The following is a 72,089-nucleotide window of genomic DNA, read 5'->3' as shown; positions in this document are numbered from 1 at the left end:
ATATCTCTCTGTGTGTATGTTTGAGATGTGCGAGCGGTTGAGGGAGATGTGTGTGTTGTTTGTTGGGCCGTTGTCCAGTGAAACTACAGAGAAACAAATACACAAACTCTTCAGAAGCTGCGGACGCCTGCGGACAGTACGAATCCTGCACAACGCACACGGGGTAAACACACACACACACACACACACACACTGTTGATCAGAGCACAGACACACAAGCGTCTCACCTGTCTGTCTGTCTGCAGGTTCACGCTGTTGTGGAGTTTGAGCATCTTGAAGGAGCTCAGCTCGCTCTAGAACATCTGAATGAACATCACATCAACAACTGTCACACAAAGGTTTCACATTTACAGCTGCTAACAGCTCCAATACTCCTAAATCATGCTTTAAATGTCCTGATGTCAGCGTGTGTGCGTGTGTGTGTGTGGAGGTGCGGCGTCCGGTACACGAGTCCTGTCTGGATTTGGACGCGCGTTTGACTGAACGTCACACAGACGCTCTGAACGATCACATGATGTACGTGTGTAACCTGTCGCGTAAACGCCGTCACCACGACGACCTGCTGCAGACGTTCAAACAGTTCGGCCCCGTTCAACACATCATGAGCCCTGCAAAGCATGCTGGGAGACGCAGCCGACACGCCTTCATCAGTAAGACACTCCTGACCTCTGACCTCACATTCAGTCATTATATCTGACATTGAAAACTCTGTGTGTGTGTGTGTGTTGTAGGGTTTGAGCACGCTCAGAGCGTTCAGGTGGCAGTGAGCGCTTCAGTGCAGATCGGAAACAGGAAGTTATCAGTGTGTCACGCTTTGACCCCGACCCACATGACCTCATGGACGCACACAAACGCCGTTACAACAGAAACCGGCTCAGAGACGACAGAGCAGAGAGACGAGTGTGACGTGAGTGACAGCTGTCAATCATTCCCACAGGAGAGAAATCTCTTTACTATCTCTTGTTCCTCTCAGACTCCAGTGAGATTAAAGACTGTTGCTCCAGGAATCTCACGTGTGTCAGTGCTCAGAGATCTGATCTCATATTGTCCAGAGTATGAGGAGAAACATCTGAGACAAAGCTGAGAACTTCAGAAGCTGGTTAATCTAGTTAAGAACATAACCTGATTATCTCCTCATGTGAATGATCATGATTAAAGAGGAAATGATGCTCTGATTGGTCAGCTGGTGTGTGTGTGTGTTGTCATGTGATTTTCAGGAGCGTCTGATGAAGAAACTGGATGCTAAAGTGGGGAAAGTGTTTCGATCCCTGCAGAAAAACTGCCTGAGCGTCGTCATTCTGCCAGGAGAGAAAAAGTACAAACATAAACATGAATGACACGTGAATATTCATAACCTGCCATGATGTTTCCAGTGTTTCAGATCTGTGTGTGTGTGTGTGTTCACAGCTGTGGTGCGGTTGAATATCTGGGGTTGTGCTTCATTCAGATCAAACAGGACGACACACTCTAATATTGGACCCGCTCAGCTCGTCTGTGATTGGCTGAAGTGACCGACACTCAACACACACTGAATCTGTTTTTATATGAAAGCTTTTGTGTTTATACAGAACAGATATTTTAATGTATTTTAATACTGATCAAATAAAGCTGATTCAGTGAAATTACTTTGTGTGCTGAAAATCACAGAATAGGTCAGAGGTCACGGGTGAATGCGTTCTTTTTAAAAAAAAAATTTCACCTATACACTTCCACATTGACCTGTAATATCTGCTCATTTAGTGTTTCACATAAATCAGTGTGACGGGGTTTGGTAACACCATGTTTTATCAGGACATTGTTCTGCGCACACCATGAGTGAAAGAGAGAAGCATGAAATCATCCTCCAGATAAACATTAAATAATGGTGTTAATAATAAAAACAATAAAACGCAAAGTGTAAAAGTTTAATGTGAATTCAATAATAACAGACTAGTCTCACACATCCCTAATTTACATATGTAAAATAATATGAATATTTAAAAACAATTCTGTTATGATGTAAAACACGGTCAATGAAATACGAGTAAAACCCAAGTTTGAGTTCAGGATTTACATTGAAATGGGCAAAATGAAAACTGCAGCCTATTCAATTAAATGTCTAGAACTGGAGGCCTTCCTCAAAAGCCAAATTATTACCTGAAGTTGCTTGATGGCTAATGTCAAAACATGTTCATTGATGTTATTATGAGTCTGACTTTTATTCCATCAGTTGCTCCTGGTCGGAGGCCTCTTTAAATATGTAGTTTATATGTACGGTCCTATCCAAATTTATTGGTGCAGGTGAACATGCTAGCTAGCGTATCGTTAGGATAACGTCATTAATGTTCAATACTTCCCAAAGTTTAGCAGGTCACACACACCTTTGTGCTATCCCTGTTAAGGCAGTATTTTAGAGTAAACATCATATTTACTGTATATCTCTTTCATTTCTTCATTCTGACAAAAAAAAATCTTACTAAAGTACGTGGTACATTTTCATAAGCGCTGATTTATAAACGATTCTCGTTACAAATCGGGAAATGTTTGTGCACGTTATAAGTGACACAAACTCACTCAAATGAGTCTGTGAGGAGCAGCAGCAGCAGTGAAATGAGTCTGTGAGGAGGAGCAGCAGCAGTGAAATGAGTCTGAGGAGCAGCAGTGAAATGAGTTTGTGGAGGAGGAGCAGCAGCAGTGAAATGAGTTTGTGGAGGAGCAGCAGCAGCAGTGAAATGAGTCTGTGAGCAGCAGCAGCAGTGAAATGAGTCTGTGAGGAGCAGCAGCAGCAGTGAAATGAGTTTGTAGAGGAGGAGCAGCAGCAGTGAAATGAGTCTGTGAGGAGGAGCAGCAGCAGTGAAATGAGTCTGTGAGGAGCAGCAGCAGCAGTGAAATGAGTTTGTAGAGGAGGAGCAGCAGCAGTGAAATGAGTCTGTGAGGAGCAGCAGCAGTGAAATGAGTCTGTGAGGAGCAGCAGTGAAATGAGTTTGTGGAGGAGGAGCAGCAGCAGTGAAATGAGTCTGTGAGGAGGAGCAGCAGCAGTGAAATGAGTCTGTGAGGAGCAGCAGCAGTGAAATGAGTCTGTGAGGAGCAGCAGTGAAATGAGTTTGTAGAGGAGGAGCAGCAGCAGTGAAATGAGTCTGTGAGGAGGAGCAGCAGCAGTGAAATGAGTCTGTGAGGAGCAGCAGCAGTGAAATGAGTCTGTGAGGAGCAGCAGTGAAATGAGTTTGTAGAGGAGGAGCAGCAGCAGTGAAATGAGTCTGTGAGGAGGAGCAGCAGCAGTGAAATGAGTCTGTGAGGAGCAGCAGCAGTGAAATGAGTCTGTGAGGAGCAGCAGTGAAATGAGTTTGTGGAGGAGCAGCAGCAGCAGTGAAATGAGTTTGTGGAGGAGGAGCAGCAGCAGTGAAATGAGTCTGTGAGGAATGAGTTTGTGGAGGAGCAGCAGCAGCAGTGAAATGAGTTTGTGGAGGAGGAGCAGCAGCAGTGAAATGAGTTTGTGGAGGAGCAGCAGCAGCAGTGAAATGAGTCTGTGAGGAGCAGCAGCAGCAGTGAAATGAGTCTGTGAGGAGCAGCAGCAGCAGCAGTGAAATGAGTTTGTAGAGGAGGAGCAGCAGCAGTGAAATGAGTTTGTAGAGGAGGAGCAGCAGCAGTGAAATGAGTTTGAGGAGCAGCAGCAGTGAAATGAGTTTGTGGAGGAGCAGCAGCAGCAGTGAAATGAGTCTGTGAGGAGCAGCAGCAGTGAAATGAGTCTGTGAGGAGCAGCAGCAGTGAAATGAGTCTGTGAGGAGCAGCAGCAGTGAAATGAGTCTGTGGAGGAGGAGCAGTGAAATGAGTCTGTGAGGAGCAGCAGTAGTGAAATGAGTCTGTGAGGAGCAGCAGCAGTGAAATGAGTCTGTGGAGGAGGAGCAGTGAAATGAGTCTGTGAGGAGCAGCAGCAGTGAAATGAGTTTGTGAGGAGGAGCAGCAGCAGTGAAATGAGTCTGTGAGGAGGAGCAGCAGCAGCAGTGAAATGAGTTTCTGAGGAGCAGCAGCAGTGAAATGAGTTTCTGAGGAGCAGCAGCAGTGAAATGAGTCTGTGAGGAGCAGCAGCAGCAGTGAAATGAGTTTCTGAGGAGCAGCAGCAGCAGTGAAATGAGTTTCTGAGGAGCAGCAGCAGTGAAATGAGTATGTGAGGTGCAGCAGCAAAATGAGTTTGTGAGGAGCAGCAGCAGCGAAATGAGTCTGAGGAGCAGCAGCAGCAGTGGAATGAGTCTGTGAGGAGCAGAAGCAGCGAAATGAGTCTGTGAGGAGCAGCAGCAGCGAAATGAGTCTGAGGAGCAGCAGCAGCAGTGAAATGAGTCTGAGGAGCAGCAGCAGCAGTGAAATGAGTTTGTGAGGAGCAGCAGCAGCGAAATGAGTTTGTGAGGAGCAGCAGCAGCAAAATGAGTGAGGAGCAGCAGCAGCAGTGAAATGAGTCTGAGGAGCAGCAGCAGCAGTGAAATGAGTCTGTGAGGAGCAGCAGCAGCAAAATGAGTGAGGAGCAGCAGCAGCAGTGAAATGAGTTTGTGAGGAGCAGCAGCAGCGAAATGAGTCTGTGAGGAGCAGCAGCAGCAGTGAAATGAGTCTGTGAGGAGCAGCAGCAGCAAAATGAGTGAGGAGCAGCAGCAGCAGTGAAATGAGTTTGTGAGGAGCAGCAGCAGCGAAATGAGTCTGTGAGGAGCAGCAGCAGCAGTGAAATGAGTTTGTGAGGAGCAGCAGCAGCGAAATGAGTCTGTGAGGAGCAGCAGCAGCAGTGAAATGAGTCTGTGAGGAGCAGCAGCAGCAGTGAAATGAGCCACTCCGAGACGAAAAAACACTGCATGTGTGAGCACAATCACACGCAGCGCATCAAGTCATATAGCGATTTCAAATTTGAGACTGATTGTTCAGCATTACTTGAGTATTTTATAATTTGCATGGCTGAATTTTGTCTTCCTCTAATCTGAGTGACCATGACGGAGTATTTTAAATTAATCCATGCGTGATCATCGACTCCAGAGGATTAACTCAATATTTCAGCTTTCCCGCACAACCCGTTTACCTTGAGTTAGATGTACAGTGACATTAAATGCTTTAATATATTATTGTAACAAATCTATGGATACAGTTGATTAGTGACGACTCAAAGCAGAAGATTCAAACGGTTCAGGAAAATCTTAAATATCAGAAAGGTCCTCTCTAGAGCTCGTGAACAGAAGAACTTTATTTTCAGTTCGTTCACAGCGCTGAATGATTCATTAATGAATCGGAACATGATTTTTAACGTTTGCTGGTGGTGAAGTCATGTAATTTGACAGAAGTGTGGGACCCCTGAACCCGTCGCTCATGATGGAAAATGAAACAGACGTACTAAGAAAGATTCTTTAATTTGATCTCCCCTGGAAAAGGGAACATTTCACCGTACAAAATACAACATTCACATTCCTCATAGCGTTAAACATTCTTTGACACTTTTTCTCATGGTTAATCAGAAATAAAGACAGAACGGCCCTCATGAGGTATAAAATTCACCTGCAGGACACGAAACACCTCACTGACGATACACACTTAAAACGAGGGAAACATGGGTGTTAAAATACACACACACAGGAAGTGGCTTAGTGAACTTCAGCCCCACACACGTGAGGAGAGGTCACGGGAGGTCACAGACGGCACATCGAGCTGCTGTGACACATTTAGAAGTGCAGTCTTCTGATTGGCTGTTGATTACACCTGGACTGAGAGAGTGTTTTAATTGGCTGTTCTCGCTACCAAACCTGAGGAACATCGAAGAGCGCCGGCGGCGTTTCAGAAGCTGCGAGACACGAAACAAACAATCGTGTTCGTGAGACACTATGGAATAAATCTCAGTAAAATATACGTCAATGTAAAAAAAATATTTTATGTTAAATGCTGAATTTCAATAAATCCTCATTAAGTCAATCAGCTGGATAACTTGCCCAGATTGGGCGAGTGATATTGGTGTTAACTGGCCTGAAACTCTCTCTCTTTCATCAGGACACACTGATACATGAACACTCACCATCTGACTTCCTCTTCTTGTGCTTCTTGTTACTCCTTTTGCCTTGACTCTGATTGGCTGACAAGTCCTCGGGCTCCGCCTCTTCCTGAAGTGGGCTCACAGGTGTCCCGCCTTCATCTGGCCTGAATAAACAAGAGCGCCAATCAGATTGAGCCATTACATCACCTGATCATTAGGGCCAATGGTTGAAGAGGGGGCGGGGCACTTACTGGAGTCCCAGCCAATTGCCTGTCGCTTCAGTGTATGATTGTGAACACCCTTCGACACCTGCAGAGAACGAGAAATAAAAAAAACAAAACAATATTTTGTTGTAAAAAAAAATCCAGAATACTCCTTTAATATAAAGAAACCTTTTACCACTTCAGATGAAATCTGTGTGAACAAAGGAAGTAGTTCACCTTCTATTTTCATCTTCTTTTTGTTGCTGTAGTCGCTCCAGCTGCTGTCAGCATTACAGTTCTGATCATCTACAGACGGACTGATGCTCCTCTTCACTGCCTGTAACCTACAACACACAAAACATCACACACACCAATATAACCCTGTTTTATGTGGTGATCTGGGTCTAAAGGATTCACTCACCGGCTGAAGCTAGAGGTGGTCGTCATGGCAGCAGCACCGTAGGAAGTATCTGCCCACCCGTCATTAGCCCACTTCCTGTTAGTATGTGTGTTCTTCTGTTTGGACTGTAAATACTCAGCGTATGTCTGGATACGGTAACTCTCAGCGTAACGACTAGTGTTCATGGCTGCGAAAACACACATGTGTCATTAATTCACAGGTCAGTAGAGTACGAAATGTGGTTTCATGTATGAAATGCACCAGGGTAATAAATGCCATCAGTAGAATACTTACTGCAGTCAGTAGGGTACTAACTGCAGTCGCAAGTACTGACTGGAGTCAGTAGGGTACTAAATGCCATCACTAGCATTCTAAATGCGGTCGCAAGTACTGACTGGAGTCAGTAGGATACTAAATGCCATCACTAGCATTCTAAATGCGGTCGCAAGTACTGACTGGAGTCAGTAGGGTACTAAATGTGGTTGCAAGTACTGACTGCAGTCATTAAGGTACTAAATGCGGTCGCAAGTACTGAACACGGTCAGTAGGGCACTTCATATTGTTGAAAGTACTGAAAGTGGTCGCATGGGTAATGTGGTTCATTATATGATTCTAAAAATCAGAGTCAGTGGGCTATTAAATGTGGTCGTAAACACAAAATAATGCAGTCAGTGGGGCAGTGAATGTGATCAGTAGGGTACTGTGGTTAGTTAAGCAGTTCTGGATGTGGTACCTATCTGGACTTGTTCTGTCTGGCTGAGACAAACAAAGGCTGACGTGTCATCAATCCACGACACCTGGATGTTACCTGAGACAGAACACAAACTCAGTTCACCAGACAGACAGGTGAGCCAGTGGGTCGGGGAAACATTGAGAGTGTGAATGTTACCGAAGGCGCTGAAGAGTTGGTACAGGTCACTCGTTTTCCATTCTTTAGGGAATGTGACGTACAGAACGTGATCTCTCTTGGGCTGCACTGAAACACACAGACAGAGAAAGGTGTGAAGATATTAATGTTTCCTGCATGTACATGCATCGTGTGGGTATGTGTCTTACAGTCGGGTCCACTCATGTTCAGGTAGGGAATGTCAATCACCCTCATCAGGAACAATCTAGAACACACATATGCATATCAACTCACATGGGACACACCGATACAAACAGTACTCTGTGTGTGTGCGCGTGTTCGCTTGTCTCACTTGTTGTAGAAGGGCTCGAGGAGTTTGGAGCAAGCGGAGATGTAACTCGTTGGAGGAGTAAGAAAAGTACCTGAGAGAAAATAAAATATACATGAAAAACAGCCACACACACACACAAAACACTGCCTCATATGCACACACACACACACTCACCCAGGAAGTTTGCCATGGAGATGAAACACAGGCCAGTGATGTACGCATCATAACCTGCTTCATGAAGCTGTTCTGTGGATGTGTCGTAACTCTGAAAGCCTTCGGGGCACTCTGAACACACATACAAATAAAGTCACTCGAGTCGCTCGTGTTGGTGCAGCAGTGTGACGTGCGGGTTGTGTCAGGGCAGGAGTGTGACGTGCCAGGAGTGGGTCGTGTCGGGGCAGCAGTGTGACGTGTCAGGAGTGGGTCGTGTCGGGGCAGCAGTGTGACGTGTCAGGAGTGGGTCGTGTCGGGGCAGGAGTGTGACGTGTCAGGAGCGGGTCGTGTCAGGGCAGGAGTGTGACGTGCGGGTTGTGTCGGGGCAGGAGTGTGACGTGTCAGGAGCGGGTCGTGTCGGGGCAGCAGTGTGACGTGTCAGGAGCGGGCGTGTCTGGGCAGCAGTGTGACGTGTCAGGAGCGGGGCGTGCCGGGGCAGCAGTGTGACGTGTCAGGAGCGGGGCGTGCCGGGGCAGCAGTGTGACGTGTCAGGAGCGGGGCGTGCCGGGGCAGCAGTGTGACGTGTCAGGAGCGGGGCGTGTCGGGGCAGCAGTGTGACGTGCGGGGCGTGCCGGGGCAGCAGTGTGACGTGCGGGGCGTGCCGGGGCAGCAGTGTGACGTGCGGGGCGTGCCGGGGCAGCAGTGTGACGTGTCAGGAGCGGGTCGTGTCAGGGCAGGAGTGTGACGTGCGGGTTGTGTCGGGGCAGGAGTGTGACGTGTCAGGAGCGGGTCGTGTCGGGGCAGCAGTGTGACGTGTCAGGAGCGGGGCGTGTCGGGGCAGCAGTGTGACGTGTCAGGAGCGGGGCGTGCCGGGGCAGCAGTGTGACGTGTCAGGAGCGGGGCGTGCCGGGGCAGCAGTGTGACGTGTCAGGAGCGGGCGTGCCGGGGCAGCAGTGTGACGTGTCAGGAGCGGGGCGTGCCGGGGCAGCAGTGTGACGTGTCAGGAGCGGGGCGTGTCGGGGCAGCAGTGTGACGTGCGGGGCGTGCCGGGGCAGCAGTGTGACGTGCGGGGCGTGCCGGGGCAGCAGTGTGACGTGCGGGGCGTGCCGGGGCAGCAGTGTGACGTGTCAGGAGCGGGGCGTGCCGGGGCAGCAGTGTGACGTGTCAGGAGCGGGGCGTGCCGGGCAGCAGTGTGGCGTGTCAGGAGCGGGGCGTGCCGGGGCAGCAGTGTGGCGTGTCAGGAGCGGGGCGTGCGGGGCAGCAGTGTGACGTGTCAGGAGCGGGCGTGCCGGGCAGCAGTGTGACGTGTCAGGAGCGGGGCGTGCCGGGGCAGCAGTGTGACGTGCGGGGCGTGCCGGGGCAGCAGTGTGACGTGCGGGGCGTGCCGGGGCAGCAGTGTGACGTGCGGGGCGTGCCGGGGCAGCAGTGTGACGTGCGGGGCGTGCCGGGGCAGCAGTGTGACGTGCGGGGCGTGCCGGGGCAGCAGTGTGACGTGCGGGGCGTGCCGGGGCAGCAGTGTGACGTGCGGGGCGTGCCGGGGCAGCAGTGTGACGTGTTGGGCATATCAGTACCTGTTGCAGGTGATTTGAAGGGTTTCCCTCTCAGCTGTTTGTGTAGTTCAGCCAGAGATGTGTTGTGAATGATCTCCTGTCACACAAATCAAGATCAATTCATCAGATTACAGCCGCTGGATCATGATGATTATTAAACTGCAGTCGTGACTCACTTTAAACGGCTGTGTGGACGCCATCAGTTTCGTGTCTAACAGTCTGTAAACACACAAACACTGAACATGAGGCAGCAGAAATATGACAAAATTAGAAATGTGTAAATCTGAAATATAGACTTTGAATCTGAATTAGAAGTGTGATTTTGCCAAATGTAATATTACGTTGTATTTTAAATAGGTTTGAATTTGAATTTTTTAAACTCCAATCCTGGACATTTCATATTGAACCACATTGAATAGTTTATGGCACAATTTTATAAATGTGTATTTCCAAACAGCACATTTTTGGTTCTGAATTCTTACACTGTAAAAATCCCATTTTAAAAAAATACAGAAATTCAAGATGAAGAAGAAATTCAGAACACTAATTACAGTTTCTTTGGCAAAATCACACTTATAATTCAAAAGTCTATATTTCAGATTCACACATTTCTGGCTCCATACATAAAGACCAGAGGAGTCATGTGATCATGTGTCATTCATCAGACTTCACCTGGGAAACACCGACATCGCCACATCCTTAAAGTCATCCAGCTCCTGTAAACACACACAGCTGATCACACTGTAACTACAACAATCACACAACACTCCACTGTCTCCATGGTTACCTCCGGCAGCGGCCCGCTGAACTGATGGATAGTGTGCATCACGTCCAGCAACATGTTGTGTCCAACAACCAGTTTACCCTGAGATTAAAGGGACAGTTCACCCAAAAAGAGTTGAGCAGGTTCTTCCACATGTACAGATATTTGTGAACACACACACACACACACACACACACACAGTTGAGCAGCGGTTTGAGTGACTTACAGACTTTGAGATGACACGAATCACCCTGGAGAATCCCACTGCATCATTCAGCTCTTCCTGTCGACATACACAACATGAAGTGTGTCAGATATGACAGTCTATCATCTGTAGAGCAGTGTGTGTGTGTGTGCGCGCGCACCTGTTCTCGCTGTTGTTTCTGTTGTTCTCTGCTCTTCCTCTCCTCATCATCTACTTTACTGATCTGAATGAAACGCTCCTTCTGCAACATACACGGATAAGGACACAGTTACAGACCGATAAGTGTGTGGAAGAGTAATAAGTGTGTTTGTACCTTGTCTGTCTCCAGTGTCTCCACGTGAAGTCCTTTAGAATATCTGGACACAAACAATAAATCCTTGTTTACAGCTGGTATTAACATGCGTTTCGAGAGATCCGATCACATGAATTCAGCTCTAAATACATGTGATTGAATCACTGAAACTACATAAAAACACGTGACCGCATCACATTTGAAGCGCAGTTAATACAATAAAACAACGGACAATTCTGCTTGAAATATTGCGCTCGTGTTTAAATGCAAGAATCGTGTGCCAGTTTGTTTATGCGCTTCATCAACACACTGATGTAGTGATGCATGTTGTGTAATCTCACACACACTTACTTCGAGTTGAGGGTCTGATAGATGAGTTTCCTCTGAAAACTGAAACACACATATTGAGTGCTGGATCTCCATCACACACTCACACAAAACTGCACTTTCACTGGAATACTACACACATTATACAGAACACAATCATATCAATGATTCATAGCTTAAACCACTAATCAGACACAGAAAGGAGACCGTTAAATGAGTGTCTCACCCCGTGCACGGCTCCAGGTCCAGAGATTTCTCCGAATTCTTCAAAAGATCTTCAACCTTCTTCCTACACACACACACACACACACACACACATGTCCACTGTAGAAATATCAATGTTTGTGCAGTAAGTACAGATGGGACTGTAGGTCATTAAACAAATCCTCGATGATTCCAGTTCATATCCCGTATGGCAATAAAGTGTGAATAATCAAACCGGGATTACACATCTCAGTGTGTGTGTGTGTGTGTGTGTGTGTGATGTAACACCACGGCTAACATTCAAATGTACCTGAAGCTATAGCGCTTAAACATTTTCAAATATCTATTAAAAACTCAGTTCAATCTGGTCTGACTTTGTTAATCTATTATGAATCAAACAATTTCCTCAAGGGCATAAAACCAAATATCTCAAGTGTCAACACTAATGCAACTACATTTTACAGATCACAATATTAGGAGTAGCAGTGTATCGTCTCTGGCTTTATATCTCCTACAATATCTACAAATCTGAATTATATTTCACTAAATCAGAATCAACTCCCTGATAAAGTGTGAGAGACTCACTCCACCAGCTTTATAAACTCTCTCTGCTCTTCAGGTATGTGCTGGACGCTCGTGCTGGATGTGGGCGTGTAAGTGGGCGGTCCCGAGCCATTGATCTGACTCCGTCTCTCCTCATACTGCTCCCTCAGCTGAGACTCCTCCTCCTGGGTCAGATACGGAATCCCTACGGCAACCACAGCAGTGACAGCTGTCAGTCAAAGTCACACCACACATACGCTCACATTTACCTGTAGACAGACAGACAGACAGACACACACACACACACACACACACACACACACACGCTGCGGAAGACTTTGTTGAAGTCGAATCCCTGACTGGCCAGGAAGTCAATGCTGGAGCTCTGAGGAGGACACATCAAGTAAACATTACTGTTCCAACAGCGGACATCTACAGTGACCAGATCAGTGCTAATTACAGTTTCTCACCTGACAGATGAATTTAATATCTGGAGACGTGCGGTTGAAGGGTTTAGGGAAGACATAAAAGTTGAATGCTTTTGTGACATATCTGTAAATCAGAAAGAGTGTATGCACATGATATACATTGAATTTAAGGAGATGTCAATGGTTACTAAACAATTCACATATTTATTTATAATGTAAGTGAATAGTCACTGTGATTCTATCCAACATCTCCTTTTGTGATCTAAAGTCGATCAGGTTTAGAACGACACGAGGGTGAGGAAATAAGGAGTGATTTTTGGTGAAATGTTCCGGCTCATATTAGAGGTCGATGATAAAAGACGACGTTTACTGATAGATTTCTAAATGAGACTCTTGGAGCCGCTGTGACTGTCACAGTAAGAAGTTTAATTTAACATTTCATAAGTTGATTTTAAAAACTTCAGCTGATTAATAGGTTATCAGCTTTCTCTTGCTCTCATAAACATGCTCGTCAAATATCATCTCTGGTTTGGTTAATATTAAAGACAGCAGTGTGGGATCTGATGTATGATTAGTGTTGCGCTCACGTGGATTTGTTGTGGTCGTATCTGAAGGTGCAGATGCCAAACTGGAAAAGCAGGAAGTTCATGGAGTGCTGCAGAACATCAAAACAGCATCAGGTCACAGGTCAAACTACTCTCATTGACCACACTGACGTAATATTGTGTGGCTCGTCAGGAGACTCACATCATCATCACAAAGGGAGCATTATTCTGAAGGGAAAACACTAATACATACACTCATGCAGTATCACTCATCCCATACCAATGCACACGGTCAATTGTGTGTGTGTGTGTGCATATGTATTTGATGTTTGTGTGCATGTGAGTGTATGTACGTGAGTGTAGTGTGTGTGTGTGTGTGTGTGTGTGTGTGTGTGTGTGTGTGTGTGTGTGTGTGTGTACCTTCCTGAGTTTGCAGTATCTCTCTTCAGGTGTGTCGAGTCCATTGGTCAGAGCACTGACTGACGGTCCATCACTGATTCCTAAACAACAACACACACAATTATCAATACATTGTGTATTAATACAGTTTAACACATCCATGAATGATATTTAAACACTGACCTGTGAATTCTCCGTCTATAGAGATGAAATCCGCCTCCTGTACAGCAACACTCACCTCTGGAAGAACCTCCTTAAAATCTGCACAAACACATTAGCGCTCAGTGTACACAATAACACTCGCGGACACACACACCGCCACAGAAACACGCACAGTCTGTGTGTATTTGTTAATTGTTTTGTCTTACTCTGTCTCGTGACTTCCATCATATAAAACAATGACACACACACGCCGAAAGCTTTAATCCCCGCCGCCGGAAACACTGTCACACACACTTCCGCTTACCGTGAAACGTCACTCATATAGTTCCTCCCATAGGGATTGTCGGTACCGACAGGGATCCTTCAGCAAGGGAGAACACAAACCTGTATAGTCTCATTAAAACTATATATTAAATATATTAATTCCATGTGTAGATAACTGATATATCAATGGAATAATATAAATCCTCTTTATGAATCTGTGTGGCATACTTAAATACACAACGCTAAACTCTGATTGTTTAATTCTGAAGAGCGCTGAGAAAAGGAACAGATGTAACGTGACAGCGTCATCGGCGTGTTGATTGAAATGAGTGCTGTTTAGACAAACAAATAACGGTCGTTGGTAAGGCGGGAAACACTCTCGATGGGAGTAATAGTGCGTGTTTCTAATCTTTAATAGATGTGGAAGTTTCTACCTGCAATGCCTTTTTTAAGCAAATTTAAGGGTGATCTTTCACCATTATGTTGTTTCTGCAAAGAGGAAGCAGAAACAATCTTACACTTATTTTTTTAATGTAGACATACAAAATCATTTTGTCTCAAATCTCTTTAATTGTTTTTGAGATCTTTCACAAAATTATTCAAATAACTGATTCAATGGGATAGCGGTTTATTGGAGATTGACAACACAATCAAATGTTTTGCTTTGTTTAGGAAATATCACATATTCAAAGCAAAGTGTATGTCAAATGTGCCAAATTTAGACTTTTCTACAATGACTTTAAGTTGTGAATGTTTTCTGAATCTTTACATTCATTAAAGAACAATAGAAAAGATGATAAGACATCTTATTAAACGATTATCGATTGTAGATATGTGCTATTCACAATCAGCCATAATTACTTTAATCCATGAGTGAAAGTGTGAAATAACAGGATGGTTACTGAGATTAAGTGAGTAGTATTTGATTGGTCATGTGATCATAACATGGCCGCCCGCCCCCATGAGAGCACCCCTGCCCAATGTAGAATAAAACAGCTTTTAGAAGGTTACTGATATGACTAGAGTCTTCATTTTAATATGATTGCTCATGATTTTATACATATATTACAAAAAATATTATTCATTTCTTTAGGAGTAAAACTTTTTTACAGCTTTAAAATGTTGATTATCTGAAGCGATCACATATATTCTGAGACATTGTTTGTGATTGTCAGTTTTGTTCAGGGTGATTAAATCAATGTTTTTAGTAACTGTTGAATGAGTGAAAGTGTTTGAAAACATGATAAACACTGTTTCCTGAACTAACATTGTAACTCACACAATGAAATGAATGATTATATAAACCGAATATTGGTATGTCACTTGATGAAGTGTTTATTGTGAATAATGATGTCTTTAAATGTTGTTGCTTTATCAGAATATTTTCATAAGGTGACAAACACTATAGCTCCTATAATATCTTATTATATCTCATTACATCACAATACTGCCCTACAAAGTCAAAACACAAGTTTAATATATTTATGTTTACTACATTATGTTGCTCCAGTATTCACTAACAAACAATATATTTTATCATGTACTTTGGGAACAAAGAAAATAACTCATACACACACACACACACACACACACACACACACACACACACACACACACACATATATATATATACATACAGTACAAGAATAAAAATAAAATATCTACAGTAAGATAAAATAATTACTGTCTTCAAAACCCACATTAACAAATTAAAAAACTTTAATATCCCACATAATATCAACTCACAGAATCATTATTATCTATGAGAAAAAACAAAACAGATCAAACTTATAGCTATTCTATAAATAACAAAATAAAGGTATAGGAGACATATGTTGTATTTTACACTGTATATAGACTATAATAGTTTTCCCATTGGTAATGAAGAACAAAATTGTTTTCCTCTCCCTTTTATATTTATATAAAGTTGAGACAGTTTATACATCTTTCTCTGTGAAACGTATATTTTTCTCCAATCACACTGAAGCGTCTCCAACTACGAGAAACGCGTTTCATAAAACAAATGTCCCAAACGCCACCCTGTATCCCACGTGCTGCAGACATTTTGAAGCGTGAGCTGCAGTGGAACAGACGCACGCGAGTCTGAAGCGCCTTGATTCATCAGAAGTGTGTTTGTGTTTAATTAATCACAGTGATGTCTGAAGCACGCAAGAGGAGTAGGAAACACTTCTGCGGGCACACGCACAAGAGATTGAAGCGCGCGCGCGAGCTGGAGGTGGGTGCGCAGGGTGTTATCATCACCTGCAACATGGACGAGCGGAAGTGCACGAGCGAAGCCTTCAGTCTGCTCAACGAGTACGCGGAGGTGCTCTACGGTCCTGAACAGGTGAACACTGAGTAGTGTGTACTTCAGTGTGGAGATAGTGTAGTGTGCTGCTGACCTTTATAATACATTCATATCTCCAGTGGTTAAATTGGCTTTTGTAGGGAGGGGGAGCCCTTATTTACGGTGAATGGTCATCATTCAAAATCCCGCCGTAAAATGACTTAGGGTTTTTACACCAATGGGGCTCTTTTTCCAGTATTAATGTGTAAGGTAGGGTTGAGTAGTTATTCAAACAAAGACAAATACTTTACAGTTCACTTATTTTATTATTATTTTTTATCTTGAATGTTAACAGGCAGGCAACGGATTTCACCCTCGTAAAATGTATGAAAGGAACATGTTTGAAAATATTGCAAGCCAGAGACGAATATGTAGCTAAATGTATTTTTTATTTGTACAATTTAGAAACGTTGAAGTCCCTTCGCACCTGTATGTTAATGTAACTCTTGCAGTAATTATTTATCATATTCATGCAGCCTGTGTTATTCTGTTGAGTGTTGAAAACCATCGAGGAGAAACGCATCAGGACACTTTTAGCATGTAAACGGGTAAAGAAAAAAAAGAGTAAACTCGCCCGCTTTGCGAGAAACATTAAACGTTCAATAAAGTTTTTTTTTTTTATTATTATTAGTAAAACTGAATAACAAATTAACAGGGAAGTAGAGTTGGAAAAAAAATGATAATCTCCACCTTTATTGAGTTTTGTAATGCCTGATAGAAAAGTATCTATCTTTGTAGAGCAATATAATACTTTAGGCAATTGCAGAATAGTCCCATTAGTCACAGATACACTTCAGAAAATTGAGTACACAACTATTTCTGGGCTTAAAAGTTACAAAAACCAAATCAATGCAGAACATTGTATCTCAAAAGCATTACAATGTGGCCCCCCCATGCACTACTTAAAACCCGATGTGGCCCCTTTACCAAAATAGTTACAAATATTAATAATTACACACATCACCTTTACAAATTTGTTTCAGGATTTTACAGTAAAAGTAACTGTTATATTTTGACAAAATATTTCAGTTTCAAATGAAATAATCTAAAGGTAAAATTTATTAGACCTCAACAGTGGCAGTTTAAAGTTTCAAGATGTGTTTCAGCTAGTATTTATTTTTCATAAATACATTCATTTATTATTACTATTACTATTATTTAAGACTAGCACACTGACCTAACCATGGTAATGAGGAGCCTTTCCTTCTGTGTAATATGTGTATAAATATTAGGTAACAAATGGGATAATAATGGGCTCATGTACAGACAGGAGCAGTCTGGCGTCACTGTCGTGCACCTACAGTATATGCAAACTGTTAAAAATCAATATATTACTTTAGATGCTCACGCAGCTGATGTTATTCTTCATTTAGTAGTTCATTTAACATGTAAACTAACATGCTTTAGTTATATAACATGTTCTATCTACATGCTATTTTTATATTCGATCGCTCTAGCCGTTAGCGGGATTCCATGGTAACGTCGCTGTCTAGTGACAGTTTTCCCTTGATGGTTGTGGGCGGGGTGCTGAACCAGCGATTAATGCATTTATGACGTCTGATAATTCCATGTAGCCTGGGTGTCTCTGTGTAGTCTTGCTAATTACTCAGTCTCATATGCCATGTATTTGCCAGGAGTCAGGAGATGAAAAATAATTTAAGTGGAATAACAATATTTGGTGCTGAAGGAGACGGAGCTGAGCTCCGGCAGGGTGTGTTGTGGACCTGAGGAGGCGGAGCTGCGCTCCGGTGCGCTCCGGCCCAGTTTAACCTCTGCATATCTCTCTCTTTGTGTGTGTGTGTGTGTGTGTCTCTCTCTCTCTCTGTGTGTGTGTGTGTGTGTGTGTGTCTCTCTCTCTCTTTCTCTCTCTCTCTGTGTGTGTGTGTGTCTCTCTCTCTGTCTGTCTGTCTGTCTGTGTGTGTGTGTGTGTGTGTCTCTCTGTGTGTGTGTGTGTCTCTCTCTCTCTGTGTGTGTGTAACAGCCGGCTGATACTCACGACAGTGTGAGTGAGGAAGAGGATGATGAAGATGTGGAAGCAGCTCTGAAGAAAGAGGTGTCTCAAATACAGACATCCGTGAAGAAGCAGCAGCAGCGGTTCACTGCAATGGACAGTGGAGCCAATAATGTCGTGTTCATACGAACTCATGGAGTCGGTGAGAGAACATCACAACACCATCCAAATATCATCAGAACACGTTTAGAACATGAGAACATCACAAGAGCAGCATGAGAACATCACAAGAGCAGCATGAGAACATGTTTGAACATGAGAACATCACAAGAGCAGCATGAGAACATGTTTAGAACATGAGAACATCACAAGAGCAGCATGAGAACATGTTTAGAACATGAGAACATCACAAGAGCAGCATGAGAACATGTTTAGAACATGAGAACATCACAAGAGCAGCATGAGAACATGTTTAGAACATGAGAACATCACAAGAGCAGCATGAGAACATGTTTAGAACATGAGAACATCACAAGAGCAGCATGAGAACATGTTTAGAACATGAGAACATCACAAGAGCAGCATAAGAACATGTTTAGAACATGAGAACATCACAAGAGCAGCATGAGAACATGTTTAGAACATGAGAACATCACAAGAGCAGCATGAGAACATGTTTAGAACATGAGACCATCACAAGAGCAGCATGAGAACATGTTTAGAACATGAGAACATCACAAGAGCAGCATAAGAACATGTTTAGAACATGAGAACATCACAAGAGCAGCATAAGAACATGTTTAGAACATGAGAACATCACAAGAGCAGCATGAGAACATCACAAGAGCAGCATGAGAACATGTTTAGAACATGAGAACATCACAAGAGCAGCATGAGAACATCACAAGAGCAGCATGAGAACATGTTTAGAACATGAGAACATCACAAGAGCAGCATGAGAACATGTTTAGAACATGAGAACATCACAAGAGCAGCATGAGAACATGTTTAGAACATGAGAACATCACAAGAGCAGCATGAGAACATGTTTAGAACATGAGAACATCACAAGAGCAGCTTGAGAACATGTTTAGAACATGAGAACATCACAAGAGCAGCTTGAGAACATGTTTAGAACATGAGAACATCACAAGAGCAGCATGAGAACATGTTTAGAACATGAGAACATCACAAGAGCAGCATGAGAACATGTTTAGAACATGAGAACATCACAAGAGCAGCATGAGAACATGTTTAGAACATGAGAACATCACAAGAGCAGCATGAGAACATGTTTAGAACATGAGAACATCACAAGAGCAGCATGAGAACATGTTTAGAACATGAGAACATCACAAGAGCAGCATGAGAACATGTTTAGAACATGAGAACATCACAAGAGCAGCATGAGAACATGTTTAGAACATGAGAACATCACAAGAGCAGCATGAGAACATGTTTAGAACATGAGAACATCACAAGAGCAGCATGAGAACATGTTTAGAACATGAGAACATCACAAGAGCAGCATGAGAACATGTTTGAACATGAGAACATCACAAGAGCAGCATGAGAACATGTTTAGAACATGAGAACATCACAAGAGCAGCATGAGAACATGTTTAGAACATGAGAACATCACAAGAGCAGCATGAGAACATGTTTAGAACATGAGAACATCACAAGAGCAGCATGAGAACATCACAAGAGCAGCATGAGAACATGTTTAGAACATGAGAACATCACAAGAGCAGCATGAGAACATGTTTAGAACATGAGAACATCACAAGAGCAGCTTGAGAACATGTTTAGAACATGAGAACATCACAAGAGCAGCATGAGTACATGTTTAGAACATGAGAACATCACAAGAGCAGCATGAGAACATGTTTAGAACATGAGAACATCACAAGAGCAGCATGAGAACATGTTTGAACATGAGAACATCACAAGAGCAGCATGAGAACATGTTTAGAACATGAGAACATCACAAGAGCAGCATGAGAACATGTTTAGAACATGAGAACATCACAAGAGCAGCATGAGAACATGTTTAGAACATGAGAACATCACAAGAGCAGCATGAGAACATGTTTGAACATGAGAACATCACAAGAGCAGCATGAGAACATGTTTAGAACATGAGAACATCACAAGAGCAGCATGAGAACATGTTTAGAACATGAGAACATCACAAGAGCAGCATGAGTACATGTTTAGAACATGAGAACATCACAAGAGCAGCATGAGAACATGTTTAGAACATGAGAACATCACAAGAGCAGCATGAGAACATGTTGAGAACATGAGAACATCACAAGAGCAGCATGAGAACATGTTTAGAACATGAGAACATCACAAGAGCAGCATGAGAAAATGTTTAGAACATGAGAACATCACAAGAGCAGCATGAGAACGTGTTTGAACATGAGAACATCACGAGCAGCATGAGAACATGTTTAGAACATGAGAACATCACAAGAGCAGCATGAGAACATGTTTAGAACATGAGAACATCACAAGAGCAGCATAAGAACATGTTTAGAACATGAGAACATCACAAGAGCAGCATGAGAACATGTTTAGAACATGAGAACATCACAAGAGCAGCATGAGAACATCACAAGAGCAGCATGAGAACATCACAAGAGCAGCATAAGAACATGTTTAGAACATGAGAACATCACAAGAGCAGCATAAGAACATGTTTAGAACATGAGAACATCACAAGAGCAGCATGAGAACATGTTTAGAACATGAGAACATCACAAGAGCAGCATGAGAACATGTTTAGAACATGAGAACATCACAAGAGCAGCATGAGAACATGTTTAGAACATGAGAACATCACAAGAGCAGCATGAGAACATCACAAGAGCAGCATGAGAACATGTTTAGAACATGAGAACATCACAAGAGCAGCATGAGAACATGTTTAGAACATGAGAACATCACAAGAGCAGCTTGAGAACATGTTTAGAACATGAGAACATCACAAGAGCAGCATGAGTACATGTTTAGAACATGAGAACATCACAAGAGCAGCATGAGAACATGTTTAGAACATGAGAACATCACAAGAGCAGCATGAGAACATGTTTGAACATGAGAACATCACAAGAGCAGCATGAGAACATGTTTAGAACATGAGAACATCACAAGAGCAGCATGAGAACATGTTTAGAACATGAGAACATCACAAGAGCAGCATGAGAACATGTTTAGAACATGAGAACATCACAAGAGCAGCATGAGAACATGTTTAGAACATGAGAACATGTTTGAACATGAGAACATCACAAGAGCAGCATGAGAACATGTTTAGAACATGAGAACATCACAAGAGCAGCATGAGTACATGTTTAGAACATGAGAACATCACAAGAGCAGCATGAGAACATGTTTAGAACATGAGAACATCACAAGAGCAGCATGAGAACATGTTGAGAACATGAGAACATCACAAGAGCAGCATGAGAACATGTTTAGAACATGAGAACATCACAAGAGCAGCATGAGAAAATGTTTAGAACATGAGAACATCACAAGAGCAGCATGAGAACATGTTTGAACATGAGAACATCACAAGAGCAGCATGAGAACATGTTTAGAACATGAGAACATCACAAGAGCAGCATGAGAACATGTTTAGAATATGAGAACATCACAAGAGCAGCATAAGAACATGTTTAGAACATGAGAACATCACAAGAGCAGCATGAGAACATGTTTAGAACATGAGAACATCACAAGAGCAGCATGAGAACATCACAAGAGCAGCATAAGAACATGTTTAGAACATGAGAACATCACAAGAGCAGCATAAGAACATGTTTAGAACATGAGAACATCACAAGAGCAGCATGAGAACATGTTTAGAACATGAGAACATCACAAGAGCAGCATGAGAACATGTTTAGAACATGAGAACATCACAAGAGCAGCATGAGAACATGTTTAGAACATGAGAACATCACAAGAGCAGCATGAGAACATGTTTAGAACATGAGAACATGGTTTCCTGTATTTCCCTCTGTTAGATCCAGAGCAGCTGGTTCATCACATCCTGTCAGACCTCCATCAGACGAGGAAGAGGAAGTCCCGTGTGATTTTGCGGATGTTGCCGGTGTGCGGTACGTGTAAAGCGTTTCAAGAGGACATTGAGAAGTATATGAGCGTGTATCTGGAGCGCTGGTTCAAAACGCCGCTGCGCGCCACCTACCAGATCTGCTTCAAAGCCCGAAACAACAGCCACAACAAGAGATTTGATGTCATCAACGCCATCGCTGGTACGAGCATCAGATGGGTAGTGCAGTTTTTAGATGCTCGCGCTGCTCCTACAGTATTAAACGAGAATGAACGGGAGGGCTGTGCTGTTACACATGTAACCCCCGACGATCAGTGACTCATGATTGTTCTGTGTTCATGACTTTCAGGTTTGGTGGCTCAGATGAACCCGCAGAATAAAGTGGATCTGACTAATCCTGAGCTGACCATCATCATCGAGATAATCAAGAGCGTGTGCTGCGTCAGCGTCGTCAGGGACTACACGCTCTTCCGCAAGTACAACCTACAGGAAGTGGCTAGAGAGCCCACCAATCAGAGCCCAGGACAACAGGAAGCAGTGAAGAGCACAGCCAATCAGACACAGGAGCACAGAAACGACCAATCCGCTGAGGCGAAGACTGAAGAGGAGAGGAAAGAGGCGTTGCTTCAGTGAACGTGTTGAGAGGAGATGAACTCTGACCTCTGCAGATATCAGTGTCGTTATTTGTTGTGTTTTGATCTGATGTTTTACAAAACTTAAAGTGACAGTTCATCCAAAAATAAAAATGCTCCCATCATTTACTCATCCTCATGCCATCCCAGATGTGTGACTTTCTTTCTTTGGCACAACACAAATTAAGATTTTAGAAGAATATTTCAGCTCTGTAGCTCCATACAATGCAAGTGAATGGTGACTAGAGCTTTGAAGCTCCATAAAGCACATAAATGCAGCATAAAAGTAATCTATAAAACTCCAGTGGTTTAATCCATGCCTTCAGAAGTGATGTGAGAGGTGTGGGGGAGAAACAGATCAATATTTATGTCCTTTTTTACTATAAAATCTCACTGCCAATAGGTGTTGATATAGTATGTGAAAGTGTAGATTTATAGTAAATAAGGACTTAAATATTGATCTGTTTCTCCCCCACACCTCTCACATCACTTCTGAAGACATGGATTAAACCACTGGAGTCTTATGGATTACTTTTATGCTGCATTTATGTGCTTTATGGAGCTTCTGAGTTCTGGTCACCATTCACTCGCATTGTATGGACCTACAGAGCTGAAATATTCTTCCTAAATCTTCATTTGTGTTCTGCAGAAGAAAGAAAGTCACACATCTGGGACAGCATGAGGGTGAGGAAATGATGACAGAATTGATATTTTGGGTGAGTTATTTCATCTTTCACTTTAATATTTTGATGTTTTGTTAAGGCTGGTGTTTTTAAGATGATTTCTGCGAGCAGTGTTTCATATACTGGTTTTTTATTATTTTTTAGTTTGGTGTGTTCTGTGACAAATGTCCCTCTGAAATCAACACATAAATGTTTCTGGTTTAATCATGTTTATCTGAAGATGGTGAATCCCTGCAGACCTGCTGAAATATCTGTAATAACATGTTCAGAGGGGTGATGGAGGAGAATATCTGTAATAACATGTTCAGAGGGGTGATGGAGGAGAATATCTGTAATAACATGTTCAGAGGGGTGATGGAGATGTGTGGCAGTCCAGCTGCTCTCAGTTAAACTGATGAAGGACACAGAAGTGTATAAGAGTGATGTGATCTGTCTCAGTGTGCTGTTAAAGGTCATTAGTCCTGTGCTTCATCATCATCATCATCATCATCACGACAGCAACACACACTCATTCCACACTGACCATGTGTTTCTTACAGGACCACATTTATACTTGGTTTAAATGAGCTTAAAGTGTTTCAGTGAGCAGTTTATTGAATAAAGCATCATTCAGATTCTGTTTGTGTGTTTAATTCCAGTTCTTTTAACAACAAACATGCTAATCTCTGCTACATAGTACTGCCGTGAGTTATTCCTGAATCATTATATAAATCACACGTGAATAGAGAATATCTCACATTCATTTGAGCATGTTGGGATTTTACAGTAACAATCATTTGACCAGAATCTGGATAAGATAACCTTTTTGTTTGGGATGCTTTTTTTAAATGATAAAGTTATTTTACTGCATGTGTGAATATTCATATTTTATTCACACTGAATCTGAATCAAATGCTGTAAAAACAGATAACTTTGTATTTTCAATGACAAATTAAGAAGCAATTTTGATGAAACAATTAAATCTCGTATAATAAAATCACTGAATAATCTGATATTTACATTTCATGCCTTTTTATCAGTCTCTTAAAATAAATACAAATATAAAAGTAAACCGTAACACCTCTGTTGCTTATTTTATTCTTCAGTTTTTTATTGTGTTATATTCTTAATTATTGTGTTATTTCCTCCATGATTGTATTTTATTTCTTTGTTTATTTGATTTCTAATGTGATTCAGTGTTGTAGTACCGCGGGTGTCCGCAGGTGGCAGAAAAGAGCGCCAGTGTTCGGATGTTCAGGGACAGAAGCAGTGCTGATAGCGGAAGCTGCACATGTCAGCTCGGTTTGATGAGGATGATGGACCCGCTGGAGGCGGTTCTGGATGAAGTGGCTCTGGAGGGTCTGGACGGCATCAGTGTTCAGACTCTGTGGTTGAGGCTTCAGACGCGTCAGCCCGTGTTCGGCATGAATCTGGACCCGCTCAGTAAACAGTTCCTCTGGAGCGCAGTGAGCCGAACACCTGAGATCCGATTCTATCTGTCGCCCGAGCCCAGAATACCCGTCACCATACACGACCGGTCAGTCTGTTGCTATAGTAACACTCACTGTTCTTACGGTTCAACTATTCGAGATTCATAATTAATCATTTATTATTAATAATCTGGTTTGTCAATTGCCAGTCTGACAGTTAAAGTGATGTTTTGTTGAAATAATAGGAATAAGGAACGGTTATCTGGTTTGTACTGTAATCCCAGAACATACAGAATGTTCTCATAACGTTAGTTTATGGTTTCCATTTGGTCATTTTTTTTAGGAACAAATTCAAAAGTTTATGAACCAGATCAAAGAGATGATCTAGTAAAGTTATGTGTTATTATATGAGTTTAACAGAATAATTATTGCAAGTGCTTTTATAAAATTATAAACTTCACATTTCTGCCTTTAAACCGTCCAATAATTGGCCGCGTTGACCTGCATTGTAAGAGTCTCTGGAACACACACTTGTGCTTTTTTTTTTTTTTTTTTAAAGAGGAACGAGTCGAAATTAATTTCTGTGGTTATCAACATTGACACAAATACTGTCGATTGATCTGAACTTGTATTAAACCGCAATCATTCCTTTAATAAATCAGGACTTGTGCATGTAAGATTAAATAATCAATGTTTATTTAGAGTTGACGCTCGTGATGGAACAGAACGTTGTGAACATTGACTGTCTGTGTTCAGGTTTGTGGAGGTGGATCATAACACTGGCATTCATAAGATGCTTGAGGCCGACCCGGAGGACGTGTACCCGATGAGCGTGGTGACCGACGACCCGGACGGCATCCAGGGCTCCTGTCTGTACTACAGAGAGCGCACGGACATCACGGACCAGATCAGAACCGCTGAGCTCAAAGCGCTGGTGACGCTGGAACAGGCCCAGACCCGGTGAGACACGCTCAAGATGATGCGCAGGCTTCACGTCGGGTGACACACTGACGGACGCCGCTGTGTTTTTCAGGTGGGGTGAGAAACTGGTGATGGTGGCATCTCAGGATGTCCGTTATCGAGCTCTGATCGGGCCGGAGGGGAATTCTGAGCTCAAGCTGCCGGACACGTGCTACTGTATACTGGAGAGACTGGGCCGGGCCCGCTGGCAGGGCGAACTACAGCGAGACCTGCACGTACGTGTGTTCAGGTATGTTATACACTGCACACCAGTGAAAGCTGACAGAATAGATGATGTAATAACGTGAGGTGTGTTGTGATTGGTCAGAACGGATGCAGGTAAGATGCATTATCTCAGGAGGACTCTGGACAGAAACAGAATGATCACTTTACAGCCACACGTCATGCGACTGCCATCAGGAGGACAACAATATTCACTGCTGCTGCTGCTCAAACGATTCCACGTGGACAGGTATCACTCACACATGTGCGTGTGTTTAATACTCGTGTATGTAATGTGTGTGATGATGTGTTCTCCTCTGTCAGGAGGGGTAAATATGATATTCTGATGGAGACCACGTCTCAGATCCTGTCTGAGCTGCCCAATAAGATTGGCATCATGGTTAAAATCAGAGGGCAGCTGGTCAGTTTAACTCTCATTTCACATTTAAATTCTTCAAACATTCAGTGTTGTGATTATGTATGTGAATGTTTATTTGATGTCTGTTTTGTGTAGCGTGTCAGCGAGCGCACATTCAAGCGTGTGTATCAGTACATGACTGCAGCTAAGCTGGTGTGTGTATTGAGTGTTCCTCTGCAAGAACTCAACACCGTCGGAAGACCCGTCAAAACACAACGAGGTCAGAGACCACACAAATACTCCTCTAACATTACCACAACATTACTACAGCATCAGACATTACCACAATGTTACTACAGCATCAGACATTACCACAACATTACTACAGCATCAGACATTACCACAATATTACTACTGCATCAAACATTACCACAACATTACTACAGCATCAGACACTACCACAATATTACTACTACATCAGACATTACCACAATATTACTACAGCATCAGACATTACCACAACATTACTACAGCATCAGATATTACCACAACATTACTACAGCATCAGACATTACCACAACATTACTACAGCATCAGACATTACCACAATATTACTACTGCATCAAACATTACCACAACATTACTACAGCATCAGACATTACCACAACATTACTACTGCATCAAACATTACCACAATATTACTACAGCATCAGACACTACCACAACATTACTACTGCATCAAACATTACCACAATATTACTACAGCATCAAACACTACCACAATATTACTACTGCATCAAACATTACCACAACATTACTACAGCATCAGACATTACCACAATATTACTACTGCATCAAACATTACCACAATATTACTACAGCATCAGACACTACCACAATATTACTACTGCATCAAACATTACCACAACATTACTACAGCATCAGACATTACCACAATATTACTACTGCATCAAACATTACCACAACATTACTACAGCATCAGACACTGCCACAATATTACTACTGCATCAAACATTACCACAATATTACTACAGCATCAGACACTACCACAATATTACTACTGCATCAAACATTACCACAACATTACTACAGCATCAGACATTACCACAATATTACTACTGCATCAAACATTACCACAACATTACTACAGCATCAGACATTACCACAACATTACTACTGCATCAAACATTACCACAATATTACTACAGCATCAGACACTACCACAATATTACTACAGCATCAGACATTACCACAATATTACTACAGCATCAAACATTACCACAATATTACTACAGCATCAGACATTACCACAACATTACTACTGCATCAAACATTACCACAATATTACTACAGCATCAGACACTACCACAATATTACTACAGCATCAGACATTACCACAATATTACTACAGCATCAAACATTACCACAACATTACTACAGCATCAGACACTACCACAATATTACTACAGCATCAGACACTACCACAATATTACTACAGCATCAAACATTACCACAATATTACTACAGCATCAGACATTACCACAACATTACTACTGCATCAAACATTACCACAACATTACTACAGCATCAAACATTACCACAATATTACTACAGCATCAGACATTACCACAACATTACTACAGCATCAGACATTACCACAACATTACTACAGCATCAGACACTACCACAACATTACTACTGCATCAAACATTACCACAATATTACTACAGCATCAGACACTACCACAACATTACTACTGCATCAAACATTACCACAATATTACTACAGCATCAAACATTACCACAATATTACTACAGCATCAGACATTACCACAACATTACTACAGCATCAGACATTACCACAACATTACTACAGCATCAGACACTACCACAACATTACTACTGCATCAAACATTACCACAATATTACTACAGCATCAAACATTACCACAATATTACTACAGCATCAGACACTACCACAACATTACTACTGCATCAAACATTACCACAATATTACTACAGCATCAAACATTACCACAACATTACTACAGCATCAGACACTGCCACAATATTACTACAGCATCAAACATCACCACAACATTACTACAGCATCAGACATTACCACAACATTACCACAGCATCAGACACTACCACAATATTACTACAGCATCAAACATCACCACAACATTACTACAGCATCAGACATTACCACAACATTACTACAGCATCAGACATTACCACAACATTATTACAGCATCAGACATTACCACAACATTACTACTGCATCAGACATTACCACAATATTACTACAGCATCAGACATTACCACAATATTACTACAGCATCAGACATTACCACAATATTACTACTGCATCAGACATTACCACAACATTACTACTGCATCAGACATTACCACAACATTACTACTGCATCAGACATTACCACAATATTACTACTGCATCAAACATTACCACAACATTATCAGACACTACCACAACATTACTACAACATCAAATATTACCACAACATTACTACAGCATCAAAACATTACCACAACATTACTACAGCATCAGACGTTACCACAACAGTACTACAGCATCAAACACTACCACAGCATTACTACAGCATCAAACACTACCACAACATTATCAGATACTACCACAACATTACTACAGCATCAAATATTACCACAACATTACTACAGCATCAAACACTACCACAGCATTACTACAGCATCAAACATCACCACAACATTACTACTGCATCAGACATTACCACAATATTACTACAGCATCAAACATTACCACAACATTACTACAGCATCAGACACTACCACAACATTACTTCAGCTTTATGGCAACTTTACTTCAACATTACTACAGCATTACTTCAGCATTACTCCATCCTTAACATTACAGCATTACTACAACATTATCACAACATCATCACAACATTACTACTACATCTAATTGTACTGCACTCGCTCAGTAGTCTCTCGTGTGATTGGTTGTTAGGCACTGATGTGTATGTCCGCTGTCTGAAGCTGCTGAAGCCGTATGGACAGAAGGAAGTGGAGGAGGATGAGGAGGATGAGAACAATGATGAAGAGGGTGATGCGATCGTGAAGGGGAGTGATCATGCGGTGCCTCGTGATATCGAGCGTGACATGATCACACAAGCCTACGATATCGGTACAACTTTATTAAGAGTTTTATGTCTCTTTCAGATAAAGATTAAACTTATATCTGTATTCACTGTAAATATTGAGCAGTACAGTGTGTGTTCTGACTGTTCTCTGCACTGTGATTGGCTGCTGCAGTGGTGTCGACCGGGACTAGAGGGATCTCTCAGTCAGTGTTGAGAATGAGACTCAACATCGGAAAACTGGAGGGACGAATGATCTGTAGATTACTGCAGCGAATCAATATGATCAAGGTATGAAATCTCACATTTCACCACATAAGAAAAAAACATTATTATTTAGCATAAAAGCCTATTTTTAGGGCATTATGATTGTTTTTATAATACTTTTATGTGTGTGTCTCAGGGTTTTATGGTGGATGAGGGGCGTCAGAGAACCACTAAATACATCAGCAAACACTTTGTGGAACAGAGTCAACTCAACGTGAAGTTCACTAAAGAACAAGAGCGCAGCAAACACCTGCGCACCACACACCTCACACAACCAGAACCCCAGAACCAGCCAGAACTGGATCCAGAACCGGAGCAGCCCATGAAGTTCTCGGAGGAGGTGCTGGAGGGCAGTTCTGAGGGGCAGGAGGCACAGACGAGACTCCAGATACCCCTGCAGCCCAAACAGTCCAAACTCAACAGCAAGAGTGAGTGACAAGAGCCAATCACGGCTCAGGGAAGTTTGCGTTCTGCTCCGCTTTAAAAGTGGCGTCTCATGTCAACATTTTTGTTGTTTTGCGTTATTCAGAAAAGCCTTCATCTTCACCTCGAGTGGGCGGAGCTAAGTCCTCACAGAAGGCTAAATCGCGGCAGAAAACGGATGATTCGTGCCCCATCCCAGCTGACCATGCCCCCTGTATGAGTGCCAGCCAATCACATGTGGAAGACGCACCACCGGTGATAGAGGTGTTCACAGAGGTATGTGTGAGTCCAGCAGGTTTGTGTGTTTCTGTTTCACACATGATTGACGGTGTGTTTCTGACAGGAGATGAAGAAAGCTGAAGTTCACGAGACGTATCGACTGCTCAAACGCAAGAACATGATCATCGAAGCCGTACGCTGCAGCAAAGTCATCGAGGGCTTTTACTCGTAAGATCCTCCTCGTACTCATGCACTCGTGTGTTAGCATCCGTGTGTGTTTAGTGTGTGTGTGTGTGTGTGTGTGTGTGTGTGTGTGTCAGGCTGCAGAAGCTGCTGACTGAAGAGGAGAGGAAGGATGGAGTGAACTCTAAAGTGTGTAAGAAGAGTATAATGAGACTGACACGCATGCTGTCTCGAGAGGGACTTCTCAAACTCTACCAGACCATAGTCATACAGGACGGGGTGCACAGGAAGGTACAAACACAACACGCAAAAACAAAATGCTTTTGTTTTCAGCACACTTAACATCTGTAAATATTTGTATGAACATAAAAAGATTCAAGAACTAAGACATAAACTGAAGTTTCACAGACACGTGACAGAAATGGAATAATGTGTCCCTGAACAAGGGAGGTTCACTAAAGTAACTGTCAGTATCTGGTTCAGCTGCATTAAGTTCTGCAGTGCATCTCCTCCTCATGGACTGATGTGCCCGTTCTTCCACCAAGACAAACTCAAGTTCCCGGACATTTCTGGGGAGAATGGGCCTAGCCCTCACCCTCCGATCCAACAGGTCCCAGACCTGCTCAATGGGATTGAGATCCGGGCTCTTCGCTGGCCATGGCGGAACACTGGCATTCCTGTTGTGCAGGAGATCACGCACAGAACGAGCAGTATGACTGTTGGCATTGCCATGCTGGAGGGTCATGTCAGGATGAGCTGCAGGACCACATGAGGGAGGAGGATGTCTTCCCTGTAACACACAGTGTTGAGATTACCGGCAATGACAACAAGCTCAGTCTGATGATGCTGTGACACACCGCCCCAGACCATGATGTACCCTCCACCTCCAAATCAATCCTGCGTACAGGCCTCTGTGTTACGCTCATTCCTTCGGCGATAAACTCGAGTCCGACCATCACCCCTGGTGTGACAAACCAGTCCTGTCTGGTCCAGTGAAGGTGGGTTTGTGCCCGTAGGTGGCGTTGTTGCCAGTCCTGTCTGATCTAGTGAAGGTGGGTTTGTGCCCGTAGGTGGCGTTGTTGCCAGTCCTGTCTGATCTAGTGAAGGTGGGTTTGTGCCCGTAGGTGGCGTTGTTGCCAGTCCTGTTGTGTCCAGTGAAGGTGGGTTTGTGCACATAGGTGGCATTGTTGCCAGTCCTGTTGTGTCCAGTGAAGGTGGGTTTGTGCCCATAGGTGGCATTGTTGCCAGTCCTGTCTGGTCCAGTGAAGGTGGGTTTGTGCCCGTAGGTGGCGTTGTTGCCAGTCCTGTCGTGTCCAGTGAAGGTGGGTTTGTGCCCATAGGTGGCGTTGTTGCCAGTCCTGTCGTGTCCAGTGAAGGTGGGTTTGTGCCCATAGGTGGCGTTGTTGCCAGTCCTGTCTTGTCTAGTGAAGGTGGGTTTGTGCCCATAGGTGGCGTTGTTGCCAGGCCTGTCTGGTTGAGTGAAGGTGGGTTTGTGCCCGTAGGTGGCGTTGTTGCCAGGCCTGTCTGGTCGAGTGAAGGTGGGTTTGTGCCCGTAGGTGGCGTTGTTGCCAGGCCTGTCTGGTCGAGTGAAGGTGGGTTTGTGCCCGTAGGTGGCGTTGTTGCCAGTCTTGTCTGGTCCAGTGAAGGTGTGTTTGTGCCCGTAGGCGATGTTGTTGCCAGTCCTGTCTGATTTAGTGAAGGTGCGTTTGTGCCCGTAGGTGGCGTTGTTGCCAGTCCTGTTGTGTCCAGTGAAGGTGGGTTTGTGCCCATAGGTGGCGTTGTTGCCAGTCCTGTCTGGTCGAGTGAAGGTGTGTTTGTGCCCGTAGGTGGCGTTGTTGCCAGTCCTGTCTGGTCGAGTGAAGGTGTGTTTGTGCCCGTAGGTGGCGTTGTTGCCAGTCCTGTCTGGTCGAGTGAAGGTGGGTTTGTGCCCATAGGGGGCGTTGTTGCCAGTCCTGTCTGGTCGAGTGAAGGTGTGTTTGTGCCCGTAGGTGGCGTTGTTGCCAGTCCTGTCTGGTCGAGTGAAGGTGTGTTTGTGCCCGTAGGTGGCGTTGTTGCCAGGCCTGTCTGATCCAGTGAAGGTGGGTTTGTGCCCGTAGGTGGCGTTGTTGCCAGTCCTGTTGTGTCCAGTGAAGGTGGGTTTGTGCCCGTAGGTGGCGTTGTTGCCAGTCCTGTCTGGTCTAGTGAAGGTGGGGTTGTGCCCATAGGTGGCGTTGTTGCCAGTCCTGTATGGTCCAGTGAAGGTGGGTTTGTGCCCATAGGGGGCGTTGTTGCCAGTCCTGTCTAGTCGAGTGAAGGTGTGTTTGTGCCCATAGGTGGCGTTGTTGCCAGTCCTGTCTGGTCCAGTGAAGGTGGGTTTGTGCCCGTAGGTGGCGTTGTTGCCTGTCCTGTCTGGTCCAGTGAAGGTGGGTTTGTGCCCGTAGGTGGCGTTGTTGCCAGTCCTGTCTGGTCAAGTGAAGGTGTGTTTGTGCCCGTAGGTGGCGTTGTTGCCAGTCCTGTCTGGTCCAGTGAAGGTGGGGTTGTGCCCGTAGGTGGCGTTGTTGCCAGTCCTGTCTGGTCCAGTGAAGGTGTGTTTGTGCCCGTAGGCGATGTTGTTGGCAGTCCTGTCTGGTCGAGTGAAGGTGGGGTTGTGCCCATAGGTGGCGTTGTTGCCAGTCCTGTCTGGTCTAGTGAAGGTGGGGTTGTGCCCATAGGTGGCGTTGTTGCCAGTCCTGTTGTGTCCAGTGAAGGTGGGGTTGTGCCCATAGGTGGCGTTGTTGCCAGTACTGTCTGGTCCAGTGAAGGTGGGGTTGTGCCCATAGGTGGCGTTGTTGCCAGTACTGTCTGGTCCAGTGAAGGTGGGGTTGTGCCCATAGGTGGCGTTGTTGCCAGTCCTGTCTGGTCCAGTGAAGGTGGGGTTGTGCCCATAGGTGGTGTTGTTGCCAGTCCTGTCTGGTCCAGTGAAGGTGTGTTTGTGCCCGTAGGCGATGTTGTTGGCAGTCCTGTCTGGTCGAGTGAAGGTGGGTTTGTGCCCGTTGGTGGCGTTGTTGCCAGTCCTGTTGTGTCCAGTGAAGGTGGGTTTGTGCCCGTAGGTGGCATTGTTGCCAGTCCTGTCTGGTCCAGTGAAGGTGTGTTTGTGCCCGTAGGCGATGTTGTTGGCAGTCCTGTCTGGTCGAGTGAAGGTGGGGTTGTGCCCATAGGTGGCGTTGTTGCCAGTCCTGTCTGGTCTAGTGAAGGTGGGGTTGTGCCCATAGGTGGCGTTGTTGCCAGTCCTGTTGTGTCCAGTGAAGGTGGGGTTGTGCCCATAGGTGGCGTTGTTGCCAGTACTGTCTGGTCCAGTGAAGGTGGGGTTGTGCCCATAGGTGGCGTTGTTGCCAGTACTGTCTGGTCCAGTGAAGGTGGGGTTGTGCCCATAGGTGGCGTTGTTGCCAGTACTGTCTGGTCCAGTGAAGGTGGGTTTGTGCCCATAGGGGGCGTTGTTGCCAGTCCTGTCTGGTCGAGTGAAGGTGTGTTTGTGCCCATAGGTGGCGTTGTTGCCAGTCCTGTCTGGTCCAGTGAAGGTGGGTTTGTGCCCGTAGGTGGCGTTGTTGCCTGTCCTGTCTGGTCCAGTGAAGGTGGGTTTGTGCCCGTAGGTGGCGTTGTTGCCAGTCCTGTCTGGTCGAGTGAAGGTGTGTTTGTGCCCGTAGGTGGCGTTGTTGCCAGTCCTGTCTGGTCCAGTGAAGGTGGGGTTGTGCCCATAGGTGGCGTTGTTGCCAGTCCTGTCTGGTCCAGTGAAGGTGTGTTTGTGCCCGTAGGCGATGTTGTTGGCAGTCCTGTCTGGTCGAGTGAAGGTGGGGTTGTGCCCATAGGTGGCGTTGTTGCCAGTCCTGTCTGGTCTAGTGAAGGTGGGGTTGTGCCCATAGGTGGCGTTGTTGCCAGTCCTGTTGTGTCCAGTGAAGGTGGGGTTGTGCCCATAGGTGGCGTTGTTGCCAGTACTGTCTGGTCCAGTGAAGGTGGGGTTGTGCCCATAGGTGGCGTTGTTGCCAGTACTGTCTGGTCCAGTGAAGGTGGGGTTGTGCCCATAGGTGGCGTTGTTGCCAGTCCTGTCTGGTCCAGTGAAGGTGGGGTTGTGCCCATAGGTGGTGTTGTTGCCAGTCCTGTCTGGTCCAGTGAAGGTGTGTTTGTGCCCGTAGGCGATGTTGTTGGCAGTCCTGTCTGGTCGAGTGAAGGTGGGTTTGTGCCCGTTGGTGGCGTTGTTGCCAGTCCTGTTGTGTCCAGTGAAGGTGGGTTTGTGCCCGTAGGTGGCGTTGTTGCCAGTCCTGTCTGGTCCAGTGAAGGTGTGTTTGTGCCCGTAGGCGATGTTGTTGGCAGTCCTGTCTGGTCGAGTGAAGGTGGGGTTGTGCCCATAGGTGGCGTTGTTGCCAGTCCTGTCTGGTCTAGTGAAGGTGGGGTTGTGCCCATAGGTGGCGTTGTTGCCAGTCCTGTTGTGTCCAGTGAAGGTGGGGTTGTGCCCATAGGTGGCGTTGTTGCCAGTACTGTCTGGTCCAGTGAAGGTGGGTTTGTGCCCATAGGTGGCGTTGTTGCCAGTCCTGTCTGGTCCAGTGAAGGTGGGGTTGTGCCCATAGGTGGTGTTGTTGCCAGTCCTGTCTGGTCCAGTGAAGGTGTGTTTGTGCCCGTAGGCGATGTTGTTGGCAGTCCTGTCTGGTCGAGTGAAGGTGGGTTTGTGCCCGTTGGTGGCGTTGTTGCCAGTCCTGTTGTGTCCAGTGAAGGTGGGTTTGTGCCCGTAGGCGATGTTGTTGCCGGTGATCTGCCTTACAACAGGCCCACATGCCCTCAGTCCAGCCTCTCTCAGACTATTGCGGACAGTCTGAGCACTGATGGAGGGATTGTGCATGCCTGGTGTAACTCGGGCAGTTGTTGTTGCCATCCTGTACCTGTGCCGCAGGTGTGATATTCGGATGATCCTGTGCAGGTATTGTTACACGTGTTCTGCTACAGCGAGGATGATCAGCTGTACTTCCTGTTTTAGTCGTCTCACAGTACGGACATTGTGATTTATTGCCCTGGCCACATCTGCAGTCCTCATGCCTCCATACAGCATGCCTAAGACACGTTCATGAAGATGGGGATCTTTCTTTTGGTGTTTCTCAGAGTCAGTGGAAAGGTCTCTTTAGTAACTCTTTAGTTTTTATAACTGTGACCTTCATTGCCGACTGTTAGTCTCTTAACGACCGTTCCACAGGTGCATGTTCATTAAGAGTTTATGGTTCATTGAACAAACATGAAAACATTTTAAACCATTTACAATAAAGATCTGTAAAGTTATTTGTATTTTTACAAAATTATTTTTCAAATACAGTGTCCTGAAAAAGGGACGCTTCTTTATTGCTGAGTTTATATACAACAACACGTGTTAAACACGTAGCATATGTCTCTCTCTCTCTCTCTCTCTCTCTCTCTCTCTCAGGTTGAGTTTGTAGTCCATCCGTCTGTCACTCCTGACGATCCGCTGCTGAAGAGCAATATTGAACAAATCCGCTTGCGCATGTCCAGCTCCGGATCTGCAATTCAGTGAGAATAAACGCTGCACCCACAAAACACAAATCTAAATACTTGGTTCTGGAAGTATTGGTTCTAGAGTGATTTCATCAAATCCTTCATGAAAGAGTTCATGAATCCAAACCACCGGCTCTGAGGTGAATCACAACATTACTAACTTTGATTTGAAGCACAAAGACTGTGTACTTAACAACTTTAATGAGGAATGAGCTACAATCCCATGATGCATTTCCAATTAGTGTTGTCACGGTAACAACATTTCAGTAGTTTGTAGGATACCAGTGAAATTTCACTGTTTCTGTTTGCAATTTCAGTTTCCCAGTATAAATGTGATAATGTGCTATTGAACACACCCGTTTAACCTATTGAGTGTCCATAATAAACAAATAATGTTTCCTTCAAGAGATTCTCTATCAGGGATGCATTGCTGAAGTGTTTTGCACCCTACTGGAATCTGTTATTCTTTACCAAATCCTGTTTTTAATTATTATTAGAGCACCGATGGTGCGAGCCGTTTATTATCATTTCCCAAATGAATCGCATGAATCAAACTTTGCACCCGCATCAGAACTGATGAAAATGTACATCTGATTTGGGTTTCAGAATGAGGTGTGGCAAAATGGCTCGATAGCGCCACCTACAAACTTTCAACGAAGCAGCCTTCAAGCCACGTTTCGCCTACACGTAAGAAAATCGGTATACATGTGTAACATGTCAACACATGCAAAAAAGTCTCTTGGACCCATGCCCTAAACCCAACAGGAAGTCAGCCATTTTGATTTATCTCTTACATTTTTGCTCTGTTTTTGCCATTTCCAGGCCTCGTACTTTAACAAACTCCTCCTAGAGATTTCATCAGATCAACATTATATTCGGTCTGTCTAATTTAAAGGCCTTGGCGATGATACATTACGAGTTTTCTTTGAACGGCGTGTCCATAGCAGTCTGACATATTTCCATGTTTCGCCATGAAACAGGAAGTTGTTATAACTCAAACATAAAATGTCCAATCTGCTCCAAACTTCACATGTTTGATAAGAGTCCCGGCCTGAACACTTCTATATGCCAATATTCGGTTATAGTCATAGCACCACCTACTGGCTACAGGAAATGACATGTTTTACACTGTGATACACTCTGAACAACAATTAAGTGCTAAAAAATTGGAGTGACATTCCCCTGGCACAGCAGCCCCAACGGCACCAGGGTACGAGGGCCCATTCATCACTGCTTACAGCTTTAATTATTATTTTTATTATTATTTTCCAGAACTCCCGGTTTTATTATTACAGTTAATATTATATTTTACTATACAGTTGTTATATATTTCTGTCACAATTTCTTCAGTTTCAGGGCTCTAGTTTATATTCTGAATCGTGCTTTTATTATGACAGTTATTTCTTGCCTGAATCTTCACTTTCGGGTTAAACGGGTTGCGTCACGTCTGACATGTCTTTACACTGGCCTTGTGTTTGTGTTTTAGATTACTGGTGTTTGTGGTCATTTTTTTTAAATTGTGTTACTTTGGTCAACTCTGTTGCTTTAAAAGTGGTATAAAGTTGAGTTGAGATTAAAGCGCACATGCTGTGATTTACTCATATAAATATATATTTTACCTGTGCTGCGTGGTTCACAGTGGATTAGTGCTCTGCTGTGTCATCTCGCACAACATGTTTGATTCTCAGTGTGTATGAGCGGTCGATTTAAAGTACGCAGCTCATCCACAGTAAGATTGAAGCCTTTAGCGGTTTAATAAATCACACTAAGATATGTCACGATTTTAGTTTGATTAATTGTCCATTTAACTGGAAGGAGTAGCGGAGCACACGCTCCAAATGAGCATTTAGTAGTGTGTCATTCATCCTGCGCTGGTACCGGATTTAGTCGGTGCTTGGTATTTCAGAAAATCTGCAGTTTTTTATTTTAGTATCGACTTGGTACCAAAGTAACGGTACTTTTGACAACACTATTGCCAATGATGTAATCCAAATAAAAACAATAATGAAAATATCAAATGATCAATTTAAGTTGTTGTGGCAGGGCGGAGGGTGGGGTCATGATCATACACACCCGGTCCCTTGTCAGGCTAATCAAGCCTCCGAGAGGGATAAAGGCCGACTGCAGGGGATTGTGCGGGAGAGAGAGATCGTTTACGGCCATGTGTTTGTGTCTTCTGTTTAAGTTACCGTAATTTCCGGACTATAAGCCGCAACTTTTTTCCCACGCTTTGAACCTCGCGGCTTATACAATGACGCGGCTAATATATGGATTTTTCCCGCTTTCAAATATTATATATATATATATATATATATATATATATATATATAAAATAAAATAAAAAAATTGACCACACCCCGCTGCCACACCGTGTTTCGTTAAAGCCTGAGTAAAGTTCATTTGTTTTAATGTACCGGTAGGCACCTGCGGCTTATAGACACGTGCGGCTTATTTATGTTCAAAATAATATTTTATTTAAAAATCAGTGGGTGCGGCTTATATTCAGGTGCGCTCAATAGTCCGGAAATTACGGTAATCGTTAAAATATTATTTATGTCATCAAGCCGGTTCTCGACGCCTCCTTTCCGTTGAACTACGTTACAGTTGTTGATTAAAATATTGTGATCAAAGCGAATATATCAGTAGTTTGAGAGTGTAGGGAGAGCGACTCGATTCATTCACAGTGCATCATGGGAGTGGGCGGAGCTGCAGAGCTCTTCTCTGATTGGTGGATCTCTCTTTAGGATTATGGGTAGTGTAGTTCTTTAACAGGAATTCTGCTACGAAACATGATTATTTAAAAATGAAGTTGAAATAACGCAGACTGATATGTTCAACAGAAGCACATAACATCCATGAACAACCTCAGAGCTCACGCTAGTCTTTAAAGATTTAGAAGATATTATACTTCCAGAAGCAGAATGTGTTTGATGTTGTGAATACTGCTGACTCTGCATTACTGTAAGTGTTGAAGTGTCACGGGTGTGTTTGTCAGGACCGAGCCGCAGACGGTCAAGACAAAGAAAAGTTCAAAGGATGCAAAGGACAAAAAAGTGTCGGCTTCTTCGCGGCCGTCTCATTGTGGTGCTCCAAAGAAGATGGAGGAGAAGATGGGCTTCAAATCGCTCAAAACATTCAGACCTGTCCTCGGTAACGCATCTGTTTTCACAACATGACATCCCCGAAGAACATCCTGTCCTGCAGTCTCATGAACATCACATTCAGTGTGTGTGTGTGTGTGTGTGTGTGTGTCAGTTCCAGGACTCGGCCGCTCTTTGGGCTTCCAGCCGAAGATGCCTCGCTTGCGTATCGTTCACGCCTTCCTGTGGTACCTGATTTATGGACACCCTCTGAGAAGAGCAACACCTGCTGACCCTGACCCCCAGAAGCAGTGTGACCTCAAGACTGCCTCACCCGCCATCACAGACGGACAGACGGAGGAAGACGCCAGTGCGACGGATGCAGGACAGTTCAAGGGTGCGTTGAACACCAGCCGTTGAAGTAAATGACATGAGTGATGTTTATAATGTCCGTCTGTCTCTCTCTGTAGTGTATGTGAATGCGTGTAACTGGAAGAGGTTCGTTCCTCCGATGCCCGTACATAATGACTTCGGATATGGATGGGCGCTAATCAGTGATGTTCTCGTATCAATGCCGCTCAGTGTGTTAATGCAGGTCGTCCAGATCAACTATAAGGTACACACTCTAATAACTGTATTATTGAAATACAGCAATGATTTAAGTGTTTGGAGCGGTCATGTTGTAGTAATGTTGTGGTTATGTTGTTTTTAGATTGAGGGTTTGGAGCAATATTTAAATGATCCAATAAAGCAACATTATCTGATCAGATTCCTGCCTGCAGAGATGAAGAGACAGCTGCTACACAAGAGGTAAACACAATATTAACATTAGTGTGCACCAGAACCGTTAGCTGTGACGGTTATTGGTCAGGACTCTGGAATAAAGAACATTTATTTATTTATTTATCTCATGATGTCGTTCCCTCACACAGGAAGTACATCTTCAGTTTTCACGAGAATCTGCAGCGCTTGTGTTTCATGGGTTTGCTTCAGTTCGGCCCCCATGAGAAGTTCATGGACAAAGATCAGGTGCGCACAGCACACACACACACACACACACACACACACACACAACTCTCCTTACAGTCGCAGGATTGTCACTCGAGTGTTATGTGACACATATATTTGTGTTTGTGTCAGGTGTTTGTTTTTCTGAAGACAAAGGCCACGATCTTGGACACGACAGTGTGTGACCCGCACTATAATATGGCCATTGAGAGCATCCATCCGTTTGAGAGAAGACATTATGTGTTCAACAGCTCACAGAACGTGGACAATTACTGGTTTGACCTGCTGTGTGTGTGTCTCAACACGCCTCTAGGTAAAACACACACACACGTGTTATCAGTGATGCGTTTGATTGGTGCTCACAGACTAACCGCCACACCCATCATGAACAGACACATTGCTGCTTTAATATAGCAGCATAAATCTAGCAGACTTGATTTTCAATGTTTAAAATAGTTGCATTGTCATTTATATCACTAGACTTTGTGTTATATCATTCTGGTATTAATTATAATTAAGAAACCAATCAGCACATCTGTGATGGGGTTTAAATATAAATAGGCTCTGAGGTCGCAACACATTTTGGGGACTCGTCCGGGATAATATATAATATGTTTTGTTTGGGTCAGAAAAGCCGCAGTAGAGTTATAACGCATCACTCTTAATCAATGTAATTTTTAAAAATAATATTTCATCTTGAAAGAGCGCCACCTGTATATCAATGTTGGTACAGTAAACAGATACAGTCATTTTGAGTAAAAAAAAAAACATAATTAGAATGCTTAAAAACTGTATCGGTTTGAAACGAGTACAGAATAATGTGTTTTATTCAAAAACATTTCCGAATAATCAGAGTTCGCTACACTATTAGCTACTAGCAAGAAGTAGCTAAATACATTGAAGCGATTTAGGGGAGGTAAAATCTGAGCTCCGTGTCTAAACTCTGTGTGTGTGTGTGTTTTTAGGTGTAACTCGAACGCGCCCTAATGTAGGTAAGGGTGAGGCGGAGTCTGATGTTGCCATGGGAACAGAATGCAGCGTCAAACTGCAGTACATGTTACAGTGAGTCAGTCGCTGCTGCTGATTGGTTCAGGCTGGGGGTGCTGTCGTCTGATTGGCTGATGTCATGTGTTTTTTCGGTTGCTAGGGGCAGCTCTGTTGTGGTGGATGACGGTGTTACCCCGGGCGACGGGCAGGGCGCTGGAGGACTAGACTCCACCTTCTTTGGTCATCTGAAACGCAACTGGTCGTGGACCAGTCACCTGGTGAACACACACACACAGGTAAATCATTTTAGGATATAGCAAAAAGAAAATTCTGGATTAAAACCATTCATTAATTTTAACCAAAAGCCACAGCGGCTTTGACTTTCAGTTTCTATTAAGACGGGTTCTTTTAAAGCTGATTCTGTGCATTAATAAAGTGTGTGTGGAACTAATGTTGTGTTCATGTGTGTTGATTGTCAGAACGCTGATTCTAAAGGGAGTCACACCGTCAGACTGAGAAACCTGCTCCCCAAACACCTTCCACCTAAACCTGCCACAGGTAACGGCAGAACATTCGGGCTAAATTGCATGTTTATAATGTAGCTACACTAGTAAATGACTGATATTTGATTGTCTGAAAGGATGGCCAGAGATGGTGTAATCAAGGTAGTTCAAAAGCCATAATGTGAATTCTGATCAATAGGTTGCGCTGTCACGAATGTTAAAACATTACTGAGCCTCCTTTTGATATCATGACATCAAGTTCAGCGATGCTCTACACAAAAACTATTTGGTGTATCCAAAAGCTTTTATTGACTTTTGCCAGCATGGTCTGACGATGACCTCACCCAAATTAGGGGAAGATCGAATGACTGAGTAGGAGGAGTTTGGAAAAGAACATTGTCGATTAAATTAAGAATGGTGGACAGGAAGTATGGCCGACCATGGCAAAATTGGTATCTATGTACTGAATAGAGGAAGTGTAATTCATCAAAAGTTATAAGCATTTTTAAACATTTCGTTATATTTGTTGACCACTTTGTGGCGCATGCCTAAAACTTCTTCGGTACCTTCAGGACATGGGGGTGATGACACATGCCAGGATTTATAAAGATACGCACTATTGGGTGTGTCTGCAACTGTTGTGGATCGCTCGAGTCTGCAGGAGTCTAAAGAAAGCAGTCTTTTGACAATAGAGGAAATGAATTAAAAGTCAAAATGTCATTTAATGACCGCAATGATTCATTACAATAGACCAAAGCGTTGCGGAGATATTCACGACTGGCTGTCTGTGGGATTCATTGAAGCGTTATCAAAAAGCTTTCGATTTATTTTTGTCATGAGTGACCCTAGATGATACACGACACATTTGGTGTGAGTTGGACATAGGGCCAGGAGGAGTTCGATAAAGTAGGATTTAAAACAAATTGTAAATGGTGTGAATGTAGTTGTGCTTGGCCCCATTTATTGATTTGAATTAGTTGTGTATTTTCTGCTGTTTGTCCTCTTGCGTATTTAACTCGCAGCGGTTTTCTTGTTTATCTTTAGTGTTGTGTAATGTGAGTAAATTAAAGTGTGTTTGCAGTAGTGCAGACGGGTGTGAAGGTGCTGCCCCCTGCAGTCCTGGAGGAGAACGTCACCGTGACCATTGAACAGTCCAGCAGAAACATGGAGGTGCGCGGAGGACGAAAACTGCAACGCAACCAACCGAAGAAGGAGATCAGCAAACCAGCACACAAGAAGATGAAAGGTACGGCCATAACTGTTGATTGTCTCCGGAAATTGTTACAGTCGTTAGAGCTGATGAACCAGCGGGTGAATGATTCTGAGATGTTATTTTCAGCTAAACACACAAATACAGGAATAAAAACAATAACTTTATACTGTTACTGTGTGTGTGTGCGTGCGCGTCAGGTCCGGGTGTGAGGAAGAGACCAAGTCAGATGCAGGATGAGACGGATCGTAAAGCTCTTCTGCAGATGACCAAACAGAGAGTCACCTGGACACACCTGGAGGACAGTTTACTGATGCTGTGTAAAGTCACCAGCCACTTCCTCAACCGCAAGGTACACACACACACACACACATGTGCGCAGGGCCGGTGTGTGTTACGGGGTTTGGGCATCTCCACACTGCTGAACTGATGATGTCATTAGTGATGATGTGTGTGTGTGTGTTTGTGTGTGCAGTTAAAGAAGCCGTTTGTACCGTGGACGGTTGTTCGAGACGTTCTTCATGCTGAGTTTGAGTTCTCACTGGATAAAACATCTCTGGCAGTCAACCGACGCACACGATACATCATGAAGAACCCACAAGCTTACCTGAACTACAGGTTCACACGCACACACACATACAGTCACACACTACACGCATACACTACACACATGCACACACACACACACTCGCACGCACATACAGTCGCGCACACACACACTACAGTGTAACAGTAATTACCAGTTAATAAGCTACAGATATGTCCTGTTAAACACATTGCTGTATTATGTGTGTGGTGGAATCATCAGGACAGGACTTCATTCAAATCTAAAGTATCAGGATCCTTCAAATAATACTGATGATAAACATCTTGCAAACTGATGCACTCAACTGTATATTATATTATCAATGTGTTATTAATTATAAACCTGTACCTGAAGATGACCCGTATTATAGACTGACCAGAACAATTTAAAACATTAGAAGTGTATTTAAAGAGAGAGTTAATCTTTACTGAGGATGTGTGACATTAAAATACATCATTATATCAGCGGTCCTGTGTCTGTCTCTAGGATTTGTTTGGCTGAAATGTATCAGAATAAAGAGCTGATCGACAGATTCATGAAAAGAAACTATGACTACAACGATCCACAGGTGTGTGTGTGTGTGTGTGTGTGTGTCTGTTGCAGGTGTATTTACAGTGTGTGTGTGTGTCTGTTGCAGGTGTATTTACAGTGTGTGTGTGTGTCTGTTGCAGGTGTATTTACAGTGTGTGTGTGTGTCTGTTGCAGGTGTATTTACAGTGTGTGTGTGTGTCTGTTGCAGGTGTATTTACAGTGTGTGTGTGTGTCTGTTGCAGGTGTATTTACAGTGTGTGTGTGTGTCTGTTGCAGGTGTATTTACAGTGTGTGTGTGTGTCTGTTGCAGGTGTATTTACAGTGTGTGTGTGTGTCTGTTGCAGGTGTATTTACAGTGTGTGTGTGTGTCTGTTGCAGGTGTATTTACAGGTGTGTGTGTGTGTCTGTTGCAGGTGTATTTACAGTGTGTGTGTGTGTCTGTTGCAGGTGTATTTACAGTGTGTGTGTGTGTCTGTTGCAGGTGTATTTACAGTGTGTGTGTGTGTGTCTGTTGCAGGTGTATTTACAGTGTGTGTGTGTGTCTGTTGCAGGTGTATTTACAGTGTGTGTGTGTGTCTGTTGCAGGTGTATTTACAGTATGTGTGTGTGTATGTATGTGTGTGTGTGTCTGTTACAGGTGTATTTACTGTGTGTGTGTGTGTATGTATGTGTGTGTGTGTCTGTTGCAGGTGTATTTACAGTATGTGTGTGTGTGTATGTATGTGTGTGTGTGTGTCTGTTACAGGTGTATTTACTGTGTGTGTGTGTGTGTGTGTGTTTATTGCAGGTGTATTTACAGTATGTGTGTGTGTATGTATGTGTGTGTGTGTCTGTTACAGGTGTATTTACTGTGTGTGTGTGTGTGTGTGTGTGTTTATTGCAGGTGTATTTACAGTATGTGTGTGTGTCTGTTGCAGGTGTATTTACAGTGTGTGTGTGTGTGTTTATTGCAGGTGTGTGCTGCAGAGTATAAAGAGTTTGTCAGTGCTCTGAGGTCAAAGTTCAGCTCCAGTTCCAGTCCCAGTGATGTCATCTTACCAGACACAAAAGAGGAACTTTTCAACAAGTACACACACACACACACACACACACACACACACACACACAGATTCTTTTCAGAAGTGTGTTTCAGTCTAAAGATTGTGTGTGTGTGTTCTCAGGTTTAAGCTGTATGCAGTTGGAGATATGAAACTTGAAGGCACTAAAGATGTTTTGAGAAGGTTTGTAGTTTAACATTCATGAACACACTTTAACCGCAGAAGAGGATCATGTTGAGAAGAACAGTGAAAGCAGATCAAGCGTTTCTCAGGGAACACAATAAAAACATTCAGGCAACAGTTGTATAATGAAGGCATGTTTCAGAAAGTCAGGTTGGGGCAAGTTGTCACAGATGATTTTATTTGTGATTGTTTGCAGTGTTTTGTATTTCATAATTAGTTTACTGTTTAAAGTCTGCTTCTGGGGTATGTTGTCACAAAAGGGTCATCTTTTATCTATTAAATGTTTCTGTCTTTTGTGTTCAATATTTCAAAATCTTATTTGAGTTTTTTGTAGTTGTAACTTTTATGTGTTAATGAAGAAAGGGAAGTGTAGAAATACCCCTACCCTGAGAAATATTCACTGGACAACTAGCCCCGGCCATATTAGTAACGTGTAGTGTTCAATAATGTCAAACACAAATGCCACGGCTTCATCTCACTTCAAGCAACAGTGTTTTTTGTCATGTTGTAATTGTGTATTTAAAGGCGTTTGATGATTTTTGTGTTTCAGCCCGAAGGACATTCATGTTCTGGTGCTGTTTAATTTAATCCAGAGCACTCTAGTGCTGACGAACGCTCAGATGAAGAACTACAGTGCCTTCCCGGTACAAACACGTGTTTATAAATGTATCTGTGTGTGGTGTATCCTGGTACAGGATTATTAATGTATGTTATCTGCATGTGTGTGTGTGCGTCAGACGTTCTGTATGTATACACGGTATCAAGAACAGGTGTTGTCTGAGGCGTTTCAAGTGTGTCGGAAGCGTGGTTTAGTGAACCGGCGCCGTTCCAGTACCATCTACGACCTGAAGAAGTGCAACGCCCTCCCGTTCCTGCCCATGTCCTTTCAGCTGTCACAGCACTACTACAGGTACACACAACACACACACACACACACACACACACACACACACACACACACACACACACAGACTGTATGAACTCGACATGATCTCCGTCTGTCTTCAGGTTCTTCGCGTGGCGTGTCCCCAGCACCGTGTGCAATGAGGTGTTTGATCTGATGACGGGTTTATATGAGGCCGCCGGCAGCGACAGACCCGACAGCTTCTCCTTCCAGAAAGACCCGGAGAACGACAGAGACAAAGACCAGCAACAGGAGGAGCAGGAAGTGGAGAGCAGACCAGAGGACGAGCAGAAGGAGGTGCTGGTGAAGCAGGATGCGGACACACAGGGAATGCTGCAGTTCCCAATGGACGCTCCGGGAGGCGCATGTGCATGCTGTCTGTCTCTCATGACTCTCGGGCTGCTGTCTGTGGACGTCAGTATTCCACAACAGATTGTCATCATAGACAGCAGCATGATCGACCACGACATGCTCAAGAGGTACGACATGTCCAAATCCCATTGATCTTAATGGTAATCCATCTTTAAGGACTGACCTGTCGTGAGGGCAGAGTTCGTTCATCTGGTTCATTCTCCTGTTGAAGACACCAGTCTGTGTTCCCATGACAACAGATACACACGGTGAGTTGATGTTTGTGGTGTGTTTCAGTCTGACTAATGCACTGGAGGAGGAAGATGAGGATGAAGAAGAGAAGAAGAGGAAGCCGGAGATCAAACCTAATCAAGTGTCTCACACTAATTACCTGCTCATGAGAGGATTTTACGCTCCAGGAATCCTGCGCTCACAAACGCACAACTCCAACAGCACCGACCACATCATGATCAACGCCTGCAACTTCCACATGCAGCTGAGACAGACACCTAAACATACACTCTTCACGCAAGACGGTCAGCACACACACACACACACACACACACGATCTGCATGTGTGATCAGTTTAGTCTTCTGAAACCGTCTGTCTCATCCGCAGCTGATGTCGTCTCGGCGCTCACGCCGTCCTCTCCTCCGTCTCTGCCGGCGTGGTTCACGCGTGTGTATCCCTCAACAGTGGTGGATCTGCAGTCGTCCTTGGACAGGTGTGTGAGTGTGTTGGGATACCAACCACAGGATGTCCAGGCGGTTCAAGAGATCAGAGACGCTGTGGAGCAGGAGGCGGAGTTTGGCATTGACAGACAGGACCTCTGTCAGCGCTTTGTACACCTGGAACTACCTGAGAACGGCCGCAACCGATCACTACAACAATACATACAGGTGAGAGAGAGAGACACTACAACAATACATACAGGTGAGAGAGAGACACTACAAGAATACATACAGGTGAGAGAGAGAGACACTACAACAATACATACAGGTGAGAGAGAGAGACACTACAACAATACATACAGGTGAGAGAGAGACACTACAAGAATACATACAGGTGAGAGAGAGAGACACTACAAGAATACATACAGGTGAGAGAGAGACACTACAAGAATACATACAGGTGAGAGAGAGACACTACAAGAATACATACAGGTGAGAGAGAGAGACACTACAAGAATACATACAGGTGAGAGAGAGAGACACTACAAGAATACATACAGGTGAGAGAGAGACACTACAAGAATACATACAGGTGAGAGAGAGAGACACTACAAGAATACATACAGGTGAGAGAGAGAGAGACACTACAACAATACATACAGGTGAGAGAGAGACACTACAAGAATACATACAGGTGAGAGAGAGACACTACAAGAATACATACAGGTGAGAGAGAGACACTACAAGAATACATACAGGTGAGAGAGAGAGACACTACAAGAATACATACAGGTGAGAGAGAGAGACACTACAAGAATACATACAGGTGAGAGAGAGACACTACAAGAATACATACAGGTGAGAGAGAGACACTACAAGAATACATACAGGTGAGAGAGAGAGACACTACAAGAATACATACAGGTGAGAGAGAGAGACACTACAAGAATACATACAGGTGAGAGAGAGACACTACAAGAATACATACAGGTGAGAGAGAGACACTACAAGAATACATACAGGTGGAGAGAGAGACACTACAAGAATACATACAGGTGAGAGAGAGACACTACAAGAATACATACAGGTGAGAGAGAGAGACACTACAAGAATACATACAGGTGAGAGAGAGAGACACTACAAGAATACATACAGGTGAGAGAGAGAGACACTACAAGAATACATACAGGTGAGAGAGAGACACTACAAGAATACATACAGGTGAGAGAGAGAGACACTACAAGAATACATACAGGTGAGAGAGAGACACTACAAGAATACATACAGGTGAGAGAGAGACACTACAAGAATACATACAGGTGAGAGAGAGACACTACAAGAATACATACAGGTGAGAGAGAGAGACACTACAAGAATACATACAGGTGAGAGAGAGACACTACAAGAATACATACAGGTGAGAGAGAGAGACACTACAAGAATACATACAGGTGAGAGAGAGAGACACTACAAGAATACATACAGGTGAGAGAGAGACACTACAAGAATACATACAGGTGAGAGAGAGAGACACTACAAGAATACATACAGGTGAGAGAGAGAGACACTACAAGAATACATACAGGTGAGAGAGAGAGACACTACAAGAATACATACAGGTGAGAGAGAGAGACACTACAAGAATACATACAGGTGAGAGAGAGAGACACTACAAGAATACATACAGGTGAGAGAGAGACACTACAAGAATACATACAGGTGAGAGAGAGAGACACTACAAGAATACATACAGGTGAGAGAGAGAGACACTACAAGAATACATACAGGTGAGAGAGAGAGACACTACAAGAATACATACAGGTGAGAGAGAGAGACACTACAAGAATACATACAGGTGAGAGAGAGAGACACTACAAGAATACATACAGGTGAGAGAGAGAGACACTACAAGAATACATACAGGTGAGAGAGAGAGACACTACAAGAATACATACAGGTGAGAGAGAGAGACACTACAACAATACATACAGGTGAGAGAGAGAGACACTACAACAATACATACAGGTGAGAGAGAGAGACACTACAACAATACATACAGGTGAGAGAGAGAGACACTACAACAATACATACAGGTGAGAGAGAGAGACACTACAACAATACATACAGGTGAGAGAGAGAGACACTACAAGAATACATACAGGTGAGAGAGAGACACTACAAGAATACATACAGGTGAGAGAGAGAGACACTACAAGAATACATACAGGTGAGAGAGAGAGACACTACAAGAATACATACAGGTGAGAGAGAGAGACACTACAACAATACATACAGGTGAGAGAGAAACACTACAAGAATACATACAGGTGAGAGAGAGACACTACAACAATACATACAGGTGAGAGAGAGAGACACTACAAGAATACATACAGGTGAGAGAGAGAGACACTACAAGAATACATACAGGTGAGAGAGAGAGACACTACAAGAATACATACAGGTGAGAGAGAGACACTACAAGAATACATACAGGTGAGAGAGAGAGACACTACAAGAATACATACAGGTGAGAGAGAGACACTACAAGAATACATACAGGTGAGAGAGAGAGACACTACAAGAATACATACAGGTGAGAGAGAGAGACACTACAAGAATACATACAGGTGAGAGAGAGACACTACAAGAATACATACAGGTGAGAGAGAGAGACACTACAAGAATACATACAGGTGAGAGAGAGAGACACTACAAGAATACATACAGGTGAGAGAGAGACACTACAAGAATACATACAGGTGAGAGAGAGACACTACAAGAATACATACAGGTGAGAGAGAGACACTACAAGAATACATACAGGTGAGAGAGAGACACTACAAGAATACATACAGGTGAGAGAGAGAGACACTACAAGAATACATACAGGTGAGAGAGAGACACTACAAGAATACATACAGGTGAGAGAGAGAGACACTACAAGAATACATACAGGTGAGAGAGAGAGACACTACAAGAATACATACAGGTGAGAGAGAGACACTACAAGAATACATACAGGTGAGAGAGAGACACTACAAGAATACATACAGGTGAGAGAGAGAGACACTACAAGAATATATATATATAATAAATAAAAAGTATTCATAAATAAACGTTTGTGTGTTTGTAGGATCTGGTTGATGGACAGCAGCTCGTGGAGGTGGGCGCTCAGTCTCAGAGGCTGGTGAGTTTGAATGCTGCATCTCATTGGCTGCTGCAGAGTGTGGTTAGTGCTGAGCAGCCACAACAGGTGTCCCTGAAACGAGGCCCTGCCCACAACCCCACCCATGCTACACCCCCAACAAAGAGGCGGGTCATGGAATCTGATTTCAAAAAGACTTTTGCCATGGATACAGTCTCCACAGACACAGCTGTCAGTCAGACCATTGCCATGGATACAGCCTCCACAGACACAGCTGTCAGTCAGATCGTTGCCATGGATACAGCCTCCACAGACACAGCTGTCAGTCAGACCATTGCCATGGATACGGTCTCCACAGACACAGCTGTCAGTCAGACCGTTGCCATGGATACAGCCTCCACAGACACAGCTGTCAGTCAGACTGTTGCCATGGATACAGCCTCCACAGAAACAGCTGTCAGTCAGACCGTTGCCATGGATACAGCCTCCACAGACACAGCTGTCAGTCAGACTGTTGCCATGGATACAGCCTCCACAGACACAGCTGTCAGTCAGACCGTTGCCATGGATGCAGTCTCCACAGATGCAGCTGTCACGGATACTGTTGCCATAGATTCAGTGTCCACAGACGCAGGTGTCAATCAGACCGTAGCCATGGGTATGGTCTCCACAGAGACAGCTGTGAGTCAGACTGATGCTGAACAGAGGGTTGTTATGGAGAAGGCGGTTCTTAAAGGTGCCATTGATGACAAAGGGGTGCGGCTTTGTAATGACACCGCCCCCTCCCAAAGCAAAGGTGTGTGTATTTTTGGACACTGAAGGCTTGTGTATTTGGTTTGTTATTGTGTGTTTGTGTTTATATTTGAATGTTGAACTGTTGTTTCAGATGGAGCTGTTGACCAGGAGAAAGAGTGAGTGTGACGTTTATTTCCTCTGGAATATGAAAATGACTGGTCAGATATTTGTGAATAATGAGCGGGTGTTTCTCAGGTCTGTTCTGACACAGACAGCAGGAAAAACACTGTGATAATACTGTACATTGGGATAAACGCTAACGATAGGATAAAGAAGATAACTGCAAATATCTACTACAGGGAAATAATAAAAAGCAAGTATCCATAAAAAAATGTTGGGATTGCAGAAATCAGTGCGTTCACTTTTAAAAGGGAGAAAACACTTCCTATATCTTCTGATGTCGATGTCAAAGGTCACGCGTCCAAACAAACTCTACAAATGTGTCATCTGATCAGAGCTTGTCATATCACACAATGTGAACATTGAGTGGACAGGATGTGTGACAGGAAGCTCTGGCAGGGAGGAGGAGCATGAGGGTTCAGGGCTGTTGATTGTGGTAAAATATTCGTTCATCTTTAAAGTGAGCTGAATGATGATCTGTGTTTATTAGCTCTGAATGAACCGTGTGTGTGTCAGCAGTGAGACGGTGAGGTTTGTGAGTCGTCCGTGGCGTGTGGTCGACGGCTCGTTGAATGGTCCGGTGTGTAAGGGCATGCTGGAGTCTCTTCTGTTGCACATCATGACGAGTCCAGCGTTGTGTGAGTCTGTCCTGCTGCAGCATTACAGTCAAGTGCTTCAACCCGTCGTGGTGCTCGACCTGCTGCAGGTAACACACACACACACACACACACACACACACTTCAAGCCATATGGACAATGTTCACTGTACATACATGATTGTGTCAAGTCAGATTCATTTGTATATATTAATGTTGTGAATATAACATAGCAGGTGATTCGGTGAACTCATCCTGAGCACATGCTTCAGACAGTGGCTCATGAAGAATCCCGTGTCTTTGAGTTTACATCAATTCATCCTCTGTGAAGTCCATCTTAGTAGACTGAAGTGATGTCTGGCTGGCACATGCTGCAGTTGGTCATCATCTCTCAGCGACACAGTGGGAGTCGGATCTGACATGTAATCCAGAGGTTTAGACAGGGAAAGAAATATAATGAATGTTGATGCCATTCAATTTAGTGTAGGGTTAAAGAATAAGAGAAGTGTTTTCAGTTCCGGCAGACCTAACTAAAGCAGCGTACAGTAACTGTAAACTGGGGTTAAATTAGGTGGATATATCTTTAGAGAGTGTCTGAGTCCCGAACAGTGTTAGGAAGAATATTCCATAGTTTAGGAGCTAAATAGGAAATTGATCTCCCTCTTTTTTGTGGATTTTGGAATTCTCGGTATTGTTAACAGGCTGGAGTTAATTGTAGTGAGCGTGATGGATACAGCGTGATATGCGGTCACCGAAGTACTTCAGAGCTCTATAAGTAATTAACTGAATCTTCAAATGAATATGGCACTTAACAGGTAGTGTTGTGGAGCGTGAGACCCTTCCCTCTCAGTGAGAACACGCTCAAAGTCAGGAGTTCCAGGTTTCAAAGGTTAGAGTTTGAGCAAACCAACAAACCCAAGATGTTATCTGAGATCTGTCTTTATGCAGTTTGTTATCTAGCATTACCTCATGTCTACGCCCCCTTATTATCTCACAGAGCCTCTGACGTCTATTTAATGGTGCAATCCTGGCTTTTAAAAATAACATTTGAAATATATTTATCATGGAAGTATACATTTTGGGTAACTACAATTTGAAAATCTGAACATATTATGGTCATTTTGATAATTGGTTGTGTTAATCTTTAACTTTGGCTGCATCCTCTAGTGCTTTCTTGTATCGTTGTGTCTGCTACAGCTGAGTGCACTACAAGCACTTCCAGTGACCTCATATGCCCTCTCCCGGGTCATGCAAAGCCCACCCTTCCAGTGGCCTCATGTGCCCTCTCCCGGGTCACGCATTGTCCACCCTTCCAGTGGCCTCATGTGCCCTCTCCCGGGTCACGCAAAGACCACCCTTCCAGTGGCCTCATGTGCCCTCTCCCGGGTCACGCAAAGACCACCCTTCCAGTGGCCTCATGTGCCCTCTCCCGGGTCACGCAAAGACCACCCTTCCAGTGGCCTCATGTGCCCTCTCCCGGGTCACGCAAAGACCACCCTTCCAGTGGCCTCATGTGCCCTCTCCCGGGTCACGCAAAGCCCACCCTTCCAGTGGCCTCATGTGCCCTCTCCCGGGTCACGCAAAGACCACCCTTCCAGTGGCCTCATGTGCCCTCTCCCGGGTCACGCAATGTCCAGGCTATTCTATGTTAGTTCTTTTCTACATTTGATATATGAAAATCTACTATAGTAGTCAATGTAACGATGATAAAATGGGGCTAATATGATCATATTTCTTGTTTCTTGTCAGCACTCTGGCTGCTGCATTTTGAACCAATTGAAGTTTATTTATTGATCTTGCTGGACATCCTCCCAGTAATGCATTACAATAATCTAGTCTTGAGGTCATGAACGCATGAATTAGTTTTTCGGCATCAGCAACAGAGAGCATATGCCTTCATTTAGCAATATTTCTGAGGTGGAAGAATGCTGTCCAACAATAAGGAGAAGAGGCCCTAAAACTGATCCCTGTGGTTCTCCATTCTTGACTTTAATTTGATCTGATTGTGCTAGTGATATTTGTAATGCACTTTTTATGTAGACATTAATTTTATTAAAGAAGAGTGACTTGCACCGGAAAGCTGAAGCGCATGGCTGCATAAACGATCACTCTCGGTCGGTCAACTTCCAAATGTTACTCTAATTAATGATGGAAGGGGAAAGCTACCTGGGAAAGTGGAGAAGAGCAACAAAATTACGATTGAGGGAGATATGATCGCGGAACACGGAGAGTGTAATGGTGGACAGTGATATTGTGACCAATGTTCAAAACATGGAGAGAATGACTTTCTCACTGAATCTGCAGATCGATAAATATTTGCGATACTGGGAAAATGGATTGTTTACAACTTCATGTAATGTTAACTGACCCATTATTGTATGATCTCACGTGTTTCTATTAATGCAAGTTATGTATGCATATTTACACTGTCAGTCATATCGGTTCTGATGTGTTGTTGCTGTAGTAACCGAAGCACAAGCTGTAAAGGCACAGCCCTCTTCCGGAAAGGGGGCGGGGAGCAGCAGCTCATTTGCATTTAAAGAGACTCATTTGCATTTACAGTGTCTGTACACACATCAGCGTGTTTTTGATTCCACCCAAAAAGAGGCGTTTATAACATGATATAATAAATGACCCGTGAGCTGAAACTTCAGACACATTCTGGGGACACCTGAGACTCATGACATCTTGTACAAAGGGGCATAAGCTCTCCTTTAAAGCCATAAATGTGCTGTAACCGTTCAGAGACAATACAAATAAATCAGTCTCATTAAAAGATGAAATTCTTAAAATAAATGTGTGCATGAGTACTGCAGAATAATCTTTTATTATGATTTCTTTAAAAAATTAAACAGTAACATTTAAAAAAAGATATTATTTATATTTGAAAAACTTTTTGACAAAAGCCATAAAACAGAGAGGAGTGATATTTTGACATTGTTGCGGTCATGAGGTGAAACCTGAGAAAACATCTTGACATTCATGACTTTGAAAAATGTGTTTTATATGATGGTGTTTAATCGAATGATTAAGTTGTGTACATTCAGGTGCAAGGAAAGTATTTTAATACCGTTTAATTGATGTTTAAATTTGTCATTAAATCAGAATTTATGCTATTAATGCTTTTCAAAAACGTACCAACCAGTTTGGACACACAGAATGAGCGTTTTAAACTAAATTGATTAAAAAGACCCTTTAATTAACAGCATTTCTTGTTCCAACTTCAGGTGCAGAAATGCGTTCGAGTTGATAAGTTTGTGAAGTGAAACGGTTCGATTTGTTTGCGTCATCATATTCACTGAAGTCTCTGTGTTGCCTCTTCCTGTATGGTTCTGGTGTGAGTTTAATAAGGTCATTGCTACATATAGTGTGCAAACACATGTTTTACTATATTGTGTTTTCAGGTGTTGATTGAGTTGGGCTGTGTGAGGAAGCGCTACATTGTGCACCAGCACAAGACGTCGCTGTTCTCCAAACCCAGCGCGCCGCAGGTCAAAGGTCAATCGGAGGTCAGCGTGAGGGATGCGGTGACGGCGTTCTATGAGCCCACAGTGGACTGTACGCTGAGACTGGCGCGAGTCTTTCCTCACGAGCTCAACTGGAATAAGTGGGTTCAACTCAGCCTGCGAGTGTGACCGAACACACGCAATACGTGTGTACGAAACGGCCAAATTAAGACATTTATGAATCCTGTGTTTTGATGTTTATTCTGCTTCTGATGCACATAATAAAGAGATTTTTCACTAAACGACTTCAATTTGACATTTATTATTTTGTAAATTACCCCAACATTATGCTGCAGATTAAAGTGAGTCACATGACCGCTTCAGATTTCTGTGATTCGTGACTGGACTTATCCAAGAAGTAGAGGCTGTTATATTGTGGATATTTCCACCGGTCAAGTGTGTCGTTAGACACAGCGGAGTGATTATATTCACAATAAAGTACGGCTTTGAGAGCTTAAAGGCTCTTATAAAATGTCTTTTAAATAAAGGACACAAATATTCCTCATTTCCTCCACTAGATCAGCTCATCCCTGAAATGTAAACGGAGGTTAAGAGTGGTTCTCTGTGGGTGCTGGATCAGATACTTGGGACACATCAAAACTATTTGTAATTTCAATCAACTTTATTCTCATCTTTCATGAAAGTAAAACTCCCAGTGCTCAAGGTACAATAGCAGAATCAATCCAACATCCACTTCAAGGAAATCAACTAAATTAATCTGTTTTGAGTCGAAGGCCCTCAAATCCCCAGAGTCGGAACTTCCTCTTCACTGAAGTCTTCCGACTACCATCCTTTTATTTTAAAAGACAAATATAGTGTTCTCCTCAGAAAGAGAAGCGAGTATTTTAGGACCGTTCTGGATTATCATGACTTGTTGTTGTTACAAATATCATCTGAGAGGATTCGGGGGATGAGTTTCAGTTTGATGGGGTCTTTGGGAGAAAGAAGGCCATTGAGACCGAGCTCCAGAGGAACCTATGAAAGAGAGAGAGCGAGTGAGTCGGTGTAAACGACTCTCCTGCCATGAGCATAAGTGATGTGGAGAATGTGTCGGCTCACCTGAGTCTCTTCACACACAGAGACGTCCAACCTCTGCAAGATCTCCACGATGGCCAGTTTCATGGACACCTGAGCGAATCGCATCCCGATGCAGTTCCTGGGTCCGGCGCCGAAGGGCATGTACATGTAGGGGTCTATGGACTCCTTATTTCCTTTGGTAAACCTGATAGTAAGGCAAAAGAGGGTCACTTAATTGAGATGTCCCAGAAGCCTGATGTTAAATGTGTGAAATAAGAAGTCTGACCTCTCTGGTGTGAAGCTCTCTGGATCTGTCCAGTACTCCGGGTCTCTGTGGAGGACGTAGGTTGGGATCATGACAACCGTGTCTTTAGGAATAACAAGACCGTTGATCTCCACGGTTTTCTTGCAGACCCGTTCAAGTCGAGCAGCGACAGGGAACAGCCTGAGGGACTCGTTCAGGGCAGCATCCAGATAATCCATGTTCATCATCTTTTCATAGTCCACTGGAGCCTTCAACACACAGATGGCCATGCTTAAAACCAGCCAGAACAAAACCTGACAATGTCTCCAGCTAAACAAAACTCATTTCTGTCCTACATTATTAGGGAAGGTCTCATCGATCTCCTCCTGCAGTCTCTTCATGGTCTCTGGGTTTGTTGCAAGGTTGTAGAACAAGAACGACAGAGTACTGCTGGTGGTCTCATAACCAGCAAAGATGAAGATCATGGCCTGCGACAAGATCTCATGATCGCTCAAACCTGGACAGAGTGCAGAGTTTGTGTTATATATGCAAAGATGTTTAGGGCATGAAGCACCACCGCATGAGGTTAAACCATTTGAGAAGCTTCACCTTTCTCTGTGTGTTCCTCGCTGTGCCCGTGTTCAGCCTTTAATTCTTTCTGAGAATCAACCATCAACTGCAGGAAGTCCACTCTCCTCTACAGGAAGTGACAGATATGACGTTATAAACTTGTTTACAAATATGATTGTAATGTGTGTGTAGTGTCTGTAGTGTGTGTAGTGTGTGTAATGTGTGTGTAGTGTCTGTAGTGTGTGTAGTGTGTGTAATGTGTGTGTAGTGTCTGTAATGTAAAGTGTTTCACAGTACCTTGTGGTCATTGGCCACTCTGTCAGACTTGATCTTTTGTAAGACGGCGTAGAAGAAATCAGTCACAGATGTTGGAAAAAAGGCTAAATCCATTTTTTGGAAAATTGGTGTGGTGAAAGGAAATATTGCTAATAAAGAAATGGAAAGGATCTTTAACAAGCTTCTGCAACTTAAATAAGGAGGATGTTAGAGTTCACAGTTTGTGATTTAAGTGACCGTGTTATTTCAGTGTTGGATATTCACCTGCGCACAGGAACAGAGGGTTCAGGAAGTCAAACTTCAGCATTTTTTTAATGTTCGTCACGAATGGATCTTTGGGGTTGTTGAGAGAGTCGATGTCCACACTGAACGCTGTGCTGGTCACCACATCCATACTGTATGCTCCAAAGAACCTGAAGACATGCAAAACACATCCAGATCGTCAAATGAAGTCATCTCTATTAGTATAGATGTTACACAATATACATTGTTGCTTTACAGAACATCATACTGTAATGTGTGTGTAGTGTCTGTAATGTCTGTAGTGTGTGTGTAATGTGTGTGTAATGTGTGTGTAGTGTGTGTAATGTGTGTGTAGTGTCTGTAGTGTGTGTGTATAGTGTGTGTGGTGTATAGTGCGTGTAATGTCTGTAGTGTGTGTGTAATGTGTGTAGTGTCTGCAGTGTGTGTGTAGTGTCTGTAATCTGTGTGTGTAGTGTCTGTAATGTGTGTGTAATGTCTGTAATGTGTGTGTAGTGTCTGTAATCTGTGTGTAATGTCTGTAGTGTCTGTAATGTGTGTGTGTGTAGTGTCTGTAATCTGTGTATAGTGTCTGTAGTGTGTGTGTAATGTCTGTAATGTGTGTGTGGAGTGTCTGTAATGTGTGTGTGTGTGTAATGTCTGTAGTGTGTGTAGTGTCTGTAATGTGTGTGTAGTGTCTGTGATGTGTGTAGTGTGTGTGTGTGATGTGTGTGTAATGTGTCTGTAGTGTGTGTAGTGTGTGTGGTGTCTGTAATGTGTGTGTAGTGTCTGTAACGTGTGTGTGTCATGTCTGTAACGTGTGTAATGTGTCTGTAATGTGTCTGTAATGTGTTTCTGTAATGTGTGTAGTGTCTGTAATGTGTGTAGGGTCTGTAATGTCTGTAGTGTGTGTGTAATGTTTCTGTAACGTGTGTGTAATGTGTGTGTAGTGTCTGCAATGTCTGTAATGTTTCTGTAATGTGTGTGTAGTGTCTAATGTGTGTAGGGTCTGTAATGTCTGTAGTGTGTGTGTAATGTCTATCATGTCTGTAGTGTGTATGTAATGTTTCTGTAACGTGTGTGTAATGTCTGTAATGTGTGTGTAGTGCCTGTAGTGTGTGTAGTGTGTGTTTAATGTCTGTAGTGTGTGTAGTGTCTGTAATGTCTGTAGTGTGTGTGTAATGTCTGTCATGTCTGTAATGTGTGTAATGTTTCTGTAACCTGTGTGTAATGTCTGTAATGTGTGTGTAGTATCTGTAGTGTGTCTGTAATATCCGTAGTGTGTGTAGTGTGTCTGTAATGTCTGTAGTGTGTGTGTAATGTCTAGTATGTGTAATGTTTCTGTAACGGTGTGTGTGTGTGTAATGTTTCTGTAACGTGTGTGTAATGTGTGTGTAGTGTCTGTAGTGTGTCTAATGTCTGTAGTGTGTCTGTAGTGTGTGTGTAATGTCTGTAGTGTGTGTAATGTTTCTGTAACGTGTGTGTGTAATGTCTGTAGTGTGTGTAGTGTGTGTGTAATGTCTGTAGTTTGTCTGCAATGTGTGTAATGTTTCTGTAACGTGTGTGTAATGTCTGTAGTGTGTGTAATGTCTGTCATGTCTGAAATATGTGTAATGTTTCTGTAACGTGTGTGTAGTGTCTGTAGTGTGTCTGTAGTGTGTGTGTAGTGTGTGTGTAGTGTCTGTAATCTGTGTGTAATGTCTGTAGTGTGTACATTGTCTGTAGTATGTGTGTAATGTCTGTAATGTGTGTGTGTAATGTCTGTAATGTGTGTAGTGTGTGTAATGTGTGTGTGTAATGTCTGTAATGTGTCTGTAGTGTGTGTGTAATGTTTCTGTAACGTGTGTGTAATGTCTGTAGTGTGTGTGTAATGTCTGTAGTGTGTGTAGTGTCTGTCATGTTTGTAATGTGTGTAATGTTTCTGTAACCTGTGTGTAATGTCTGTAATGTGTGTGTAGTATCTGCAGTGTGTCTGTAGTGTGTGTAGTGTGTCTGTAATGTCTGTAGTGTGTGTAATGTTTCTGTAACGTGTGTGTAATGTCTGTAGTGTGTCTGTAGTGTGTGTCTAATGTCTGTAGTGTGTGTAATGTCTGTAGTGTGTGTGTAATGTCTGTAGTGTGTCTGTAATGTTTCTGTAACGTGTGTGTAATGTCTGTAGTGTGTCTGTAGTGTGTGTAATGTCTGTCATGTCTGTAATATGTGTAATATTTCTGTAACGTGTGTGTAGTGTCTAGTGAGTCTGTAATGTCTGTAGTGTGTGTGTAATGTCTGTAGTGTGTGTAACGTTTCTGTAATGTCTGTAGTGTGTCTGTAGTGTGTGTGTGTGATGTCTGTAGTGTCTAATGTGTGTAATGTTTCTGTAATGTCTGTAGTGTGTGTGTAATGTCTGTAGTTTGTCTGTAGTGTGTGTGTAATGTCTGTAATGTGTCTGTAGTGTGTGTAATGTTTCTGTAACATGTCTGTAGTGTGTCTGTAATGTTTCTGTAACGTGTGTGTAATGTCTGTAGTGTGTGTGTGTAATGTCTGTAGTGTGTCTGTAACGTGTGTGTAATGTCTGTAGTGTGTCTGTAGTGTGTGTGTGTAATGTCTGTAGTGTGTGTAGTGTGTGTGTAATGTCTAGTGTGTCTGTAATGTCTAAGCCCCCAGTGAACAGCTATTATTCATATAATATGAATAATATGTTTATTATGAATATGTTTATTATGATTATCATTAATATGATTATTATGATTAATATATTCTTATAATTCATATGAATATGTTTATTCAGAATAATGTTTATTCTGATTATGATTCATATGATTAATATGATTATTATTATAATTAATATGAATAATATGTTTATTATGAATAATATGATGATTAATATGTTTAATATGAATGTTTATTATGATTATCATTAATATGATTATTACGATTATTATAATTAATGTGAATAATATGTTTATTATCATATGATTATTATGTTTCCCAATAAATGATGATCAATATCTTCGGGAGGTAATGAAGTGTTGATGGTCAGGTGTTTGAACACGTTTGCTGTGATATTAAAGTATTATTATCTCTTGAGATAAAGCCGTTTGAGAACTGGTGATAATCTCTGAAAGTGTGTAAAAGTTTGCTGACTCACTCTTTAATATCGACAGACTCTCCTCGCTTCGCCGTTTTCCCCATATTCTCAACTAAAATATTCGAGTGTGTCTTCATTATGCCAAACATCTGCAGATGGTAAGCACATCATTACGTCTTTAAATGTGAATATTCATAGTCTGAGACAAAGGTTGTGTGTTGCACTGATAAGGCATATGAGCTGAAGGGTTAACAGTGTGAATGGACTCACACACCTCCTTTAACCTTCCGCTGGTGAAGGAGGGAGAGAGAACACTGCGAATTCTCCTCCAGTCATCGTCCTCCGCGATGGACACGGCGTCATACAGTGGACCGTTCAGACGGAAATTCTGTTGGATTAAAGGATAAATGCAGTATTGTTTAATCCCCCTTTATATGTCATCAGTGTTTCGGGAGGAGGAGGACGTTACCCTTCTGTTGGTGAAGAAAGAGTAACACTCTTTTATCAGGATGGTCTTGAAGATGGACTGATCCAGAATGCAGAGAACTGGCTGCCGTGCGTCATAAATGCTGTCAGAAAAGGATCATCAGAACGATTTACGATCAGAAACCTTGTAGATACTGAACTTTATTACAGCTCTCATGAACGTCTCCGTACTGATGATATTTACACACATTTATTTTGCGTTAAACTTTCTTTTATCATCCCCAATTTTGGAATTCCCAGTACTTAGTAGTTCCTCGTGGTGGCGCGGTTACTCGCCTCAATCCGCTTCTGAGACATCAATCGGCGCATCTGATCACGTGACACGTTGTGCATGACACCGCGGAGACTCACAGCATGTGGAGACTCATGCTACTCTCCACGATCCACACACAACTCACCACATGCCCCATTGAGAGAACCACTAATCACCACCATGAGGAGGTTACCCCATGTGACTCTACCCTCCCTAGCAACCGGGCCAATTTGGTTACCCCATGTGACTCTACCCTCCCTAGCAACCGGACCAATTTGGTTGCTAAGGAGACCTGACTGAGTCACTCAAACTCATGACTCCAGATAGGCCGTGTCTATACTCACCGAGATACACAGACCCCCTTTTATTTTAGACTTTAACTCAATGAAATTTCTATTATTTATTGAATTTGTGAAATGTTCTGAAATGATTCTTTCATTTGAATAATTGAGATGTATGTGTTATTTCATGTTATTCTAATATTTAATCTGTTTTGTCTCACACTCACCCCCAAACTCTTCCATACTTCTTGAAACACTCAGTATCGAAATTGTGGAACCCCTGAAAGAGACATGATGAGCATCACTGTGATGGGACATGAACGGGAATACAAGAAGTCTCGGACGTCCTCATGCGGAACCAAGAGTTCATTAATGTGTGAATGATGGCAAAGATCGATTAAATATATATAAAAAATATATCCACAAACGTCACCTTTCTATATTCCAGCATGGTCCCAAAGAATGGAAGGGGCTTTGGACCCGGAATGCCCAACTTTTTGAAGAATCCATGAGGCCAGCACCCATACCTGCAAACGGTACGGGTCATTCACAGAGCCGTTCTCAAACAGACATCACGCACAAGATCAATACGTGATCGTGATTGAATTAGGATTGATCAGTAATGAAGACTTACATGATGAGCAGTGCCACACACAGCAGGAGAAGCGCCCATGTTTCGGCTGAGAACAGCAGACTCATGGTGTCGGAGGTCTGGATGTGTGTTGTGAGCAGTCACAGGACTTTAATGTGCTGTAGGATTACTCATTAACCAGCAGTAACCTCTGAACACATCAGCTCTACTGGAACATCAGCATCATTACAAACTCACTCACACATTTCTATAAATAATGATTCATTTCAGATATGAGGAGGAACTTAAAACAAGCTTCATTAGTAATAGATTATTATGTGAAAGAATGAATATGTAATTAATAACAGAAGAATAGATCTGATGTGTGTTAATGATGTTGTCAGAGTGTTTGGATGTGTTCTCTGTTATATAAGTGTTGAGCTTCACCTGTCACACACTTTTATTGCATCTGTGTGTGTTTTACAGGATGACATAAACAATATTTGGGTAGGAGAAATAATCATTAAAGCACGATCTCCTATAATCACTGCAAAACATATTGTGCTGAAGTCCAGACTTTATCAAATATGATAATGATGTTATGAAGTTATATACGGTCATCCTGCTGGAGGTGTGTGCGGTGATGACTGCGGTGACCCCACATCACCTCCATAGTTCAGTTGAGTCCTGATGTAAGTCTGACATTATTTGGGTCAGTCATCATGAGGAGCAGCAGAGGCTCGTGTCACGGATCAGTCCGCTGATTAACATCACTCAAAGGGCTCTCGGGCTATAACGCCTGTTATACATGTCCTGGAGAGGGAAGCTCAACTCCGATGATGTGTCTGGCACTGCATTGAGGATTAGCACATGATACATGGGACAGCACATGTTCTCAGGAGAAGACACAGATATTAAACTGTAAATGTATTTTATGATTATGAAGAATGTTACTCTCAGTTCTATATAGAACCGTTCTCTTTACGGGCCATTCGGTCAAATCAGCACCTTTTCTTTCCAAAAGTACATTTCTGTAACATTATAAACATTCAATCAGACAGAGAAGGTCTTTGGATGATGATATCATAGTTTATTATTATTAATATTATTATTATTATGTAATTGTGCATTATTATAATAAGTGGAAGTTATGATGACGACAGTGTTGACATACTGTAACACAAGGACAAAACTTTTAAGTCTTAAGAAATAAATTATGTCCACTAAAACACACACTCACACGTACACACATACACACTCACACACTCACACGTACACACTCACAAACACACACTCACACGTACATACATACACAACACACACACTCACACGTACACACACTCACAAACACACTCACACGTACACACTCACAAACACACACTCACACGTACACATACACAACACACACACTCGCATACACACTCACAAACACACTCACACGTACACACTCACAAACACACACTCACACGTACATACATACACAACACACACACTCACACGTACACACATACACAACACACACACTCACACGTACACACTCACAAACACACACTCACACGTACATACATACACAACACACACACTCACACGTACACACACATACACAACTCACACGTACACACACATACACAACTCACACACTCACAAACACTCACACGTACACACATACACAACTCACACGTACACACACACAAACACACACTCACACATACACACACTCACACGTACACACACATACACAACTCACAAACACTCACACGTACACACACGTATACACTCATACACAACTCACACACTCACACGTACACACACTCACACGTACACACACATACACAACTCACACACTCACACGTACACACACTCACACGTACACACTCATACACAACTCCCAAACACACACTCACACGTACACACACATATACAACTCACAAACACACACACATACACAACTCACACACTCACACGTACACACTCATACACAACTCACAAACACTCACATACACACACTCAAAAACACACACTCACACGTACACACACATACACAACTCACAAACACACACTCACACGTACACACACATACACAACTCACAAACACACACTCACACGTACACACACATACACAACTAACAAACACACACACATACACAACTCACACACTCACACGTACACACTCATACACAACTCACACACTCACACGTACACACTCATACACAACTCACAAACACTCACATACACACACTCACACGTACACACACATACACAACTCACATACTCACACGTACACACACTCACAAACACACACTCACACGTACACACACATACACACATACACAAACACACTCACACGTACACACACATACACATACACAAACACACACACTCACAAACACACACTCACACGTACACACACATACACAACTCACACACTCACAAACACTCACACGTACACACATACACAACTCACACGTACACACACTCACAAACACACACTCACACGTACACACACATACACAACTCACAAACACTCACACGTACACACACGTATACACTCATACACAACTCACAAACACACACTCACACGTACACACACATACACAACTCACAAACACACACACATACACAACTCACACACTCACACGTACACACTCATACACAACTCACAAACACTCACATACACACACTCACACGTACACACACTCACAAACACACACTCACATGTACACACACATACACAACTCACAAACACACACTCACACGTACACACACATACACAACTCACAAACACACACTCACACGTACACACACATACACAACTCACAAACACACACACATACACAACTCACACACTCACACGTACACACTCATACACAACTCACAAACACTCACGTACACACACTCACACGTACACACTCATACACAACTCACACGTACACACACTCACAAACACACACTCACACGTACACACACATACACAACTCACATACACACACATACACAACTCACACACTCACACGTACACACTCATACACAACTCACAAACACTCACATACACACACTCACACAACTCACACACTCACACGTACACACACTCACAAACACACACTCACACGTACACACACATACACAACTCACATACACACACTCACACACGTACACACACATACACAAACACACACACAACTCACAAACACACTCACACGTACACACACATACACAACTCATACACAACTCACAAACACACACATACACAAACACACACACTCACACGTATACACTCATACACAACTCACAAACACACACACATACACAACTCATACACAACTCACACACACTCACACGTACACACACATACACAAACACACACTCACACGTACACACTCATACACAACTCACATACACACACTCACACACGTACACACATACACAACTCACACACTCACACGTACACACTCATACACAACTCACAAACACTCACATACACACACTCACACGTACACACACATACACAACTCACAAACTCACACGTACACACTCACACACGTGCACACACATACACAAACACACACACTCACACGTATACACTCATACACAACTCACAAACACACACTCACACATACACACACATACACAACTCACACACTCATACACAACTCACAAACACTCACGTACACACACTCACACGTACACACTCATACACAACTCACACGTACACACACTCACAAACACACACTCACACGTACACACTCATACACAACTCACAAACACACACTCACACGTACACACACATACACAACTCACAAACACTCACATACACACACTCACACGTACACACTCATACACAACTCACACGTACACACACTCACAAACACACACTCACACGTACACACACATACACAACTCACATACACACACTCACACACGTACACACACATACACAACTCACACACTCACACGTACACACTCATACACAACTCACAAACACTCACATACACACACTCACACGTACACACACATACACAACTCACACGTACACACACATACACAACTCACACACTCACGCGTACACACACTCACAAACACACACTCACACGTACACACACATACACAACTCACATACACACACTCACACACGTACACACACATACACAAACACACACACAACTCACAAACACACTCACACGTACACACACATACACAACTCATACACAACTCACAAACACACACATACACAAACACACACACTCACAAACACACACTCACACGTACACACACATACACAACTCACACACTCACAAACACTCACACGTACACACATACACAACTCACACGTACACACACTCACACGTACACACACTCACACGTACACACACGTATACACTCATACACAACTCACAAACACACACTCACACGTACACACACATACACAACTCACAAACACACACACATACACAACTCACACACTCACACGTACACACTCATACACAACTCACAAACACTCACATACACACACTCACACGTACACACACTCACAAACACACACTCACACGTACACACACATACACAACTCACAAACATACACTCACACGTACACACACATACACAACTCACAAACACACACTCACACGTACACACACATACACAACTCACAAACACACACACATACACAACTCACACACTCACACGTACACACTCATACACAACTCACAAACACTCACGTACACTCACTCACACGTACACACTCATACACAACTCACACGTACACACACTCACAAACACTCACACGTACACACACATACACAACTCACATACACACACTCACACACGTACACACACATACACAACTCACAAACACTCACATACACACACTCACACGTACACACACATACACAACTCACACACTCACACGTACACACACTCACAAACACACACTCACACGTACACACACATACACAACTCACATACACACACTCACACATGTACACACACATACACAAACACACACACAACTCACAAACACACTCACACGTACACACACATACACAACTCATACACAACTCACAAACACACACATACACAAACACACACACTCACACGTATACACTCATACACAACTCACAAACACACACTCACACGTACACACACATACACAACTCACAAACACACACACATACACAACTCATACACAACTCACACACACTCACACGTACACACACATACACAAACACACACTCACACGTACACACTCATACACAACTCACATACACACACTCACACACGTACACACATACACAACTCACACACTCACACGTACACACTCATACACAACTCACAAACACTCACATACACACACTCACACGTACACACACATACACAACTCACAAACTCACACGTACACACTCACACACGTGCACACACATACACAAACACACACACTCACACGTATACACTCATACACAACTCACAAACACACACTCACACGTACACACACATACACAACTCATACACAACTCACAAACACTCACACACTCACACGTACACACTCATACACAACTCACATACACACTCACATACACACACTCACACACGTACACACACATACACAACTCACACACTCAAACGTACACACTCATACACAACTCACAAACACTCACATACACACACTCACACGTACACACACATACACTACTCACACGTACACACACATACACAACTCACACACTCACGCGTACACACACTCACAAACACACACTCACACGTACACACACATACACAACTCACATACACACACTCACACACGTACACACACATACACAAACACACACACAACTCACAAACACACTCACACGTACACACACATACACAACTCATACACAACTCACAAACACACACATACACAAACACACACACGTACACACACATACACAACTCACACACTCACAAACACTCACACGTACACACATACGCAACTCACACGTACACACACTCACAAACACACACTCACACGTACACACACTCACACGTATACACACATACACAACTCACAAACACTCACACGTACACACACGTATACACTCATACACAACTCACAAACACACACTCACACGTACACACACATTCACAACTCACAAACACACACACATACACAACTCACACACTCACACGTACACACTCATACACAACTCACACAACACTCACATCACACACACACTCACACGCATACACACACTCACAAACACACACTCACACGCATACACACACATACACAACTCACACACACATACACTCACACGCATACACACACATACACAACTCACAAACACACACTCACACGTACACACACATACACAACTCACAAACACACACACATACACAACTCACACACTCACACGTACACACTCATACACAACTCACAAACACTCACGTACACTCACTCACACGTACACACTCATACACAACTCACACGTACAAACACTCACACGTACACACACATACACAACTCACATACACACACTCACACACGTACACACACATACACAACTCACAAACACTCACATACACACACTCACACGTACACACACATACACAACTCACACACTCACACGTACACACACTCACAAACACACACTCACACGTACACACACATACACAACTCACATACACACACTCACACATGTACACACACATACACAAACACACACACAACTCACAAACACACTCACACGTACACACTCATACACAACTCATACACAACTCAAACACACACATACACAAACACACACTCACACATATACACTCATACACAACTCACAAACACACACTCACACGTACACACACATACACAACTCATACACAACTCACACACACTCACACGTACACACACATACACAAAACACACACTCACACGTACACACTCATACACAACTCACATACACACACTCACACACGTACACACATACACAACTCACACACACACACACATACACAACTCATACACAACTCACACACACTCACACGTACACACACATACACAAAACACACACTCACACGTACACACTCATACACAACTCACATACACACACTCACACACGTACACACATACACAACTCACACACAACTCACACACACTCACACGTACACACACATACACAAAACACACACTCACACGTACACACTCATACACAACTCACATACACACACTCACACATACACACACATACACAACTCACAAACACACACTCACACATGTACACACACATACACAAACACACACACAACTCACAAACACACTCACACGTACACACTCATACGCAACTCATACACAACTCACAAACACACACATACACAAACACACACTCACACGTATACACTCATACACAACTCACAAACACACACTCACACGTACACACACATACACAACTCACAAACACACACACATACACAACTCATACACAACTCACACACACTCACACGTACACACACATACACAAAACACACACTCACACGTACACACTCATACACAACTCACATACACACACTCACACACGTACACACATACACAACTCACAAACACACACACATACACAACTCATACACAACTCACACACACTCACACGTATACACTCATACACAACTCACAAACACACACTCACACGTACACACACATACACAACTCATACACAACTCACAAACACTCACACACTCACACGTATACACAAACACACACTCACACGTACACACTCATACACAACTCACATACACACTCACACACGTACACACATACACAACTCACACACACACACGTACACACTCATACACAACTCACAAACACTCACATACACACACTCACACGTACACACACATACACAACTCACACGTACACACACTCACAAACACACACTCACACATACACAACTCACATACACACACTCACACACGTACACACACATACACAACTCACACACTCACACGTACACACTCATACACAACTCACACACGTACACACACATACACAACTCACACACTCACACGTACACACTCATACACAACTCACACACTCACACGTACACACTCATACACAACTCACAAACACTCACATACACACACTCACACGTACACACACATACACAACTCACACGTACACACACTCACAAACACACACTCACACGTACACACATACACAACTCACAAACACACACACATACACAACTCATACACAACTCACACACACTCACACATACACACACATACACAAATACACACTCACACGTACACACTCATACACAACTCACATACACACACTCGCACACGTACACACATACACAACTCACACACTCACACGTACACACACTCACACACACAACTCACAAACACACACTCACACGTACACACATACACAACTCACAAACACACACTCACACGTACACACACATACACAACTCACAAACACATACACAACTCATACACAACTCACAAACACTCACACGTACACACACACACACACTCACACGTACACACTCATACACAACTCACATACACACACTCACACACGTACACACACATACACAACTCACACGTACACACTCATACACAACTCACAAACACTCACATACACACACTCACACGTACACACACATACACAACTCACAAACACACTCACACGTACACACTCATACATAACTCACATACACACACTCACACGTACACACACATACACAACTCACAAACACACACTCACACGTACACACTCATACACAACTCACAAACACACACTCACACGTACACACACATACACAACTCACAAAAAAACACACTCTCTCACGTACACACAAATACACAACTCACAAACACACACTCATACGTACACACACATACACAACTCACAAACACACACTCATACGTACACACATACACAAACACACTCACACGTACACAACTCACAAACACACTCACATGTACACACACACACACAACTCACAAACACACACTCACACGTACACACACACACACACAACTCACAAACACACACTCACACGTACACACACATACACAAACACACTCACACGTACACATACACAACTCACAAACACACTCACATGTACACACACTCACACGTACACACACAACTCACAAACACACACTCACACGTACACACACACACAAACACACTCACACGTACACAACTCACAAACACACTCACAGGTACACACAACTCACAAACACACACTCACACAAACACACTCACACGTACACACACACATACACAAACACACACACACACACAACTCACATACACACACTCACACACGTACACACACATACACAACTCACACACTCACACGTACACACTCATACACAACTCACAAACACTCATACACACACTCACACGTACACACACATACACAACTCACAAACACACTCACACGTACACACTCATACACAACTCACATACACACACTCACACGTACACACACATACACAACTCACAAACACACACTCACACGTACACACACATACACAACTCACAAACACACACTCACACGTACACACACATACACAACTCACAAACACACACTCACACGTACACACACATACACAACTCACAAACACACACACATACACAACTCACACACTCACACGTACACACTCATACACAACTCACAAACACTCACATACACACACTCACACGTACACACTCATACACAACTCACACGTACACACACTCACAAACACACACTCACACGTACACACACATACACAACTCACATACACACACTCACACGTACACACACATACACAACTCACACACTCACACGTACACACTCATACACAACTCACAAACACTCACATACACACACTCACACGTA

The 72,089-nt window shown here is 43.2% G+C and overlaps 5 protein-coding genes across 8 annotated transcripts in view; 3 read left to right on the top strand and 2 right to left on the bottom strand.

The window, feature by feature from the left end:
* Nucleotides 1–1,602, top strand: part of LOC127651669 (RNA exonuclease 5-like) — a 5,516-nt gene extending 3,914 nt beyond the window's left edge. The window contains exons 14-19 of one of the 2 annotated variants that reach the window (XM_052137620.1): nucleotides 26–163; nucleotides 246–338; nucleotides 431–650; nucleotides 732–907; nucleotides 1,218–1,315; nucleotides 1,408–1,602. In XM_052137620.1, the coding sequence (XP_051993580.1) occupies nucleotides 26–163; nucleotides 246–338; nucleotides 431–650; nucleotides 732–907; nucleotides 1,218–1,315; nucleotides 1,408–1,471 (789 nt within the window). In that variant the 3' untranslated portion in view covers nucleotides 1,472–1,602. Of the gene's footprint in view, nucleotides 164–245; nucleotides 339–430; nucleotides 651–731; nucleotides 908–1,217; nucleotides 1,316–1,407 lie in introns of both variants that reach the window. The other variant, XM_052137618.1, reaches the window with a different exon arrangement.
* A 3,339-nt stretch (nucleotides 1,603–4,941) lies between these two features.
* Nucleotides 4,942–13,618, bottom strand: parn (poly(A)-specific ribonuclease (deadenylation nuclease)). Its single transcript, XM_052137621.1, has 26 exons — nucleotides 13,533–13,618; nucleotides 13,348–13,425; nucleotides 13,186–13,265; nucleotides 12,808–12,875; nucleotides 12,263–12,344; nucleotides 12,118–12,177; nucleotides 11,835–11,998; nucleotides 11,272–11,334; nucleotides 11,070–11,108; nucleotides 10,740–10,782; nucleotides 10,587–10,667; nucleotides 10,448–10,504; nucleotides 10,246–10,323; nucleotides 10,131–10,174; nucleotides 9,635–9,677; nucleotides 9,480–9,555; nucleotides 7,930–8,040; nucleotides 7,777–7,846; nucleotides 7,634–7,689; nucleotides 7,467–7,553; nucleotides 7,311–7,385; nucleotides 6,599–6,764; nucleotides 6,415–6,521; nucleotides 6,226–6,283; nucleotides 6,017–6,138; nucleotides 4,942–5,788 (listed from the first exon to the last, which is right to left on the bottom strand). Exons 1-26 carry the CDS (start codon nucleotides 13,552–13,554, stop codon nucleotides 5,742–5,744), a joined length of 1,977 nt encoding a protein of 658 aa, XP_051993581.1. The 5' UTR covers nucleotides 13,555–13,618; the 3' UTR covers nucleotides 4,942–5,741.
* Nucleotides 13,619–15,738: 2,120 nt separating this feature from the next.
* Nucleotides 15,739–22,832, top strand: thumpd1 (THUMP domain containing 1). The gene is made up of 4 exons (XM_052137610.1): nucleotides 15,739–15,937; nucleotides 17,919–18,090; nucleotides 21,929–22,177; nucleotides 22,325–22,832. Exons 1-4 carry the CDS (start codon nucleotides 15,746–15,748, stop codon nucleotides 22,606–22,608), a joined length of 897 nt encoding a protein of 298 aa, XP_051993570.1. The 5' UTR covers nucleotides 15,739–15,745; the 3' UTR covers nucleotides 22,609–22,832.
* Nucleotides 22,833–24,553: 1,721 nt separating this feature from the next.
* Nucleotides 24,554–55,483, top strand: LOC127651384 (general transcription factor 3C polypeptide 1). Of its 3 annotated transcripts, none has more exons than XM_052137172.1 (37): nucleotides 24,554–24,806; nucleotides 25,456–25,659; nucleotides 25,733–25,909; nucleotides 25,988–26,131; nucleotides 26,206–26,302; nucleotides 26,396–26,519; nucleotides 29,272–29,448; nucleotides 29,577–29,692; nucleotides 29,805–30,096; nucleotides 30,198–30,367; nucleotides 30,435–30,538; nucleotides 30,631–30,784; nucleotides 35,916–36,019; nucleotides 39,000–39,154; nucleotides 39,260–39,481; nucleotides 39,555–39,700; nucleotides 39,797–39,894; nucleotides 40,017–40,113; nucleotides 40,225–40,405; nucleotides 41,058–41,154; nucleotides 41,240–41,375; nucleotides 41,559–41,637; nucleotides 42,667–42,828; nucleotides 42,993–43,144; nucleotides 43,268–43,410; nucleotides 43,865–43,946; nucleotides 44,863–44,975; nucleotides 45,070–45,129; nucleotides 45,680–45,773; nucleotides 45,867–46,039; nucleotides 46,138–46,512; nucleotides 46,682–46,920; nucleotides 47,004–47,284; nucleotides 50,190–50,997; nucleotides 51,088–51,112; nucleotides 51,633–51,822; nucleotides 55,117–55,483. In XM_052137172.1, exons 1-37 carry the CDS (start codon nucleotides 24,577–24,579, stop codon nucleotides 55,345–55,347), a joined length of 6,432 nt encoding a protein of 2,143 aa, XP_051993132.1. In that variant the 5' UTR covers nucleotides 24,554–24,576; the 3' UTR covers nucleotides 55,348–55,483. The 3 variants fall into 3 exon arrangements, with proteins under 3 accessions (XP_051993132.1, XP_051993131.1, XP_051993130.1); XM_052137171.1 differs by having other exon boundaries at nucleotides 42,664–42,828; nucleotides 51,636–51,822; XM_052137170.1 differs by having other exon boundaries at nucleotides 42,664–42,828.
* A 338-nt stretch (nucleotides 55,484–55,821) lies between these two features.
* On the bottom strand, nucleotides 55,822–62,448 carry LOC127651385 (cytochrome P450 3A30). The gene is made up of 13 exons (XM_052137174.1): nucleotides 62,290–62,448; nucleotides 62,089–62,182; nucleotides 61,883–61,935; nucleotides 61,105–61,204; nucleotides 60,910–61,023; nucleotides 60,696–60,784; nucleotides 57,590–57,738; nucleotides 57,347–57,474; nucleotides 57,089–57,176; nucleotides 56,836–56,996; nucleotides 56,522–56,748; nucleotides 56,278–56,440; nucleotides 55,822–56,193 (listed from the first exon to the last, which is right to left on the bottom strand). Exons 1-13 carry the CDS (start codon nucleotides 62,352–62,354, stop codon nucleotides 56,083–56,085), a joined length of 1,542 nt encoding a protein of 513 aa, XP_051993134.1. The 5' UTR covers nucleotides 62,355–62,448; the 3' UTR covers nucleotides 55,822–56,082.
* Nucleotides 62,449–72,089: the final 9,641 nt, after the last annotated feature.

The sequence above is a fragment of the Xyrauchen texanus genome, chromosome 11, assembly GCF_025860055.1.
Source record: "Xyrauchen texanus isolate HMW12.3.18 chromosome 11, RBS_HiC_50CHRs, whole genome shotgun sequence".
Lineage (NCBI taxonomy): Eukaryota > Metazoa > Chordata > Actinopteri > Cypriniformes > Catostomidae > Xyrauchen > Xyrauchen texanus.
Note: the sequence above shows the minus strand (reverse complement) of the source record. Positions and strands in the feature narration are given on the sequence as shown.

Bases quoted from the DNA above. Each gene is read 5' to 3' on its own strand.
- LOC127651384 (XM_052137170.1), top strand. From the start codon at position 24,577: ATGAGGATGATGGACCCGCTGGAGGCGGTTCTGGATGAAGTGGCTCTG. The intron at 25,910-25,987 runs GTATGTTATACA...GTGATTGGTCAG, and splicing joins CTGCACGTACGTGTGTTCAG to AACGGATGCAGGTAAGATGC. The intron at 39,701-39,796 runs GTACACACTCTA...TGTTGTTTTTAG, and splicing joins TCGTCCAGATCAACTATAAG to ATTGAGGGTTTGGAGCAATA.
- parn (XM_052137621.1), bottom strand. From the start codon at position 13,554: ATGATGGAAGTCACGAGACAGA. The intron at 12,345-12,807 runs GTGAGCGCAACA...TCTGATTTACAG, and splicing joins TACGACCACAACAAATCCAC to ATATGTCACAAAAGCATTCA. The intron at 11,999-12,117 runs GTGTGTGTGTGT...GTGGTTGCCGTA, and splicing joins TCAACAAAGTCTTCCGCAGC to GGGATTCCGTATCTGACCCA.
- LOC127651385 (XM_052137174.1), bottom strand. From the start codon at position 62,354: ATGAGTCTGCTGTTCTCAGCCGAAACATGGGCGCTTCTCCTGCTGTGT. The intron at 56,749-56,835 runs GTAGGACAGAAA...TGTGTGTTGAAG, and splicing joins ATGAGACCTTCCCTAATAAT to GCTCCAGTGGACTATGAAAA. The intron at 56,441-56,521 runs GTCAGACTTCTT...CCTTACTATCAG, and splicing joins GAGAGCTTCACACCAGAGAG to GTTTACCAAAGGAAATAAGG.
- thumpd1 (XM_052137610.1), top strand. From the start codon at position 15,746: ATGTCTGAAGCACGCAAGAGGAGTAGGAAACACTTCTGCGGGCACACG. The intron at 15,938-17,918 runs GTGAACACTGAG...TGTGTGTAACAG, and splicing joins TGCTCTACGGTCCTGAACAG to CCGGCTGATACTCACGACAG. The intron at 22,178-22,324 runs GTACGAGCATCA...CATGACTTTCAG, and splicing joins TGTCATCAACGCCATCGCTG to GTTTGGTGGCTCAGATGAAC.